The sequence below is a fragment of the Diadema antillarum genome, unplaced genomic scaffold (assembly GCF_040938485.1).
Source record: "Diadema antillarum isolate AM-2024a unplaced genomic scaffold, OU_Dant_1.0 seq00001528_RagTag, whole genome shotgun sequence".
In the NCBI taxonomy this organism is placed as follows: Eukaryota; Metazoa; Echinodermata; class Echinoidea; order Diadematoida; family Diadematidae; genus Diadema; species Diadema antillarum.
This window is the reverse complement of record NW_027272260.1, coordinates 233,243-294,627: the sequence shown is the minus strand read 5'-3', so window position 1 is coordinate 294,627 and position 61,385 is coordinate 233,243. Positions and strand designations below refer to the sequence as shown.

Genomic DNA, 61,385 nt, shown 5'->3' with positions numbered 1-61,385 from the left:
TGTCTGATGCACTTTTGATGTAGATGCATGTATGCAGGGGTTCTAATCGCTCGAACAAGTGTTGTTTGAAAAAGGACGTGTATCACAGTCCCACATATCGGATACGATGTAGTGATGAGTCAAGCAAAGGCAAGTTGCGTTTGTTTTGCGATGCCGTGCCGTGTGCAGTGTTGACTGATAGTGAATGTGTGAATGTGGCGATGATTTTTGGACTTCCCCACGTCCACCCGGAAATTTAAAGGCTCAGGAACAACAATGGCGCTAGTGTACATTCGCACCTGTGTGTCAAAATCTCCAAACATACAAAAACTCATTTTTATTATTGAGCAGCCTCGAATAGACTCTTTATCTCAGTTCGGGAAACCCACTCACAAGGGGGGCCCCTCCTTATAAGTAACCCGTCCCCCTTATAAGGTTGGTGGTTGGTGGTGGTGTTTATTGGCGCTTTTCAATCAATTTGATTATCTGCGCCACGTCTTCTCCATGCTATAGTAGGAGTCCATGAAAGAGTCTATGAGCTCAGTTCGGTTGATCCACGTCACACTCACTCTGTTTTAGGTTTCGGCTCACCTGTCAAGTGGCAGTGTGTGAGATCAATTTCCCTCCACCGTTAATAGTGCAGTTTGTGCAGTGCATCTATATACATATACATATAAATATACTCTTTTGTGTGTGTATATTTTTTAACAAAACATACGAGCACACAAGGTGTGCGTATTGCTAGTAAATACTAACAATATCAATAACAATAATCAATCTTTATAAATGCTTTGTATTATTTAGATACACACACAAAGCCCCAAAATTATCTTCTATACCAACCTTCATTATATTTCTAATATTCAATACATTTATTTTCAACATTTTTTGCATCAATTTTCTTTCATTTTTATACCGTTTAAAAAAGTTATAAGTAACCCCGTCCGTACATGTACTCAGTCGCCACGTCTGCACTCAAGCATTGCCGCGCCGCCGCGCCTGGCGACACTCACGCCAGTAATCGCTCGCATTTCAGCATTCGCATGGGTCATTTGACATCGCATTTAAATCCATGATTTTAGATATGATGCCTCGAACCGATTTTGCTCAAATTTCGTGAGTAACTAGGAAACTTGTGAAGCTTTATGGACATAATCAAGCGAATTGCCGCAGTCCTTTCATTTTCGCGTTGCATTGCAAAAAAGCGTGGAGACTCCTTATAAGGGGTGCCCCGGGGGTTACTTATAAGGGGGATGGGGTTACTTATAAGGGGGACGGGTTACTTATAAGGAGGGGCCCCCCTTGTGAGTGGGTTTCCCGAACTGATCTGTTAGTCTATTTGCATCTGATTCTGAGTGAGATTCAAGTCCGGCAGTGGAAAAGGAATTTTTCACCGTTTGACACTTTTACACTTGTTGGAATATGTCGATTGCAGCTAGTTTGCTCTGTGATAACTGCTGTTTTTGCACAGGTGCAGACAGCACGGCACATTGTAATTTACAAAACTCGTTCACGACAGCAAGCGCTGCAATTGATCTGAATGTAGCTACATTTGTACTATTGTAGTCTAGTATCACATCGATCAGAGCAAGTCCTTGGTTCTACGGTACGGTATCTTCTCTCAGCTTGTACCGAGTTGCGGTAGCATTTGATTGAGGATTGGGGTTGTTCTTGTTGTATGTGTGTGTGCGCGCGCATGAAAGAAGATTGTGAAAAATGTGGTTCAAAGACAAGGGTGAAAGAATAAAGACGAAAGCCTTTAGAAAAGCAAGGAAAAGGGGGAAAAGGAAATGAAAGAAAAGTTATAAAAATGCCTCCAAAAAAATGAAATGATGGTTTACAAATTAGAGAGTTCCCTAAAAGATAATGGAAGGAAATATGGTTTAAAAAGAAAAGGGGAAAGCAAAGAGAAAAATACAGATTGAAAACAGAAAAGCACCAGGTAGAATAATAGAATGAGAGATAAATCAAAACTGGAAGATAGCAAAGATGACTGGGAGTGGAAAGAAAAAATTATACAGGTTGAAAAGGAAATAAGGGGATTAATTAGAATGACAAAGAAAAAGATATTGGAGAGGATAGAAAGGAAACCCCCTCGTAGTTGTAGTTGTAGGGGGGAAAAGCCTATGAAGGAAACAAAGAACGATTAAACGGATAGTACAGTTAGATAGGAAATTGTGAAATACTCACAATCTTGTTTAACTTTCACAATAGAAAACCACAAAGAAATGATTGATAGGAAGTAAAGTTAAGTGTAGGTATAGATTCTACCTGAAAATGAAAGAAGAAAAGGTAGAAAAGAAAGAGAAAAATGAAAGTGGCAGCACACACTTGCGCACACGCTCAACTGTTTTGAAGCTACAACCACTAATGCAAGATTTGGCCGAGGAAAAGAGAAAAAAACAAATTTTAGCTTTTCAACAACACCATAGAAAAAGTCACTGTGTTGCTACATTCGGAACGGGTTAAGTTACTTTAAGGTTGAGTTTATGCATGTTTGGAGATCATTTGACAAACAGGTGTGAAAGTACATTAGCACCACAACAATCCATGATTCCGGTTTGGCATCATTAAGAGTCTACACATCTAGGCAGTTTTAGTATCACTATAGGTTTTCCCGCCCAATTTCATCAGATTTGCATTCAAATTAATGAAAAGCCGTTCAAATTCAAGCGATTTTGGTCACTGCTCTACTCTCGCGTTTCATTTTAATTCTTTGAGTATTCCATTTCATTTCATGTCATTCCTTTTAGATTTTATTTCATTCAATTTAGAGAGAAATTCATTCAATTTAACATCTCAAAGTCGCCAATCAATTTCGCGCCAGCTGGATAGACGTTCAAACTCATGCTAAATACCAGTTTCAATTTCATTTATAGGAGCACAACTTCGCACTTTGAACATTTGAATTCAGTAAACATACACAACTTCTACAGGCCTTATTGCACTGTCATAAGATTGGATGATAATTTCATTTTCATTTCAAAGTCTCATTTAATTGAATGTATTTCTTTCCTGTCGACCTTTCTGTCACTTTCAATTCACCCTTAACAGTGTGGATGTAACATTTAGGAAATAGCCATCCCAGAATATCTTAGGGGCCCTTTGTACGTCCAAATCCATTGACCCATTTTGACTCCATTCCTTAGTTCCCCTAGCCCTGGTCCATATCATAAGTTGCTGCAATCAAATCAGCTGTAGCTAGACCTATTTCACCATTGAAGGGTTATATCGCCAGCCTTGCTGCTTGTCGAGGTCATGCATCATCCACTAATTCTGTCTGTATACAAGGTATTCACGCATACTCTGTAATGTAGCAGCTCGGCTTAAATTGTGTATAAATAAAGAGTAAATGTTTGTGTTGATTCCGCGGAATTAAAAACAAGCGAAAACTCTTCTTACAGGGCCGAGCGCAAAAAATAAGTCGCGCAAAAATATCCACTTTTACAGTAGCTGGCGGTCAAATTTTGTATGGTACTTTTGTGGTCAAATTGTGGGTGACTTGCTTTGCAGCTGTGACTGTAGATAGACTGTTTATCAATGTGTGGCATGTTTGTTTGGCATACTCCTGAAATAGGCCCCACCACTGCTTGTCTGTACTGATACTATGGTGACTCTCCTGTTGTATACTTGTGAATTCAGCTCCACCGTGTGGCGTTCAATGGTACATAAGCACAGCGATGGGGCTTTCTTGCACAGTATGATACTTGTGAATGCGGTCCCACCAAATGGCATTTACGCATGATTAAAAAAGCAGCGGGGCAGATGTCCACAGCTCAGCATCTTTCATCCTTCTTTCCTTTTTTTTTTCTTTTTTTTTCTCTCTTTTTCTCTTGGAAGGACTTCCTAATGTCTCTCTACTATTAATCATAAATACAACCCTAATCCTAAACATAGCCTAACCTTGCTTGCTAACGCACGGATGAACATGAACTGCGGTGGGGCCGATTTTACAATTTTGCCATTTGTTTTTGTTCTAAATACTTTTTTTATTTTTTAAACTGAATGGGAATCTCAGCTGATGCAACCGTAACTCAAATTATGGCAGGCTCAATATATGTAAACCATATGTACAGTAGTCACAGTTGTACTTAACAATTAATTTCAGTAATAAAATTGATACATCTGTGCTGACAAGAAGGGCAAGTCATTAGTCGCAAGCTAGACTAGGCCCAGTCCATGTTTGGGCATCTTGTAATACATGAAGAAATGTTCCGAAATTAACACAAAAACATTATTTCTAATAAGAATGAAATGATGAATATAGAGTACTGTAATTACTAGGTTCTACAGTTGTTCCTACAGTAGTATGTATGGTTAGGATTAGATTTTACAATTATTTGAGGCATAGACTACAATGTGTGTTTGTTTTTTTCAAGTTTTTGTTTTCTTTCTTTATTTTCTTTCATAGAACCTGCATTGGCCCAGTTTGATTTACAAGTAATAGCAGGAGGTAGGCCTGCATGAAAGGAACTCTTTCAGAACAAATGTTGAATATGAAATAATTTGTTTTTTTTTTCCTGTCAGGGATGCTGTCAAACATTTATGTAAGTGGTTAGTTATGAGAAAGTGGTGTAGAAAATGCAATACAAAGTATTCTTGGTACAAAAAAGTTGTAAGTGTGGTTTCCTCAAATGTTTGCAAAAGATTTGTGTATGTGTGTGTGTGTGTAGTAAATGTACCAGTAGTACTATTAGCAACTGGGCTGTGTATAGACTGTGTTAAACTACAAGTACCAACAGTTTGTAGAGTAAAATGATATGTTTGTCTCGATTCTCCCCCCACCCCCCGAACACACACACACACAAAACAACAACAAATCAAATCAACCCAAAGCAAACAGGAATTTAAAAATTATATTCATGTGCATAGCTTGATAAAGTTAACTATTTATTGGGAAACAATATCTTCTCTTTTGACATAGGTATGACTGAATTCACATTTCACTCTGGGCCTATAAGTAGGAGGCAGTAGAAGGAGCCAGAACTCACACCATGGATCCCCGTATGGATCCGAGGAGGCGTCGGCGCCGGTTGGCCGATAACGGGGAGGACCTCTTCGCCCAACTTCTCGGGCGTCGTCCGCTGCTCATGCCCCGGGCCATCGGGGCCAACCGGGCCCAGGGGCTCCTGATCGGGCGCCCCTTCCCGCAGCGGAACGGCGGCATGCCCGCCGCGTTCGCCATCCCGCGGCCATTGCAATTCCGGCAGCAGGACGATCTCCCGGGCGACGTCGGCGACATCCGATTCATCAAGAACCAGGCCTGTGTCATGCTGTCGCACAATGGCAGGGAGCGGAGCTTCGGCCACGCTGGCGTGAACAAGAAGCCAGGTGTCTGCATCGCGGTCGTGGAACTGACAGAAGAGGAAAACTTCTTTGAGGTGAGAGAAAACATCTCAATCTATCTTAATACCAATAATAATCTATCTCTAAGTTATCCTGTGGGAGCGCTGTGGCATAGTGGATAAGACTCCCGACTCCCGATCGGAGGACCCGAGTTTGAATCCCGCCTAGTGCTAACGTCCTAGGAGAAGATGTTTTTACCCACGATGTCCCTCTCAACCCAGGTGTATAAATGGGTACCTGGCAATGCTAGGGTAATAATAATAGCAGGGCCCTCTGGTAGAGCAGTGGGAACACTGAAGAGGCTACCCTGGGTAAATAAGACCTTATTATTATTATCCTCAAAGCAGCAAAGTCTCACCTATGAGGGCTCCTAATTTCTGATAATGCAAGTAGGCTATTTTTTATTACCTCAGCCATGGAAGGAGGTTGTGTTTTCATTGGTGTTGGTTTGTCTACACCTGTTTGCAAAATAACTCAAAAAGTTGTGAACGGATTTGAATGAAACTTGCAGGAAAAGGTGATTATGGCACAAGGAACAGATGACTAACGTTTGGTAGTGATCTGGGAATTTTTATGGATTTTTAAAGGATTTTTTATCTTTTGGAAGATAGGGTCAATAAACTTGTAGCTGGAAGCTGATGACGTAAACAAAAGGCTTCTATATTCGGAAATGGGACATTTTTAGCATGCATGTATGGGTGGAAATAAGCTGCTTGGTGGAGGTGTCCGCTCTCTGTGCGCTTTTCTAGTTTTGTTTAGAAATGAACATTGACTTCCAGTGATAGCTCAAAGCAAATTGTATGAAATTTATCATGCCACTAGGAGTTAAGTCAAATTATATCAGAATTCTTTTTACTTTTTTATGCTAATCAATCAATACAAAATCAGACTAAAAATTAGGCACAAATATACAAATGATGCACAGGATAGAGTGTGTTAGTGAAGGTGCGGCACGCTCGAGAGTATTGACAATGGTGCGACATGCATGAGGCGCAGCGGAGTGCATGTTTGCAACCGTTGTCAATACTCGAGAGTGAGCCGCACCTTCACTAACGCCACGAAATAATCCTGTGCATCATTTGTTTTATAAAATGGGTCGAAAACTAACAGCATTATTCACGTACCTTTGTGGGTCAATACCAGTCAGCTACATGTAGCACTCGCTCAAAAGTCAAGATGTCCCAAGATGTTCGTCCCAAACATTTACGCACGTCGCACTCGGAAATCCCGCACATAAGTACTGTACGTACGTATAAGAGTATACGTACGCCACGTGTTATGCACAAGAAAGGCCGCAGGCTGTTGTGGCAGCCCGAACTAGAAGTTGTTTACAGGATTGACAGCACGTATAGTAGCGCGTGACGCACTTGTAACAACTGATTGAGTGCGCACTGCTAGTGTAAACATTGTGACGTACGTCAGGCCCCGGCCGTGCATTTACTAAGAAATTAATGCACGCACACGTGACTCATTTCAGCGCTTCCAATTGGCTACATTCTTGAACCCATTTTATAATCTTGTATATTACCAGCCCCGGCGATACGGTGCAATTAACTCACTGATAAGAGGCCAAACCTTTTGAATTCATAACGGTCATCGAGCACTGTGCGGAGGGATGGACAAAAAAGTCTTGAAAGTTCACCTCCTCGTATCTCCCGTATTTTATCACCAAATCCCTTGAAACTTCACACATATCTGGATATATCATCCTTCATATGATTTTTGGGCGAAAGTGCTGATGTATCTTTCAAGATATGTGTGTTTTTCTGTGTGAGTCGACTGTGGGAAAGGGTTACAATTTTTTCTGGACATAAGTCTGTGCCTGCATGAATATTTTATGCATTTGATTTACATATTGCAGTCTGTATACACCAGACTCACTACCTGCGAAGTTTTGTGTTGGAGCAATTAGTAGTTAGGTGAAAATAAGCGTAAAAAGACAACGGAATTTAAGAGAAAATACTGGACATGCACAACTAGATCATCCTACGCATGCGTTCTGTACTGGTCAGTGCACGCTTTAATAGCCAATCAGCGGTGTCAGGTTCGGCGCAATGAGACAGGTTTCGGTTTTCGGTCCACAGGGTGGTGAGTGGGCAAGAGAGGAACCCTGCAATGTGCTTCAGCTGTTTCACGCATCAGACTGCGTACTGCTTACGCTATGGATTTCACGTGGGTCACAAGTGACAGTGATCTCATTTTTTTCTGGACATATCCTTGCACTAAATGATACTGAAAAGATATTTGGAACACAATATGGATATACTGCCCTAAGTCATATACCGAAGTTTCATTTTGGAGCAATGAAGGAAAATGTGAAAAAATTACACTTTTTTTGAGACCACATTTTCTGTTTTGGAAACTAAGTTTTGATGTTATTTTCACAGGTTTATCTTCAATAAAACCCCAAGTAACTAACATAGCGAGTTAGAGAATAGTTTCTTCTTTAATTTACTGTATAGATTTAATCATTTGATGGCTTCTGAGGTGAGATATTGCGATTGTCCTGCAACACTTCCCCAGCGGTTTTGCGCACACAAGCTGTCTACTTTATGCAAATGAGGCTTCGAGGTGTAATGCTTTTGGCGAGTTAATTGCACCGTATCGCCGTGCCTGTTACCTGGAATCTACAGCTTTTATTGATTACAGGATTACTGCTGCCATGTTCATTACTTTATTATTTGCTTGCTACGTCTAGATGAGACTGCTTCATTTAACCTTTGAGAAGGAGATAAAGAAGAAAAGCTCAGAAAGCAAAATCTCTCATGGATATATGTAGTGATATTTACAATTCATCGCAAATGTGACTGCGCTGTGCAAAACTCACAAAAACAGAAGACAAAAATGAATTTCCACCTATCTCCATAGTTAAAAGAGTAAGCTCTGAGTTTTAAGATTGGATGTACATGTAAATTGTTGAAATTGGACCATCTGTACTCATTTAAAGAGTGATTGAAATAGAAGAGAATTAGGAGGTACAGTTTCATAGAAAAGGGGGATCTAAAGATTAGGGTCACTCAGGCATGCTGTGCAGAGGTATTAATGAAAACATGTTGTATATTTCCAAGTGAAAGCAGCACCTGTCTGATAAAATATGGTTCAGAAAAACTGCTAGTATTTCACTTTGGGCTTTGTTTTTATAAGCTGCCAAAGTTTGACAGTGGTGGAGAGAACGTTATTCTTCCAGCCGGGTAAGAACAACTTTAAGAATTTGAGTCGGCCAACCCAAATGACGTTATGGTCCATGACAGAGAATCTTAGTACAGGTATGTGACTTTTAGTGGATTTTGAGGTGGGCAGTAAAGCATGCAAAGGGGTAAGATTTACAGGAATGTGGAATTCCCCCTCTTTCTCATAATTTTTGATCCATTATCAAAATAGTATCAAACCACAAAATAGTCAACTGTCTTGTGATTCGCTGGACATCCATCACAAACATACTCCTTGCTCTTTTTTAAATATTTCTTTTTTTATTATGCTTTGTTTTTGTAGGTTGAGATTAAAGGCACTGGGAGGGAGAGTGAAGAGCTAAGGGTTGGCATGGCAACAGAAGATCACCCGACAGACGTCCACCTCGGGGCCACGAAAACGTCCGTGGGATTCAGCGTCTTTGAGGGCAAGGGGTAAGAATGACTGTGGGGAATAGAATAATGGATTACATTTATGAATGGTTATTAGTCCAGGGGGGTGTTTCATAAAGCTGTTCGTAAAGTTACGAACGACTTACGTGCCACTGATGATCAGTTCTTGTGCTGAATTATGGAAATTCTGATACAAATTTGTAAGTATAGCACATCAGAACTGATCACCAGTCGCTCGTAAGATGTTCGTAACTATACAAACAGCTTTATGAAGCAGGGCCCAGGCAGCAAATTTGAAGTTTGTAATTGTATCAAGTGGAAGGTATCATTCTGAGTAAAGTACAGCTCAAAATTGGCAGTGGCCTGGTGGACTGGGGCCACTAGAAATTGATGTAAGGCCACCAAATTTCCCAAATTTTTGATGGCCCCATTGGGCAACTACATGTAATAATTAAAATAGATTGCTATGTTTTCCTTTTATTTACTGGTACTACATTTCTTTTTCAGGCCACCTACATTTCAATATCATTGATCTTAGTGGCCAGAATGGGCCATCAGGGCAAAAAAAAAAAAATATTGTTAAGCCCTGGTCAACGTCATTTTGCAGGAAATTCCTGTGATAGCAATCTCAGTCAAAGCATTATACAGCACTTGAGTCTCCCATTTTCTCTGCATTCCATTAGGATGATAAAGTCAGATAATGTGGAATTTATGGCACAGAATGTTGCACTGTGTGTAATGCACTAACCCTAAGGATATAGTCTTTACCATTTGATGATAACCATATCATCACTGGAGCGACAAAACCTCGTATCTACAAAATGTCAAATGTTCATTAGCGCAAAAAACAAAACAAAAAACAATCCCAAAAAAAAATGATAGCCGAAGCACTTTATCAAATTAAAGGATAGCATTTATTACAACTCTGATGTGATTGAAAAGACATTCAACCCAAATATCTACCTGTTTTTATTTGTTACATCATCAAGATATAACATTAACATTTTAATATGTTGCCATATATACTTTATTCTGGAAACATGAGCAACAAAAAAAAAAAATAGTAATGATGATATGTAATAAGTATCTAATAGAGAGGTACCGGGTCATGCAAATGTAAAAGAGAGAAGGTTTACTGGCAATTATTTTGTACCTGGTATTTATCATGCATCCCTCTGTCTATGTTTGTGGTTGCCATGGCACAGGCACTTCCACACACCAGACAAGATGGTCTACCCTCCTGCTAAGGCCAACGACCGAGTGGGCATTGCCCTCCACTTTGAGAAGGCGGAGTACCTGGATGAGGAGGCGGGAACTCTCACGTGTCCACTGTCCGTCGTACTGAATGGAAAAAAGGTAGGCACTTGTACAGTATTATGAATAGAGAATTACTTCATTGAGTGTCAAGGATATAGAGCCACACTAATTCATTGATACATTATGGAATGGGAGTGACCAAGCTCGAGTCTATCATATAGAAAAAAAAATAATAATTTCATGTCAAAGTGCTAAAAAAAAACCCCATGTTTTTCCCCCCAAATTGAAATTTGGCCCCAAATACAACAATAATGAGAAAAGTGAATGTCAGATATGAATTACTCATAGGAAGGGTAATCCATAATAAAACTTGATATTTCCCCTACTTAAGTAGTTTATGTGCAAATCCCTTGAAAAAAATAAATTCCAGACCCTCGAGCAAAGAGGGCGCTTTTCCCATTTTACTGGTGTTTTACTGAAAAGTCTGATGTTAAATATATTAGATGTGTACTTTTCTGAAAACTGCAGATTCTCAGCTTTCATATAACATGAAACACAAGTGTCAAATTGAACACTTAGCCCAAGTGAACACTATTTTTGGGTCAGACCCTAAACATGAAGTTTCCATGCATGTTGCATGCATGACATGGGACTGGTGTTGGAGACGTACAGTAGAGACCTTGAACATTTCTGTATATTAAATGCGTTAGTCAAATACCGGTTAGTGATTGGCTAAACACAGTCACATGATGGAGGTACATATGGACGAACATTCTTGTAATATTCTCCCATGGGAAAACATTTTCATGTAACAAATGACAGAAGGCCTAGGTCCGTGCACGCACAGTGAATTTGGCTCTGCACGAGCGAGCGATCGAGTACGCGAGTGCATTGTGCTGGTGGTTGTCGTTGACGTATTTGACGTATTTGACTAACCCGTATGATATAACAATTGATGACTTTTGTTGTCGGGAACATGTACCAAATGTTCCACCCTCAGGGTTTGAAATGCTATTTCGGGAGGCTATAAGTCCCTCGACTTCGTCTCGGGACTTATAACCTCCCTCAATAGCATTTCAAACCCTTCGGGTGGAACATTCGGTATGTTCCCTCCCCCGCCAGTCATCATCTATATATTGTTGAATTCTGTGCGTATGTGAATGTGTGCTTTGAATTTACTCTGTGATTCCAGTGTGCTCCACTTGAGCGCATGGGTATGTAAGCATTTTGCTGTGCAACAGCATGACCTTTGACCCTGAACCATGCAGAAATATACAGTCATTGTAACTCACAATAATGTTAGATGCAATATCTTTATAAAAATGTGCAGCAAGTTGATTGTTGACCAGCTGTGTTGCTACACATACAATGTAGACTATTGCAGCTGCATTTCTTGTCTGTTTGTCAGGTTTGGACATTCATGTAAATCATGTTAAATTATATTTTTGTTTTAATATTTTTTGAACAAAATGTAGGATTTATCGCTTGTGTGCTTTTGAGACCATTCCTCGTCTTTTTGCAAACACGCGAAATCTTTTCTACTGGGCGGAGCATAAAGAATAATGGCATGATAATTCCCACTGGTAGTAACACTCACTATATATTAAATTCAATTTTAGTGGTGCATATTGGAAATTGTTTAATGCAGTGTTTGTGCTGTAAGTGGGCCTATACTAGGGGTAAGGTGGGACAGGCCCGAGTTATGCAGTCCATTCTAGCTGTACTTTGTGCAAATTACCTTGATTTTTTGACAAACTCTTTTGTTGCTAAATCTCACAGACTTTGTTTTCTGTTTAAAAGAATTAATCATGTACAAGTGTACATGTACATGAAAAGTTGTCAGGAATCCTAACCTTTAGGGTTTTTTTCCTCATTATCACCGAGTGCTATTATGATTGTTGTTTTAATCTTTATTTATAGTTTTCTTTACACATCTGTATTATTATTGCTATTATTATCATTACTATCATCATCATTATGATAAAAAAATTGTCTTTGTTGTAATAATCATCATTGTTATTGTTAGCTGTGATTATAATTAATGTCCTTATGTTTTATTGTTACATGTAAATCTTTTGTTATTTCCATTACCATTTTGACCAGTATTGGTATTGATTGACTGTTAGTCGGTATTACATACTTAAACCATGAAATTTGGTACAAGTTTGTACACTTAGAACTTTGCATATAATACATTTTTGGGTACCCTGGGGTATGTACCAAACTAGAAAACATTTTGTTTATTTATTTATTTATTTGTTTATTCATTTATTTATCTATTTATCTATCTATTCATTCATTCATTCATTCATTCATTCATTCATTCATTCATTCATTCATTCATTCATTCATTCATTCATTTATTTATTTATATATATTATATTTATTATATTTATTCATTTATCATTTTCATTTATTTATTTCTATCTTTTTTTAGTGCTGTACCCTGGATTACCAAAAGTAGGTAATGTTAAAGCTGCTCAGAGCAGCTATGCATTTATAGAAGTCAATGGAAGACCTGAAATGAAAGTATAATACAAAACCATAGGGCAATTTAGTGGATTGAAATCATTACTGTTCAAACGGTAGTAGCTTGTTTTGAAAAAGTATGAAAAATTATCATTGTAATCATTGTCGTAATTACAGTCAAAAGCTTCATAAAAGGGCTGAATTTGCATTAAGATCATCATCGTCGACTTCTAAATTTTGACTGCCATGATTGCAGGGTTGCACTGTGTGAGTATAAACTTACAAAACACAAGATGGTGCAACACAACACGGTACCCGTGGGTATCACATGATGCGAGGACCCCCTGCGGTGATGCATGTTGCGTCATATTGTAGTTTGAGCTACAGATTGAGTCATCTCACCATTCCGATATATCTGAGAGTTTTAGCCTAAATTGATTTGGTGGAAATTGGGAGTAAGAAGGTCTGCTCATAGGGATTTTACAAACAATAGCAGTACTACATCTTGTATTTAACAAAAGATTCACCTAATTGCACTGTACATGTTATGCCCAAACTATTAAAGGATGGTTGGCAAGGACCCCATACTTTTAGCAAGTGGTTGCCCCTTCATTGTACTTGCTTCATCTATGGCAAAGGCAATTTAAGCTCTTTTGCATTATTTGTGTTTAGATTGCTTCCAATACATACTTTTGTATTTTTCTATGTAAATTATCATAATTTTTGTTATAACTAAACTGCCTTGTGCAAGTGGGTGGAAGTATCAGTAACAGCGTGAATATATGTATCAAATAAATAATGGATCATGAATGAATGAAAATGATACTTTATTCATTCATTTTAATTTCATGACTTTCATTTAATTTGTTAAATGTTCATTTCATATCATTCTTCAATATTATTTATTGTTATTATCATTGCATCTGTTTTTTTTTGTGATTAATAGGCCTACCAATGTCCCTTTTTAATAATCCCTATCATTACTATGTCCTTCTATCATACTTTGATAAGTTGAGATGTTGTCTTTGCTTTATGACAAATGCTTTAGAGGTGCAAAGGTACATGTATGAGAACATTTATCTGACATTTGACATTTTCTTTAGATAATGCAGTATGGTACTTATCTCAGGATACAATATGCCCATATCTCAGAACTAGTGGGATGTTAAAGCTACATTGTATTATCAAATGAGTGAGAAACTGAAGTTCAAAGTCAAACTCTGATTGTTTTATTTTTTTGATCAGTTGTGCACAGTAAGCCAAGAGTTATTTGCCTTTGATCTTGAAAATGTAACACACCGCTTTCTGTTTGTCCTGTATTAAAGTAAAACTGAGTCTTGCAACTCAAACCATAGCTAATTTGGTTAACTGACTAATTCATTTGAAGAAAAATGAGCAAGATGTTACAATGTAAAATCTATAGAGATGTTAATGTGGTCCAAAAGCACAAATTCCATTACATACATACATCTTCATTGTAGGCAAACTTAATCACAGCAAATTTATGTGATCATACCAAGACAATCTACGTTAAAAAAGAGTACCAGGATAGATTTCATTTACAATTATAAAAGGAGATCTCGAATTATCACGAGTGGAACATGATATGAAGAATAGAACCTTTACACAAACAATAAATAGATAAATAAATAAAAAATAATTTGAACATAAAATTTTTTGAGTCCTAAAATCATTCACTTTACAAATTTAGAAATTTGCAAATGCATTTAATAGTAGAGAATACAAAATTGTACTCCATGCATTTGTAAATTGTATCAAACCTGAACATTTTTTTTTTGTTGTTGCTTTGTTTATTTTTGCAGTGCCCTGATGGTGTATACTGTATCCTAGCTTAGATACAATGTAGAACAGTGTGTATGTTGTGTGTATGTGTGCGTACGTGTGTTGTAAAATCTCTCTGAGTCATACTATGCTCCGTGACATACTGCACTGTTCTCAATTAAAGGCTGATTTTGCAAAAAAATGTCTTTCGTGTTTTGTAATAATGTATTAAAGAATGTCACAAAATAGTGGTAGTGGCACTGAAATACAAATTGTAAGAATGCTTTTAAGATATTCATCACACATTGATGTATTAATTCATAAACTTGATATATTGATTTACAGGATTTGTTTGAGAAATTACCAACTCTTTTCACTGCCTAAATGCTTCTTTCATCAGACTGATCTGAGCTGTTTTCCCTCCTACCGAGTAACCTGCACGATTTTGACAAGGGGCATTAAAAGAGCTGAGTGACAGCATGCTGTGTGTTAGTCACCAAACCCAAGGAGCTAATTCCGCTGGGATTAGCCGTTTCTACATGCTGGGTCGGGTGACACGGTCAGAATCGTGTGTAGCCAACCTGTTCAGCAGTTGTTGTTGTCGTTTTTTTTTTTTTAACCGCCTAATGGGAGGAGATTGTTTTAAACGGTTGACGGATGGTGACAGTGATGTTTATTTCAGGAACATTCCGGCACTGTTAAGATTGCTGGTGTGGGCACGGTCAACCCATGAAATCGTTGCCCCTATAGCTCCGACTCTAGTTTCGAGAGAAGCTTGGAGATAACCGCCAGTGCTCATCCCATTTGAGCCGTGTGAGAAGCCCCGCGGTGGCAATTCTGCGATGTTGTTGTGGTCTGGGACACTGTGTGAGCTGAATTCCTTGTGTTGCCTGAAGTACTCTGAAAGAAGAAGATTTGTCACGATTTGGTAATCTTCTTCACGCTGTTTTTATTCCGATCGCAACACAGCTCAGAAAGGGGAAGTTGTTGTTTTTTGTTGTTTGATTGATTGTTTGCTCGTGTGTGGTGTACGAGTGTGTGTGTGTGTGTGTTGTATGTGTTGCGAATTATCTTTTTAATTTTATTTTCATTTTTAAAGAGCTGACCTAAATACACAATAATGGTACTAGCGTCGACTTTAATTATCATTTTTTCTTTAAATAATCAGTAGCTCCTTCGTGTGTGTGTGTGTGTGTGTGTTTGTTTCTTTGTTTGTTTTGTCATAATATCTAATTTTATACACACCAGAACCTTTATCAGCCCACGACCAGGATTTTGCAGTGTATGAAATCTGTGGCTATATGTTGTTGTTGTTGTCATGGTTACCTTATATCTTAGTCTTAACTTGGTGGATTGAGAATTTTAGCCACTGAATTGTGTTAGCAATAATAGTGCCGGTTTATGGTGTGTGATGTTCCTAGAATTTGGGATCAATTTCCGGAGATCTTTTGTTTGAAATGCGTACTGTAAAACAAGGAATGTTCGTATGCATTTTAATTTTGCAAATTCGCGAGAGCCAAGATTTGCAAAATCAAAATGCAAATGAAAGTTCTTGTCTGCACTACATGCATTGAATGCCAGTGGCAATTCGTGAAAATCTTATGCCGTTAAAAGGGCTGCCGGCTCAGATTCGCGAGAATTTCATGCCGCGAATATATCATGTTTTAGAGTATATTGATGGATACTTGATATGATATATATTTTGTTTTTTTTTGTACAGAATTGAACTCTTCTTAATAGTTCCCTGAAATCTTGGTTTTTTTTAATGAATTAGAATTCTTACTAGGATTTAGGCAAATTTCAGATTTGAGCTTTTGGTTCTGTGGAACAATATTATTTGCTTTTGTCTTTATTTTTTTTTTGTACATTTGCTAGATATTAATGGATTTGTAGATTGTTTGATATATGATGAGCTGGTCTATTGGACACAATGCCATCATCCGTGTACATGTACATGTATCCTTGACCAACGTCATTGATATCTTTGTCCGACTGAACTGACCTGTGTGTCATGTGGTTTTTATATTACAAAGTAAAGAAATGTATGCATTGAAGATGGCAGGAAATTGGAATTCCTGTACATTATTGTACTTAGAAATGTAGCTCACCTCATGCTTTCCTAGCAGTATGTGTCATAATGAAGCCGAGACACGCAAGAATGTGACCCTGCTTTTAAAAGTCCGAAATGAATCAACGAAAATGGTTGAAGGAAGTGGTTGTCATTAGTTACAACCGGCTAACTCACCGGACGAAAAAAAGGGAAGTGGGAGTTTATTTTGGCATCACCGCAATTGCAAGTCGTTAGGGAAAAATACCAAACATTGTACGTCACTCAACACATAGCTCTATCTCGACCGACTGACAGATGTATGTAGTTTGATATGTGTGTAGTAGTGCAGCCAAATTTTCCTGACACAGTTGGAGGCTCCCGAAGGACTGCATATTGTTTCTTCATGTCCCACGCAAAAGACTACAAAAACCTGGACTTGATTTCAGTGTCATTTTTGGCCTTTTGCGTTGCATGCGCTTTATTATTGATATCTTCCCGACTGCTCTTTGAAATCACCCTGAATTTGTTGTGGGAATGTTGGCTGCTCTGTGTAAGACACGCGAAAGCAAGGTATGTAGGCTGCTTGGCAGAAAAGTGCTTATAGGAAGTACATTTAACTTTACATACAGTTAACTGTGAAAATAGAAATTTGTGCATGATTTATTTATTGAACGCAGTGGGATAGAATGTGATTTTTTATTTTTTTTTGTGCCGATGTTTGTCAATTTCATATTAAATGCAAATGAGATGATACAATTGTACATTAATGGCTTTCCTCACAACTCTCCCACAAATTCAAACATAAAAAATGTGGACATTATTTGGGGGTTCAACTTCTATTTGGTACAAAATTAGAAGTTCCTGTTTCAAGGTACAATTACATGTAGGTAGGAAATTTTTGTGCATGAGATAATGATTTCTATAAAATATTCCAGTGTGAGGGATTGTCTCGGAGTTAAAATTTCTGTTGAATACAGAGAGAGTGTACGTGGTGAAGTACCTATTTTGTCCCAAAGGAAAATTGAAGACTTTGAAGCAAGATTGAAAACAATTAAAGCCTGGCATGCTGTCTGGGTGTATGGGATAGTATAGGTTTTGCATGAGAGTATGCTATATTAAAGCCTGAAAAGAATGGGATTAAAAACATGACTACTGTATGCACTTGATATTTCACGAAGTTTTTATTTTCGTGAATTTTGCGAGTCAGGTGCTACTCGCGAATTTAGAGACACACAAAAATATTGACTCTGATCCCAACATGAATGTGACGTGCATGCATACATTTCTCTGTGCAGTACTGTACTCCATGATTGCAAATTCAACCACTCACAAATGTGTTGGTAAGTCCAGGGCCCTGTTTCATAAAGCTGTTCGTAAAGTTATGAACAACTTACGAGCAACCGGTGATCAGTTCTGATGTGCTATACTTATCAGAATTTCCATAATTCAGCACAAGAACTGATCACTATTGGCTCGTACAGATAAGTCGTTCGTAACTTTACGAAAAGCTTTATGAAACACCCCCTAGATTCAAGAAAAATGAGACTCACTAATATATGGCGTATACAGCTTTAGATGTGAACATCCCTTATTTATTTATTTATTTATTTTTTGTATACCTCCTTCACCCCAGATCTTACAGCAGGAGATCACGTTGCCCGAGCAGCCGTTCCATCCGGCCTTTAGTCTGGGAGGGCGGGGCCAGAGCGTCAAGTTCGTGGGACTGAGCCGGTGGACGGGCCAGGAGGAGGACATGCTGATCGACGACGTCGGGGAAGAGCAGGTGTGGCGGCGGATCAACCATGTCTCCATGAACGGACAGGTGGGGGCGCCCTTTAGAGTTTGTGTGTCCCTTTTGCATACTGTAGAAATTAGATTCCTTTCATAAGCAGGTACATTGGAGAGGTACATCCGTAGGTACGTATAACATACAGACTTTTCCCCAGGATATTAAAACTGGAAGCATCTTTTTTTATGGAGAGGGAAACAGTACGATAGATTTCCAGGTAATTAATTCGGACCAAAAAAAATCCAATCATCATTTTCAAAACAAAAGGGGTGCATATTGTTAACTCTGAGGTGAACTGTGAGATTTTATACACAATGTCGGGAGACATTGTTCTACAGCCATGTAAATTTTCATGATATTTGCAAAAGGCATTTGTATATGGCCTTTAATGAAGATACTTTGGGGAGTGTGATAGTGTGGCTACAGGATCATACCTGTAGGGGGCATTATAAAAGATTAGCAAGGAAATGAGGAGTAATAATAGTAATTCTTATAGATGACAACTAGTATAATTGTTACTTCCATCAGCAGAATGATTTAAGGTGGGCTGGGGAGGATGGCCTGAGGGCCCAAGTCATTTAGTTGGCTCTTTCCAGACCCGGGCTGCCCAACCTGGTGCACACTTACCGCTGCAGTGTATGTTTTGATTTTGAAATATGAATTATGATATTTGTGAATGAAAGCCGAATAAATAAAAAATAAAATAATAATAATAATAATAATAATAATAATAATAATAATAATAGTAATAATAATAATAATAATGATAATAATGATAATTATAATAATTATAATAATAATAATAATAATAATAATAATAATAATAATAATAATAATAATAATAATAATAATAATAATGATAATTACCATATCTGCAGTTAGTCCCATTAGCACACCAACTGTCATGAAGAGAAAAAAGTGACGAGACATGAAAACTCGTCACATTGAGGACGAGTTAGGTGATACGCTTGTGGTCATCAGATGACGGTCATCTGTGATGGACAAGAAAAGAATGTGATATAGGCACCTTGAAGTTGTATTGAGCGTGCATGCGAAACCGTTTCGGTAACCACTCGGCCACGGGTCATCCACGGAAATGGTAAGACAAAAAAAAAAAACAATGTATAGATATATCAGGGGGAAAGTCAATGCCCACTCAACTAACGTGGCCGTGTGAACATCTATTGCATTGCTAGACGGAAAAGCGGCCTTATAACGACTGAGGTCGCTATGCCATTTCTGGCAACTTGGGAAAAATACGTCCCGCAGACATCAAACCTATAATCGGCTGGTTTTGATACCTTGCCTTTAATCACAATTTTCAGTGTAATGACGTCATCAAATTACAAAACAATGACATCGTCTTGAAAGACAATTGTTCAAAGTACAACACCTCAGTCGTCGTCATTACATACTATGATCGGTTTGACAAAGTCAACCTGGAAAATTTTGCTGCAGTCGAAGCAATGTGGTCTCCAACACACAAAAAAGAGGGATATGGCGTGTGTGTGTGTCTGTGTGTGTGTATAGGTGCGTTTATATACGAACGTGATTTCTACATGGACGAATATGTAATACAAAATTGAAGAAAAAAAAGTAAAATAGCTAAGTATTTTGTTTCGTGATCTTGTGGGGTTCGAACCCGCAACCTCAAGTCTCTGAGACGTCGCCTTTATCCACTCGGCCATACGTCTCGACGAGAAAATATGGGGAAAGTAAACTTATGTATGTGAAAGATACATGAGGAATCGTTTTGTCCACATTCCATTTTCATTTTCAGTTTTAAACTGCAAAATTGTCAATCTGATGAGAAGATTTCAAAGAATAAAATGCATGATTACTGCAGCTTATTGTCTCAGCTACAACATACTAAAGTTTCAGAGGAAATGGAGCAAAATCAGCTGAGATAAAGGTGCTTAAACGTTGTCAAGTCAATGCATGGTTTTTAAAAAAATCACCTCCCGTAGACATAACAAGTAAACTTGTCCGATTTTGTGTCTTTACTTTTAATCACAATTTAAAGTATGATGACGTCATCAAATTTTAAAACCATGACATGGACTTGAAAGACAAATGTTCAAAGCAAAACATATCTGAATTTGGGGTAATATTAAGCTTAAACAATAGAGATACGAGCAAATGAATGTCAGAAACAGTACCTCAAAAAAATTAATTCGACTTTTTTGATTTCAGATGATGATATGATGACGTCATGAGTTTTCCTGGCAATATCGGTACTTGAAACGTTATTTCCAATTCATATGCTTTTGTAATATGCAAGAGAAATATAGGGTCAATGGACGATTTAAAGAGCTATGGCGAAATAAACAAAGACATGTTTTTTCACTATATTTGCAGAAAGACGCGCGCGCGGAATTTCAACTTTGACGCCAGTGCATTCCTTTGTTATAGGTCAAAATCGATCGGAAATCAATGAATATTGTTACTCAAAGTATCAGAAATCCAAATCGGTCAAAAAAATTGCATTTTCATGTTAGTTACGCCCTCTGCGCGCGAAATTGCGCGGACGGACGCGCACGCGAGAAAATGTTTGAAACGCTTAAAATTGTCTGAAACTTCGAGATTTCCCATTGGGAAGTCGTTTTGAGCCTTTTAAAATTTTGACACGCGCGTACGCGCGCGTAATGATGACCTTGGTAACTAGCGTTAAAAAGTAAGATAGAGCCTGACCTGAACTTTATGTCCACCGAAAATGATGCAAAAATGATATCTAGTTATGAAGTTATGATCGATCATGTGACAAGGTCCGAAAATCACAAAATGGCGCCTAGATGACGTCATAGATATGTTACTGTCATGAAAACCTTATTGTGGCTAGATATTGTTATGAGACATGTTGACTGAAAATGTCATGTCATTCCGTAATGTCATTGTTGAGATATTGACGACACAAAATGTGGCAGAAAGAAAGAAGAATAAAAAACGAGACATGAAACTCGTCACTTTAAAGACGAGTTAGGTGATACGCTTGGGGTCATCAGATATCGGTTATCCGTGATCGACAAAGAAAAGAATGCAATATAGCACCTGGAAGTTATAATGAGATACTTAGTTGAACTTTTTTGGGCCTACATTATTCAGATCACATTTGTTTTTCTGTCACACAAACTAGGTGGAAATTCTGTGCGTGTGCGACTAAGTTGATTTACGGACTTTTTGAGTACGTACAGTGCATAAACTTAGACCCCGTTAACGGTGCGGGGCTGGGCGGAGCCGCGGCCGCGGCCAACCTCAATTGCGAGGCCGAGCCCCGCAATTTAGTCCGTTTACACTGCCGGACTCGACCGCGCTTTTGATTCAAACCTTTCATTATTTTGTCGTAGTGGCGCTCTACTTGTAAACAAACGCAATTTGGTATTGTCTGGTTTTCAGATCCTTTGCCAACTGAATTCCGTGGCGACGAAGTCGCCGTTCGGGCAAAGGCTTTTGCCGAAGGAGAAAATCCTTTGCAGGACAAGACCACCTTCAACTACAGTCAAACTCGGATACCTCGAATTCGTCGGGACTGAAGAAAATGGTTCGACGTACGCGAATTTCGAGGTACGCGTACGTCGAATTTTCTTCGACTTATCCGATGTTTATCGATGTTCAACGTTTATCGATGTTCAACATGGTGTCTGTTATAGTGAATACTGATTAATTGCATGCTTGTCAATTTGAATTGAATCAACTTTTATATGAATGAATTGAGTGAAAATCGGAAATGAAATCAACATTTCAGAAATAAAGATTTTGGTGGCCCGATCGCGCCACCAAAAAAAAAAAAAGTCGGATGTTTGCCTTTACTTTTCAAAATGAACAGCGGTAACAATCGGCTACGTAAGATGCTAAAATAAATGTCAGAGTTTTGCGTTTAATTGTGGAAATGAATGACGGTAATATTCGACTCGGTATGATACTAAAATAAATGTCGGATGTTTGCTCATACTTTTGGAAATGAATAACGATAAGACTCAGCTCCGTATGATGCTAAAACTAATGTTAGATATTTGATTTTGCGTTCGGAAATGCATAAGGATAACATTCGGCTCCGGAAGACGCTGAAATAAATGTCGAATTTTTGCTATGACGTTCGGAAATGAAAAACAACATTCAACTCCGTACGATGGTTAAATAAATGTCGGATGTTTCCCTATACTTTTGAAAGTAAATAGCAATAGCATTCGGCTCCGGAAGATGCTAAAATAGATGTCAGATGATCGTTTTTATGTTCGGAAGAAAATGTCAGTAATATTCTGCTCCATCATGTCCATATGATGCTAAAATAACTGTCTGATGTTTGCTTTTAAGTTTCGAAATGAATAACAGTAACATTCAGCTGCGTTTAATGGTAAAAATCAATGTTTGATGTTTGCTTTGACGTTCGGAAAAGAGTAACAATAATATTCAACTCCTGACAATGATGATATAAATGCTGGATGTTTGCTTTTATGTTCGAAAGTGAATTGCAATAACATTTAGCTCCGGAAGATGCTAAAATAAATGTCGAATGTTTGCTTTGATGTTCTGAAGTGAATAACAATAATATTCAACTCCGTACGCTGATAAAATAAATGCCGGATGTGTGCTTTTACGTTCGAAAGTAAATGTCAATAGCATTCAGCTCCGGAAGATGCTAAAATACATGTCGAATGATTGCTTTTACGTTTGGCATGTTTGGAAGTGAACAGCAGTAACATTCTGCCCCATACGATGATTAAAAAAAAAAAATATTGGATATTTGCTACGGTACATTTCAAAATAAATATCAGTAACATTCAGCTATACGTTTCATAGTCCAACAGGTCTGATGTCTGCCTTGACGTTCAAAAATGAAAAACAGTAACATTCGGCTCCGTGCGATGATAAAATAATTGTCAGATGATTCATTTCACTTTCGGAAGTGGACAGCAGTAACATTCGGCTCCGTTCGATAATGAAATAAATGTCGGATGTTTGAAATGAATAACGGTAATATTCTGCTCCGTACGATGCAAAAATAAATAACAGATTGTTGCTTTAAATTTTGGAAATGATTAATGGTATAAATCCGCTCAGTTAGATGCTAAAACAAATAGCGGATGTTTGCTTTCACTTTTGGAAATGGATTAGGATAGTATTCAGCTCCGTAAGATTCTAAAATGAATGTCGGTTGTTTGCTTTTACATTTAAAAATGAATAACGGTAACTTTCGGCTTTTTACAATGCTAAAACAAGTGTCGGATGCTAACAAATGTCAGCAAATGCTCCCATTTTCTCATTTCAAACGTAAGTTTTGACCTCCTCAACATATGGCCATCAACTTTTATAATAATATCTACGCCTATTTGTCAAATCTTTAAACACAGAGTAAGATGATTGAATTTTCTATTCATTTGTTTTAGACATGGACATCTGTATCACTTCAATAATGCTTAATATTAATTTGTCTATGTTTAGTAGGACCGATTTAGTTTTTCTAATATTTTTCCAGATTTTTTTTTTCGTCACCAGATTTTACTTTCGACCACCAGAAAATAAAAATCAATGATATTGGTGGCCCGATAAAACTTAGTGCGGAGCCCTGTGTATTCTATTCTTCATTGTGATCGGCCTATACTTCCAGATTTTCATAATCGCATTGCTTGGAAAAAAAAAAAAGTTTCAGTGCTTGCCTTCTCGGGGAAGTAAACTTCGTGAAAGGCAAAAAAAAAAAAAAATAGTTAAAAAAACGCACTACAAGGTAGATTGATGTTTTGACAGTGTACAGAGTGTGATTAATGGCAGAGATATAACTGTCAACGTAAGCAGGTGCGCCCCGACGGTTGAGAAATCTACGCGCACGGTATGACTGTCTCGATCAAAAATCAAAACACAGTGGTTAAAGAAAAGCAAATGATGGGGCAGCGCGTAGTGCTATCGTAAAGCACTCCATTGGCACGGGTGCTATGTGCATACCATGTACGTGTGTTGGTAGGTGTTGGGGATTTTCCTTGTCAGCTGTGTATCGGGTATTTCTTCTTGGGCGCGCGATTGTTCTGGTCTCAGAATATTTACAATCGAGTGTGAAAACATGTGACATGTCTTCGCTGTCCACGCGCGCTTAATCGGAGATGCTGAGTGATGTTTATAATTTCGATTCGAGCAACATGCTGGGAAAAACAATAAGTTAATTAAGATCGGGACATTAGATTTCCCTTCGAGGTAACCGAATTTCGAGTTATCTTTTTCGAGCTACGCGAATTTTAATACACGGAAACTCCATAGGAACAATCGGGACTTTCATTTCGCCCCCGAGGTAAGTGATATTCGGCTTATCCGACGTCGAGGTATCCGAGTTTGACTGTATACTAGTTTTCGACGTTGCAGTGGTTAATATCCTGAATAGCGAAATAGTACAGGCGAGGGTTTGGAAGCCAGACTAGAATTGGCCGCGCATTTAGCCCAGTTTGCGTTTACACTGAGAAAAAGGCCGGGCGCGACCGCGGCTCGGCCGCGGCCGAGACCACCTCCAGAGCGTGGCCTAATGCGAGGCCAAATTTGGCCCCGCATTTGGCCTTTTGCGCGTTTACACCGAAATGAAGGTGGGCTCGGCGCGGCCGAGCCTCACACTGTAAACGGGGTCCAAGGGATCCTCGGCACGTACAAATAAAACATGACAATTAAGTGTTTATAACCATCCTGGCTTTAACAGTGGCCTTTTAAAACATGACCTTTGACCATTATTTACATAACCAATATGACTCCCTCTAATCTTGCTATCATAATGATCAGTTCAGAGAGCTCTTACAGCTATATACAAGCCTGTGAGATTTACCAGCAGTAAAACCAATGAAGCCTCCGATACAAAACAAGGGATACAGAGCAAGTGAGTCTGTTTACATGAGAATGTGATTTATCCTGGACGAAAGTGATACCTCTATTAAAGAGAAAAGGGCAAAAGAAAAACGGGCGAAACGTACGGCTCCAGCGAAAGAGACATCGCCTTTAACCATGTAACTATAGGTCTCCTCCAACTAAGAGTACACTTTGAACGAAAGCTTATACGTGAATGATAATTTATGACGATCTCACGTGATCGACACACATTCAAAGGGGAGAGTTAGAAGTGGAAGGAGTGCTTAATCGTGTCATTAATAATTCCTAATCAATGACACCCCTACTATAGGCATATCATAATTTCTCATCTAAAATCAATGGCCTATAGGACTCATGCACCATTGCTTGTATCTTGCATAAACTTTGTTTTTTAAGCTTTGAGTGAAACGTGTCATAACATAACTCTGTAATTCCATCAGCAGTGATTGACATGTTAAAGAAGAGAGATATATCACCGTATTGAACGCTTAGAACCTAAGGGGGGGGGGGGGTATTATAGCATGATACTCGGTTCTTTACTGCCCAGATGCCAACAACACCCATCACCCACGGCCACGCATAGAGAAACAACCATGGCGAAAATAAAACTTTCCTTTCTCATAGGCAGAATGACACAGAACCCCGTCAAACACACTTCACTTTTATTGGCAGGGATGGACATGAAAAAATTCATTACTAATACTAAACAGCGTATGCATTCCATTCATGTGGCGCGAGATACCTCTATAGCAACATAAAGCCTGTCTTCAACTCCGTTGGTCGAACAATGACAACTTGAAATTTCAAAGAGATGAGTGAGACGCTATATTCACCTGGCCTAGAGTTAATTTATTCAGTTCTCATTCCTACTTCAAGTTGGGTTATGTTAGTGTAATCATTCCCATCTGCAGTATAACAAAACCAAAGTGAGGGAAAAGGGGAGAGAAAAACGAGAGGTGGCAGAAGTAAAACTGCATGCACAACTGCAATCCATATCATTGCGTGTGACAAGTGAAGCAAAGGTATTAGTTGTTATAGCAGTGTTTTATGAGCATAAACAGGCAAATAGACAGATAATGTCAAATATAAAAACCATCAATTTAATGTCAGAGAAGATGGTAAACAAGATGCATTGAAACTGTAACTAAATCGCTGCTCTTCGACTCGGTCAAGGAACGTCCAACTTTATATTCAACAAAAAAAAAATGTTAGGGGAAAGAAACAAATTTAGATATAACATTCGTAAATTAAAAACAAGAAAAAGAAAATGTCCACGTCAGGATTTTAAAAAACGCCGCACGCCGCATTATATTCTAGATGGGAATACGGTGTTGATGCAAAGGTCCAATGATTGTCTCATTACTTTAAAAGCAATCTATGGTTCCCTTACCATCACCAGTACCACACCACAATGACGTCTCTAAAATCAATGGTAGCACATTTATCATTGCATCGTGTATTAACTCCCTTTTCCTAAACTATCAGTGGAACGTGTCATATTATAGTGTGTATTTCGATCAGTAGTGATTGACTTTAAAGAAGAAAGAGAATGCAAAAAATTGAACGCTTACCACATTGCTTATAGGGCTATTCCAGTTTGGTACTGATCTGTTCTATTCTCCAAGATGCCAGCAACATATATCACCTATGGCTAACTAGTGAAACAGCCATGACGAAAATAAACGACAGAGAACCCCGTCATAATCACTACACTTGGAAAGGTGTTGCCCGAAATTCCTCATTATGAAGCAATATCAAGTCACTATGAATTCCTTCCCTGCCTGTCTTTAACTTCGTTATTTGGTCAAACAATAACAACCTGGAATTCCAAAGAGATAAGCGAGACGCCATGCACCTGGACTAGAGTTAATTAATTCAGTTCCCATTCATGTTAGTTATGTAAACGTACACGTTCCTAAATATCCTGCTACAGTATAACAAGAACAAATGAAGAGAAAAGAAAAGAGAAAACGAAAGGTGGCAAGCGGGGTACTGTGTCAAGGGGCAATTTACAACATTACGTGTGACAAAATTAATGAAGCAAACCCAACCTCCAAACTCCAATGCAAAACAAGGGAAATAGAGTAGCTGTGTTCATGACATAAGAGTGAAGCTGAACTGCAGAAAAAAAAGAAAAAAAGAAATAAAAGGAAAAAGTCCTGCGGGACTCGATTAACTTCTCTCCTTCCGGTCGGGCATTATAAACACGCAGCGTGCTAAGCGATTCTGCCACACGGAAGATCCGATGATCTTGTGCGAAACTTAAATCTATCTATGTATGCTATACACAACACAAATTTACATTGATATTCAGTTTTTTGGCTATATACGTCAAGTGACTGATAGCGCTATGCAACTTCCCACGAGTGGCCGCGTGGATTCGATCAATATACAGTTACAAAGATAAATCGGGAATCGTTTCAACCAGATTCCATTCTCATTTTCAGTGATCGACAACGAAAATAATGTTAAGTAGCGACTTGAAGTAATATTGAGAAATATTCGTGAAGTCCAATTCTTTATACAGTCCTACATAATTCAGATGAAATTGTTTCTGTCATGCAACTAATTGAAAATTTCGTGTGGTGTCGGCGTGTTCAAGTAAGTTGATTGGAAAGGATATGTGAATGAATATTTACCAATAGGTCTTTATATTGTAAAAAAAAAAATCAAACATGGCCATGCGGTCTTTTAAGAGTCATCTTCACTTTAACATTTGTAATTTCAAGTCCAAGTTGCCTGTCAAAGCAATGTGGTCTCCAACACAAAACAAAGGGATATTGTGTGTGTCTGTGTGTGTGTGTGTACGTTTACATGAAAACGTGATTTCTACATGGACGAAGGTGAATACTCCATAAAAGAAAAAAAGCAAAAGATATAAGTATTTTGTTTCGTGCTCCTTTGGGGTTCGAACCCGTACGTGTGCAACATCACGTCTCTTGTGACGTCGCCTTTATCCTCTCGGCCATGTACGTCTTGACGAGAAAATTTGAGGAACGTAAGCTTATAATGTGAAAGATGATTCAGGAATCGTTTGGTCCACATTCCATTCTCATTTTCAGTTTTTAGCTGCAAAATTATCAACCTGATGAGGAGATTTGAAAAAATAAAATGCATGATTACTGCAGCTTATTGTCTGAGCTACCACATACTTAAGTTTGAGAGGAAATGGAGCAAAATCAGCTGAAATAAAGGTGCTTAAACGTTGTCAAGTCAATGCATGGTTTAAAAAAAAATCACCTCCCATAGACATAACACGTCAACTTGTCTGATTTTGAGTCTTTACCTTTAATCACAATTTGAAGTATGATGGTAAGTCTTCTCGAACTAAGAGTGTGGAACGGAAGCTTCTACGTGAAAGACGAATCATGACGATCACCCGTGACCGACACATCTTCAAAGGGATCAGTTATTAGAGGTGGAAGCCCTCGTGCCAAGATATTGTCTCAGCAATTCCAAAGCAATGATACCCTTACATTTAGGTATACCATAATTTCCCTCTGAAATCATTGGTATTATTCATGTACAATTGCTTGCCTTGTCTATAAACTTTGCTTTACAAACTTTCAGTGAAAGGTGTCATAACATAATTCTGTAACTCCATTAGCAGTGATTGACTACATAAATAAAGATATATCAAATTGAACGCTTAGCGCGTATAACTAAGGGGGATTTTAGCCTGATGCTGTGCTATTCACTGCTCAGATACCAACAATACTCATCACCTACGGTTACGTATAGAGAAATAGCCATGACGAAAATAAGGTTTTCCTTTTCTTTGGCAGATAGACACACAACCCCTTTGAACACACTATAATTGACAAGGAGGGACATGAAAAGTTCATTACTACTACTAAACAGTGATGCCTTCTAATCATGTGGCACAAGATACCTCTATAGCAACATAAAACCTGTCTACAATTCCGTTATTGGGTCAAACAATAACAACTTGAATCTGAAAGAGACGAGCGAGACGCCATACACCTGGCCTAGAGTTAATTTATTCAGTTGCCATTCCTGCTCCGGTTGTGTTATGTAAATTATTTTCCGACCTGTCTTGTGCAGTGTAACAGGAACAAACGTAGAGAAAAGGAAAGAGAAAACGAAAGGTGGCAAGCGGGGCACTGTATACCAAGGGCAATTTACAACATTACGTATGATAAATGAAGCAAATCCAACCTCCAGCCTCCGACAAAAAAAGGGGGAACTTGAGTGACTGTGTGTCGTGGGGTAATGACATCGGAATGAAGCTGAACTGCCAAAAGAAAAACAAAGAAAGAGAGAGAAAAAAAATAATAGCGTCCTGCGGGTCTCAAACATCTCGTCCTAAGGTGGTGTGTAATGACCATGCAGCGCGCCAAGTGACTATAAAGCCACACGGCTGTCCCGAAGATTGGATGTGAAATTTATATCTTTATACCATATACAACATGAAAAAGTTCATTACTACCACTAAACAGTGATGCCTTCCACTCATGTGGCACAAGATACCTCTATAGTAACATAAAACCTGTCTACAACTCTGTTATTAGGTCAAACAATAACAATCTGGAATTTCAAAGAGATGAGCGAGACGCCATACACCTGGACTAGAGTTAATCAATTCAGCTCCCATTCCTGCAAGTTATTTAAACGTACATGTTCCTACCTATCCTGCTACAGTATAACAATAACCAATGAAGAGAAAAGGAAAGAGCAAACGAAAGGTGGCAAGCGGGACACTGTAACAAGGGGCAATTTACAACATTAAGTGTGACAAAATTAATGAAGCAAACCCAACCTCCAAACTCCAATGCAAAACAAGGGAAATAGAGTAGCTGTGTTCATGACATAAGAGTGAAGCTGAACTGCAGAAAAAAAAAAGAAAAAAAGAAATAAAAGGGAAAAGTCCTGCGGGACTCGATTAACTTCTCTCCTTCCGGTCGGGCATTATAAACACGCAGCGTGCTAAGCGATTCTGCCACACGGAAGATCCGATGATCTTGTGCGAAACTTAAATCTATCTATGTATGCTATACACAACACAAATTTGCATTGATATTCAGTTTTTTGGCTATATACGTCAAGTGACTGATAGCGCTATTCAACTTCCCACGAGTGGCCGCGTGGATTCGATCAATATACAGTTACAAAGATAAATCGGGAATCGTTTCAACCAGATTCCATTCTCATTTTCAGTGATCGACAACGAAAATAATGTTAAGTAGCGACTTGAAGTAATATTGAGAAATATTCGTGAAGTCCAATTCTTTATACAGTCCTACATAATTCAGATGAAATTGTTTCTGTCATGCAACTAATTGAAAATTTCGTGTGGTGTCGGCGTGTTCAAGTAAGTTGATTGGAAAGGATATGTGAATGAATATTTACCAATAGGTCTTTATATTGTAAAAAAAAAAAATCAAACATGGCCATGCGGTATTTTAAGAGTCATCTTCACTTTAACATTTGTAATTTCAAGTCCAAGTTGCCTGTCAAAGCAATGTGGTCTCCAACACAAAACAAAGGGATATTGTGTGTGTCTGTGTGTGTGTGTGTACGTTTACATGAAAACGTGATTTCTAGATGGACGAAGGTGAATACTCCATAAAAGAAAAAAAGCAAAAGATATAAGTATTTTGTTTCGTGCTCCTTTGGGGTTCGAACCCGTACGTGTGCAACATCACGTCTCTTGTGACGTCGCCTTTATCCTCTCGGCCATGTACGTCTTGACGAGAAAATTTGAGGAACGTAAGCTTATAATGTGAAAGATGATTCAGGAATCGTTTGGTCCACATTCCATTCTCATTTTCAGTTTTTAGCTGCAAAATTATCAACCTGATGAGGAGATTTGAAAAAATAAAATGCATGATTACTGCAGCTTATTGTCTGAGCTACCACATACTTAAGTTTGAGAGGAAATGGAGCAAAATCAGCTGAAATAAAGGTGCTTAAACGTTGTCAAGTCAATGCATGGTTTAAAAAAAAATCACCTCCCATAGACATAACACGTCAACTTGTCTGATTTTGAGTCTTTACCTTTAATCACAATTTGAAGTATGATGGTAAGTCTTCTCGAACTAAGAGTGTGGAACGGAAGCTTCTACGTGAAAGACGAATCATGACGATCACCCGTGACCGACACATCTTCAAAGGGATCAGTTATTAGAGGTGGAAGCCCTCGTGCCAAGATATTGTCTCAGCAATTCCAAAGCAATGATACCCTTACATTTAGGTATACCATAATTTCCCTCTGAAATCATTGGTATTATTCATGTACAATTGCTTGCCTTGTCTATAAACTTTGCTTTACAAACTTTCAGTGAAAGGTGTCATAACATAATTCTGTAACTCCATTAGCAGTGATTGACTACATAAATAAAGATATATCAAATTGAACGCTTAGCGCGTATAACTAAGGGGGATTTTAGCCTGATGCTGTGCTATTCACTGCTCAGATACCAACAATACTCATCACCTACGGTTACGTATAGAGAAATAGCCATGACGAAAATAAGGTTTTCCTTTTCTTTGGCAGATAGACACACAACCCCTTTGAACACACTATAATTGACAAGGAGGGACATGAAAAGTTCATTACTACTACTAAACAGTGATGCCTTCTAATCATGTGGCACAAGATACCTCTATAGCAACATAAAACCTGTCTACAATTCCGTTATTGGGTCAAACAATAACAACTTGAATCTGAAAGAGACGAGCGAGACGCCATACACCTGGCCTAGAGTTAATTTATTCAGTTGCCATTCCTGCTCCGGTTGTGTTATGTAAATTATTTTCCGACCTGTCTTGTGCAGTGTAACAGGAACAAACGTAGAGAAAAGGAAAGAGAAAACGAAAGGTGGCAAGCGGGGCACTGTATACCAAGGGCAATTTACAACATTACGTATGATAAATGAAGCAAATCCAACCTCCAGCCTCCGACAAAAAAAGGGGGAACTTGAGTGACTGTGTGTCGTGGGGTAATGACATCGGAATGAAGCTGAACTGCCAAAAGAAAAACAAAGAAAGAGAGAGAAAAAAAATAATAGCGTCCTGCGGGTCTCAAACATCTCGTCCTAAGGTGGTGTGTAATGACCATGCAGCGCGCCAAGTGACTATAAAGCCACACGGCTGTCCCGAAGATTGGATGTGAAATTTATATCTTTATACCATATACAACATGAAAAAGTTCATTACTACCACTAAACAGTGATGCCTTCCACTCATGTGGCACAAGATACCTCTATAGTAACATAAAACCTGTCTACAACTCTGTTATTAGGTCAAACAATAACAATCTGGAATTTCAAAGAGATGAGCGAGACGCCATACACCTGGACTAGAGTTAATCAATTCAGCTCCCATTCCTGCAAGTTATTTAAACGTACATGTTCCTACCTATCCTGTTACAGTATAACAATAACCAATGAAGAGAAAAGGAAAGAGCAAACGAAAGGTGGCAAGCGGGACACTGTAACAAGGGGCAATTTACAACATTAAGTGTGACAAAATTAATGAAGCAAACCCAATCTCCAAACTCCAATACAAAACAAGGGAAATAGAGCAGCCGTGTTCACGGGTTACGTACACTTGATAAAATAATATGATAAATGACATCGGAGTAAAGCTGAACTGCCGAAAAAAAAAAAGAAAAAGAAAGAACGGGAAAAGTCCTGCGGGAGTCGAACTTCTCTCCTTCCGGTATGGCGTTATGAACACCCAGCGCGCTAAGCGATTACGCCATACGGCTGTCCTGAAGATCGAATGAGAAACTTAAATGTATAATAACACTGTCGTTATAGCGTTGACTTGTGATGGCGCTATTCAACTTCCCACAAGTGGCCGCGTGGATTCGACCAATATCCAGTTGCAAAGAACAATCGGGAATTGTTCCGTACAGATTGCATTCTCATTTTCAGTTTTTAACTACAAAATTGTCGACCTAATGAGGAGATTTAAAAATATAAAATACATGATGACTGCAGCTTATTGTCTGAGCTACAACATACTTAAGTTTCAGAGGAAATGGAGCAAAATCAGCTGAGATAAAGGTGCTTAAACGTTGTCAAGTCAATGCATGGTTTAAAAAAAAATCACCTCCCATAGACATAACACGTAAACTTGTCCGATTTTGTGTCTTTACTTTTAATCACAATTTGAAGTATGATGACGTCATCAAATTTCAAAACCATGACATGGACTTGAAAGGTAAATGTTCAAAGTAAAACATATCTGAATTTGGAGTAATATTAAGCTTAAACAATAGAGATACGAGTAAATGAATGTCAGAAACAGTACCTCAAAAAAATTAATTCCACTTTTTTGATTTCAGATGATGATATGATGACGTCATGAGTTTTCCTGGCAATATCGGTACTTGAAACGTTATTTCCAGTTCATATGCTTTTGTAATATGCAAGAGAAATATAGGGTCAATGGACGATTTAAAGAGCTATGGCGAAATAAACAAATACATGTTTTTTCACTATATTTGCAGAAAGACGCGCGCGCGGAATTTCAACTTTGACGCCAGTGCATTCCTTTGTTATGGGTCAAAATCGATCGGAAATCAATGAATATTGTTACTCAAAGTATCAGAAATCCAAATCGGTCAAAAAAAATGCATTTTCATGTTAGTTACGCCCTCTGCGCGCGAAATTGCGCGGACGGACGCGCACGCGAGAAAATGTTTGAAACGCTTAAAATTGTCTGAAACTTCGAGATTTCCCATTGGGAAGTCGTTTTGAGCCTTTTAAAATTTTGACGCGCGGAAACGCGCGCGTAATGATGACCTGGGTAACTAGCGTTAAAATGTAAGATAGAGCGTGACCTGAACTTTATGTCCACCGAAAATGATACAGAAATGATATCTAGTTATGAAGTTATGATCGATCATGTGACAAGGTCCGAAAATCACAAAATGGCGCCTAGATGACGTCATAGATATGTTACTGTCATGAAAACCTTATTGTGGCTAGATATTGTTATGAGACATGTTGACTGAAAATGTCATGTTATTCCGTAATGTCATTGTTGAGATATTGACGACACAAAATGTGGCAGAAAGAAAGAAGAATAAAAAAAAAGAGAAATTTTGACAATCACAATAGGTGATACGCTGATAGCGTATCACCTAAAAAGAGAAATTTTGACAATCACAATAGGTGATACGCTGATAGCGTATCACCTAAATAGAATTTGAATCATTTTGCAAAAGTGTTGTGCTTGATCGACTGGCAGTCTTTGACATTTTCTTCCAGTCTTCGGTAAGAAAAAAAGAGAAAACAAAATAAACAAAATTCATGAAAAAAAACCCGAAGAATACAAATTCAATGAATCAAAAAAAAAAAAAAAAAATTAGAAGAATTATTCTCGCTCTCGATCTCATAGCTGCTGACGTACACAGGACGGGGTGAGGACTACTCTGAGTTTGGCATGGCCCAGGGCCGCAAGCCCCTCGGCCCCGCCAACCACTACTTCGAGGTGGAGATCGTCGACCCCGGCCGCAGCTGCTACGTGGCGCTGGGAGTGACCCGGAAGGACTACCCGGTCAACATGCACCCCGGCTGGGACAGGGGGTCAATCGCCTACCATGCAGGTCAGTAGGCTAAGAGACACAAATTATTGGTCATCTCTTGATGATGATTATGATGATAGAAATAATATCAATAAAAACAATAATAGCTGTGATAATAATGTTTGTGATTAAAGGGGAATGAAACCCAACCATACAATCTTCATGTTGATTGAGTGAATGCAGCAATATTTAGTAGAACACATCAGTGAAAGTTTGAAGAAAATCGGACAATCCATTCAAAAGTTATGAATTTTTGAAATTTTAGTGACGAGACCGCTGGATCAGAAGACTACAGATCATGACATCACATACCCACTACAATATAAAGAAAATTCCAGTAGATTTCAAGGGTAATATTATTCCCCCTGCTTTCTGAAAGAGGTAAGTCTAGTGCTCTTTTGTTATGCTAGAAAAAGAAAATATGTTGAATTTTCTTTATATTTTCTTTATATCATAGTGCATGTGATGTCATGATCCGTAGTTAGTCTTCTGATCCAGCAGTCTCATCACCAAAACTTGAAAATTCATAACTTTTGAGCGTATGGTGCAGATTTCCTTATACTTTTACTAAGGTATTCTACTATTACTGCATTCTCTCAATCAACATGTATTTTAAAGGGGAAGGCTAGTAACTGATCAGTGGGAATCAGTGGAAATGCTGGGAGATGATTGTTCCAATCCTTATGGGATTCATTCAAGAGTTCATTGTATATCTATTGTTGTGTGAAAATGATTTGCTTCAGAACGGTCTCATATTCAAGTAATGTGCAGATTAATGCTCCGTCACTGACCAGGGACGCTAACCTGGAAGCATTAAACTGCACATTACTTGAATATGAGACCATTCTGAAGCAAATCATTTTCACACAACAATAGATATACAATGAACTCTTGAATGAATCCCATAAGGATTGGAACAATCATCTTCCAGCATTTCCACTGATTCCCACTGATCAGTTACTAGCCTTCCCCTTTAAGGTTCATTCCCCTTTAAAAAAGCAATAATATCTAAAATGATTTTGTTGAGAATACTATTATTGATAGTGCAATTCCGATAATGATAATAACAAGAGACCAACATTTTTATTGCAAAATTTCTTGAGACAAGAAATTCTCAATTATTCAAGAACATTTTGATCTTCAGCTTAATCACTTTCCTAAGTTTGCTATTAGGAATTGAAATTGTTTTTATGACGGACTCTCTGATAATGAGAGTGATTGTGAGGGTAAGTTTGAAAATGATAGTAAAAATAAAGATGACATTGAGAGCAACAATAACTAAAAAAGCACTGGAACAGCAAAGGCCTCCACTAAGCAGCCCATTTCCACCAATACACTCGTGCTGAAAATAGTCCCTATTTCATAATGATAAAGATCATTTCTGTTATGATTGAGGGGGATGTACACATGATGATCAAGTATTAAAGAAACTCACTGAATGCTCATAGTTTTAGCCTCTGAAAACTGCCGATCTTCTTTTATCATCTCCTCATCTGCACTCCATACAAATATGCCTGACTCTCGGAAACTAATTATGCAATCTAATGTTTGGTTCGTTCTCTCTGTCGATTTGCTTGTTATTAGACGATGGCAAGATATTCACGGGACACGGGATCGGGAATCCGTTTGGTCCCAAGTGCCACAAGGGGGACATCATGGGATGTGGCATCATGTTCCCCCGGGACTACCAGGCCGACAGGTGAGGGGATGTTATGTGCACCATCTTCAGTTGGCATATATATATCCTCCCAGCAAATTCCTCAGTTTTCTTTGCCTGTTTTGAAAGTGAACTTTTGTACCATTTTCTAGATGACTCTGTTGAGTAGAGTAGAATTGAATCAACAGAATGAGGGAAGATTCATGAGATTTCAACCTGTTATAGGAAATTAATGGGAATTTGAAGTTTCTGACGTTTTCACTGAATGGTAATATTGGTCATTTAAACTATACACTGTAATAGTGAACATTTTTGTGTGAATAATTTTTCATGCACCATGGGGTAAGATGAATTTTGCTTGTTTTAAATTCCACGCAATGAGGACATTAATTACTGGAACATATGGCATGCAAAAATATTCTAGCTGCTAGTTGCGCAAAATTTGCAAAAACTTCAACACCGCAAAAATTTCCACTTTTGCAGTACGCAAATTAGCTGATACATATATGCCATCAATGCACAACTCTCCCATTGTCTTGAGCACAATTATATCACAAGCATCACGATTTTGGTCTCTGAAATAGATATTCCTTTTTCAACTCTTTGCCAGGTGTGTCATTTATTATGCCATTGGAACTTAACCGGTGCATTCAAGCGCTCTCCATTAGTAAACAAACCAAACCATACCAGCCCGTCCCAGAGGAACACTCAAATGCTCCTAAGGTGTACTGTACCGAACCGAACCAAGCCAAAAATGGACCACTTCTCGATGTGCTCCAATATGGCAACCAAAAGGGTACCAAGACTTTGCACGTAAAGAGCGATGTAATGTAACATGCACTTATACATCATAATGCAAAGAGTTCATTCTCTTTGTTCGGGACATCTGTATTAAGTAGTGTAAGTGCGCCAGATGAATTACTGCAAAATATGTGACCCCTTTAAAAATAACTCTTGAGGTCTGCTTTCTCCACAGAGCTCTTAAACGCTCCAAATATATCACAGCATGGTATGGTTCGCTTTGGTTTGGTTCACTTTGGTTTGCTTTTGAGCGCTCAAATGAACCCTTGGAATCGTAATCTTATAAAAATGAATGTTCTGAAAATATTTCTTGAAATCTCCATCAGTGATGAGGACAGTGACGGGGAGGAAGAAGCGGTTGACCAGTGGCGGCCCGGTAACCCCAACCCCAACCGACTGGAGGGGCCCGGCCACTTTGGCCAGGACAACTTTGGCGTGGACATCTACGACTTCCGGGAGGACGGAGGCGATGAGGACGGCGGCGACGACGATGCTTCCGACGAGGACTGGGAAGTAGGCCCAATCGGTGACGGTCGACAGAAAGCGACTCCGACGAAAGTCCAGGTGAATGCGGCTATCTCATCTCCTCACTCTATATCTCCCTCTGTATTGTGTGCCCTGTTCTGAGAGAATAGACCAGTTCGTAATTCCACTTTGCTCATGAGCAGAAAAAGGTTCTGGTTGAGATAAGGCATCTGAGATGTGCTGATTATTCATGTGATCCTTTTCTAAATGGTGCTTGCCAGCACATCCACCTGACAGCAAGCCTGGTATTTGGCAATGTTAAAGGCTTAATGTACCATTTGCAGATGAAACAAAACCCCAGCATTAGTGCTTCAAGATAGTGCTAAAATGTGGGTTAGGAATAGAAACAACTGCTATAAAAATTTGAATCCGTATGATAGATGTTAAGTATCGTTAAATACACAAAATGTAAACAATAGTAATAATAAAAATGTTTCCAGACTAAACCGTCTACTGTTATGGTTTATTGAGAAAAATACTGATTTATCTCCTTATATTTTAGGCTTTATAGCAAAAAATCTATATGGTAGGATATCTTTTGACACACCAGACCTATTCATATGCATCAAATGTTATATCTTGAACAATCTTTTTTTTTTTAATCACTGCTCCCAAAGGGAAACAGGACCTTTAAAGGACAAGTTCACCTTCATAAACATAGGGATTGAGAGAATGTAGCAATATTAGTAGAACACATCATTTAAAGTTTGAGGAAAATCAGACAATCCGTTCAAAAGTTATGAATTTTTGAAGTTTTTGTGCAGTTCCCGCTGGATGAGAAGACTACTGCAGTGTATGAATAACTTAGATGTCACATGCGTACAACAATATAAGGAAAATATAAAGAAAATTTCACAAAATTCCATCTTTTGAAAAAAGTACACATTCCCCTGACTCGTTACCGACAAATGTTATGGGTAATATTATTTCCCCTGCCTTTAGAAAGAGGCAAGTCAAGTGCTCTTTTATTATGCGAAAAAAGTGAAAATATGTTGAATTTTCTTTTACATTTTCTTTATACTGTTGTACACATATGACTCACAAGCTGTAATAGTCTCCTCATCCAGCGGTTCCAACACAAAAATTTGAAAAATTCATAACTTTTGCATCGATTGTCCAATTTTCCTCAAACTTTCACTGATGTGTTCTACTAATATTGTTGCATTTTCTCAATCCTTATGTTTATGAAGGTGAACTTGTCCTTTAAAAGAAAAGGGTTGTTATTGCATTCAGTACAAAAGAAAAGAAATGGATGCCTGCTAAAATGTCAACTGATGGACTATTCTTGTCACCTGATCTAAACACGAGTTCATTCTTTGTTTGGGCGTGAATTCCATAAATTGTTACGTCAGGCAAGCTTTTGCATAAGGCTGCGTTCACATAGAAGTATACGGTATTCGGTATTCGCTATTCGCTATTCGCTATTCGGGCACCGAGTACACCATCACCCACACCGTCAACTCACCATCCCACGCAGTGAGGATTTCTTCCTCCTACATCCCAGCAAATTTTATTAACAATTTCTAAACTGCATCAATCAGTCTACATGCTTATTTATGCTAAAGGGCAAATCCAGACCAAAATTGTCATTTTTTCATAAACGAGAGACGGTATACGCTGCAAGAAAATCGAACAAGCTGGATTCCCACTATGCTATACTATTCTATGCTATTCGGTACTTTCGAATAGTGCCCTCCTATGTGAACCGGTGTTAGGAAATCCTATCGTTCGATTCAAGCTATTCGCGTGCCCTTGAAAACGAGCACCGAATACCCGAATAGTATACTTCTATGTGAACGCAGCCTTATGCTGCTTTGAACATGAGTGTGATGCCTAACCAACTGAGAAAAAAGAAAGGTCATTTGTACCAATGTGTGCATGAGCCAATTACAAACTGGCTTTTACATCAGCAATCATGGTTTTCCACAGTCAGACCGTAGCACACCGAAAATCGCTCTATTTTACAGTTTCATATGCATGAACATGCATGAGTGAGAACTAGGAAATGGGCCTAAACAGAGGTGGTTGGCAGAAGGCGACTCGTACAAAAGTTCAGGTTAATGGAGAATTCGGTCTCCCCCTCTCTCCCTCTGTATTATATGTGCCATGTTTTGTGAGAACCTGGGCATACATTGTATTCCAGGTTTTGTGCATCCTTATGCTGTATGTAGCAGGTGTTGGCTTGTGATATGTACTCTTCATTAAAAAATAAAATCACGTTTTGTGGATTTTTCCTTATATTTTCTGTGTATCATTGTACAAACATGACATCACAAATAGTAGTACTCATGGTAGTCTTCTCATCAAGCCATAGCTGCAAAGAAGCTTATAAAATGGGTAACTTTTGAATGTGTAACTTTTGAACAGACTGTCCGATTTTCCTCAAACTTTCACTGATGTGTTGTACTGATATTGCAGCATTCACTCAATCCCCACATACATTTGGGTGAACTTGTCCTTTAATTCTCTTTGTTGCATGTTTGTGCACCTGACTCAGTCGACAGTGTGCCAAATTCACATATTTTTTCTCAAACACACAAACCTGCCAAAACTGATTGATAAATCGCCAAATGCCACGGTACAATAAAGGCTTCACTGGCAATCCCATTCCTCTCACATGTATATCATGCATTGCCAGAAGATTGAACACCAAGTGGTGTTTCCTATTGTCACTGTTATGTGTGCAAAGCCATGCCTGGACAATATTGTAGCTACAGGTCATTCGAAAGAAAAATAATCGGAGATTTTTTTATAAAATTTACATCAAAGCAATGCTTGGAATTTTGTCTACAACTTTCTCATTGCATGCCCAGCATAGCAAAAATCTCTAAAAACAATTACCTTGAGATGAAAAACAGAAATGCTTTCCTTTAAAGTATACCTGCCTTGGAGTCTCGGAATAATGTGGCACAGAGGGGGCCTACTCATGGTGCATAAAGAGTTAATATCAAACTTTTTTTAAATGTCTTCCTCAGGTCTTCTTCACTCGCAATGGGACGACCATCGGGAGGAGAGAGAATGTGAGTATACCGCCCGGTGGATTCTACCCAACGGTCGGGATGCTCAGTCCGGAGGAGAAAGTTAGAGTCGACCTACAGCCACTCAGTGGGTAGACCCACTAAAGTCTGTCCAAGTGGGTCACCTGTGATATGTCCCTTCGGTACATGAATATTCAGTGTATGCGTGAATATTCAGTGTATACGTGAATATTCATAACAAACAGTGCAGTGAAGTTCTTATGAGCGTACATATTCATACCAAACAGCAGAATGGATATTTATTATGGGCACTGATATTCATGTAGAATGATGTGAATATTCATAATTCTCACACCAAGGGGCAGCTGCTCTACCGCTACTGAACAATAATAAGGCATTGTGGGAATATCCTCATGAATTTTCATGATATGAAGCGTGTGTGATGTGATCATGAATATTCATCGTAGACATGCCAAGGCAATTAATGAATCTGCATATGTGTGAGAAATTGATGAAGAAATTCCAATGAATCATCACAGAGGAAAAAAGTTGCTTGTGGATGCTTCCAGAAAATTTTCAGCAACTGAGACATCCTCTAACCTGGAAGATATTTTGAAGTAAAAGCTGAGTAATAGCAGATGATGATATGCATACCGGTAATTACAGTCTTGCCAGGAAGAGCTATGCAGGTTTTCTTTGATGGTTCATTTCAATAGTTTGATCACTAGAGTTGAGTGAGGATTCATTCCAGAGAGTTCAAGGGTCATGGGTCAAGATTAGACACCCTCTCCGTCAAAGTCTCCCCAATCCCCCTTGGAAATCTTTCTCTGGTCTAAAAGATCCTTGCCTCGTGAGGGCAGGCTTCACCGCTGCCCAAGCAACATTATCAGATAAAGATGTGTGCCAACCTTTTACAGATTTTAATTACAATTTGCACTTGAGAAGGGCAAATCAGGTTGAAAAATTAATCTTTTCCTCGCCAGTGATAACACATGACAGCAGTCGCATCTGTGTGTAAGTGATTATCTTAAGACTCTTGACCGTAGTGTATTGCACAGAGGTACTTCTGATGTGTTTCAGTGTGCCCAAGTTTTGAATATGCATAGATTGTCTCATGTAGGAAATGAATTATTCATGAGCACATGGCATGCCTCTGTAGTGCCAAAAAATCCCATGAGATTACATGAGTTTTACTTGTAGCAATTGTGACCTGACAGTAGAATGGCTTCCAGTGTATTTGCACATTGACTACAGGTGTTGAATATTAAGTTGATGTACAGTATCATAATCATGCCAAAATTACCATCGCTTTATTGCCGCGTCTGATGGAAAAGAAATGAAATTTGCTGTGATAGCAAATATGTGGGATTTCTCAACCGTGTTTGAAATGGAATAATGATGATGAATGTCAAGTCGGATTGTGAAAATTAGATATAATGAAATACTTGAACGAAGAGTACCTGGTACAGCAATTTATCAATTTCAATAATTGTCAGTATTGAAGCAGTTTGGTATTTAATGAATAGAAATGGTAGTGAATGCAGTGTCGCATATTTTGAAGGGAGATGTATTATGTGGAGAGTTGTAATGTTGTGATGGTTCCAAGAATTTCGGTCAAAACCTTGAACAGAATGGCCAGATTTCACAAGGTCAATATAAATCTGGTCCATGAATTAATGATATTTAAAGGGATGGTACAGTATTGGTGGAGATGAGAATTGAGCTTTTAACTTTTTGCGAGATACCAAGAACACACTTATTATGTAGTTCAGAGCATACCATTTTAAGAGGAATTCAAAGTTTATTTGATGAAAATCGGGTTTGGAATGACTGAAACATCCAAAAACAAAGTAAAACAAAGAGATCGTGATAAAGTGTGGGTCCCACACTTTATTAGAATCACTCCTTTTTGATACCTCAGCCATTTCAAACCCAATTTTCATCAAATAAATGTTGAATTCCTCATAGAATTCCATGCTCTTTCCTCTTTCATAAGAGATTTCTCGTTATCTCACCAAAAATGTTAGAAACATGAAATTAGGTCTCAACCAAATCTATATAATCCCTTTAAGTGCGTGTCACATGCCATATTAGTCACCCAGGAAAGATTGCATGCTGACACACATTTTCAAGGTATGAATATTTCCCACTGGTTTTAGTCATCGACTGCATGTGAATAATAGATTTGATTTGGACTGCATTTGGAAATTTTAGCCAGTGTGTCAGATATTTTACGTGCAGTAGATTGAAGTACATCAGTTGATATTGCAGTGATGTGTGTCACTACACCTCATGCTGAGCATTCAGTAACATTGAACATGAAACTTCGGGTTGACTTGGTTTTCGTTAGGATAAAAATCAAACATGCAGAACATTGAACATGTCAGTGGATTTTGAAACGAGAAGTTTTGGAATGCATGAATGTGGCAGCCAATGGGAGAGCTGCAATGCAATGACATCACTGCTTCCTCTGGTCTGCATAAGTGATCATTACTGATGTTTGCTCGTCGTAAGATCGTCATGTTCTTTTAAGATTCCGTAATGTTGTATGGATGGTTGTTAATAGCCAATTTAATCACTGAGATTTTCACTGTTCTGCTCATGTTTGACTCTTCTCATTTTATCCAAGCCTAGTTGGATATTTTGCTGTGTTCCCTTTTGAGGATTTTTATAATTTGAAGACATTTATCATGGGATTGTATCTGAATATCCGGGCTATTTTTTATCAAGATTTTTTTTTTCAATCTAATCAGCATTTTGGGGGCAATTTTTATTGTTAATCAATTTTCCATTACATTTTTTTTTTCTCCCAAAGTGGATGTTTACATCCAGGTTTATACAATTTTGCATCTATTTAGATACTAAGCTTTGGAAATGCCACAATAAATTGATGCTTGCAGTGTAGGCCTACAAAATACTTGACAATAGTGTTCCTACAATGCATTATGAACAAACTCAAATACAAATTTTTTTATGTAAGCAGTGAAATTGCAGGTAGAACTTTTGATAGTGTTTGTACTTGCCGAGTTCTTATTTGATATGCAGGCTGCATATCACGAATTATCTTTCCTACAGCAAGTAATGTAATTATAGTACATTTAGTAGTTGTGATTGTTAGAAGAAAAAAAAAAGGGAAAGAAATTGGGCCATATTGGATATTATTTGCCCCATGAAAGTGTGATTATACTATCATGTGGTATAGTATGTGGAATCACACGGATTGTGATGATGCATCTATCAAATGCCATTGTGGTCTGCCATGATACTCCAGACTAGCAATGTAATCTGAATGTCGCCTGGAATGCCAGTTTGTCACCTTACATTGTCTTGTGTGGGTTTTCAAGAGGCAGGGATGGTTTCTCTTGTAAGAAATGTTGTGAATATTCAGAGTAATAATGTGTTGAATATTCATTTCCCTTTTTTTAGCAGCTGATGAATATTCATATTATATATAATTATCATGTAATGATTGTGATCATGCAATTTGTGTGCATAATAAGTTTGCTGGTTGTTGTTGATGTTGTTTGATGATGAACTTGATATTTGGTGCCAATTTGAGGCATGATTCAGACTGTTGGAATATTTCGCAAAGCTGCAAGACTCTACTTGCCCAGTGTGTGCACTACTAGTAACAGCTGATAAGGGAGTTTTTTTCTTTCTGTCTTTTTTATTCATTTTCTTTTTAATATTCTGGCTTAAAATCTTCTTCATCTTTTTCTAACATTAAATTTGTCTTCTTCTTCTTCTCCTTCTTCTTCTTTTACTCTATTTTCAATGGCAAACATTGAGTCCCTTATCTGCCCAGTCTTGCATGTTACTCATCAGCATTTTGATGGTCTAGGTCATATTTTGTAGGTAGTTGCAAGTTCAGGAAATTCCCAACATTTTTATCAAATTCATAGCAAAGGTGTGTGTTATTACCTGCTGTACAGGTACAAGAAGAGAGTTACTTAATAGTCTTTTACCAATGCGTAGCTCTTTGCTTTTGAGCTCTCTGTGATTTCCAAGTTGTTCTAATAGCTGACAACAGAGGGCGACATGCTTTGTGGAAACCTTGGAGGCTCTCGGTTACCCTCCTCTTCTAACCCTTCAAACCATAGCATGGATCCATGAAAACTTCTCAGCAAGATTTTGTTTCATTAGTTTTATGCTTCTGTTTTTCTGCCATCTAGCAATTGTTCAAAGCATTTCGAGGCTTTTGTGTCCAGCATGGTTCGTGTGGATTCTGTCTAAAAGTTCTTGATCACATGATCCAGTGCAGAGAGAAATTGTACAATGTGTACAGCAGAACTGGAATTTCTATTTTCCATGTTGCACTTAGCTCATCCATTTCAGCATCCTTTATTAATCTGTGTGGTGTTATTTCTGTTTTTTGTGGAGTCTTGGTGGGTTTTTTTTTTTCCTGTCTCCTTCGTTTTGTTACTTTGTTAGCACAGAAGCATTTTTACCTCCCACACTGATTGCTAGCAAGAACAGGGAACATTTCGTGTATTAGAAATTAATTTTCCTCTTGCATGTGTGTTTATGTTTCCATAGTCCATCTCATGTGGAATGTCTCCCTCTGTTGTCCAGCTTCCACAATGATCTCATCCGCTCGTACTGAAAAATAAGCCTGAGATAGCACGAGTTGTAGAACCCTAATGACCCAAGTGACTTCGCGCACATCAAGCTGGAGTCTTCCGTTTGCTAGGGGTTCAGGTGGGAGAATCTCCAGATCAGAAGGTGCTTGGGGTTGGAGTCTCTGATGTGGTACCATGGAGGGGTAGAGGGGCGAGGAGGACTTTTAGGGGGGAGAGAAGACATTTTGTAAGGGGGAGGGTCATGCACCTGGCATTCTGTGAATCAGAATGCATTTAACCCCTTGAAGACGAATCCCGAGTATACTCGGACTGGTGTCTATGGGAAATATGTATTAAAGCAAAATCAGCTGGTTCTGAACGGGTTAACTCCACCTGTTGGCCACTTTACTGTGTTCTCTGTCTGCAACCATTGTATCTTTTGGAAAAGATTTTTGTCACTGGAAAGACAAGACCTCGTGTCTACAGAATTTTAGATGTTCAGGAGAGCATAAAAAACATGGCAGCCAAAGCACTGCATCAAATGGGATAGCCTTTCCTTTGACATGCCGTGGTGGCTTCATTTTGGGATTCAGACAACTATGTTTTGGACAGGACATCACTTAACTGATTAGCTGACCATTTATCCAAGAAAGCCATTTTCACCAAAATTTGAGATACAAGGTCTTATTTATCCCAGTGATGTTTTGCTTTTGAAAGTCATGTAACTTTTTATAGAAGCGTTGATGCTAGAAATGCAGTAGAGCAAAATTGTAGAGAATTGCTCGCCAGCTGTGATGTGATGCAATTTGTATGTCAAATTTACGGCTGATTTTCTTGCTTGTAGCCAGTACTCAAAACAAATTGGTATGTGAGAGGTTGAGCGCTTGAGCAAAACATGCGAAGTTGGCAAGCCGTTGAATGAGTTGGTTGTGTGATCATGGTACACAAAGAGTTAAACAAGCATGTATGCAAGACTGTCAGAACATGAGAATAGAACGCAACATCAGCAGAAATAGAAACAAAGAGGTTTAGAAATAACCTGAACTCTGCCCCTGCAGGGTATGGGATGACATTATCTCGAGTTTACCTTTCAGGACTATCACGAGTTTACCTTTCAGGACTATCATTGTCAAGTTACTGTTGACATGTCTGGGGGTTTTTTTCTGTTCTTCCTTTTGATTTTTGCCTGTAATAGCTTGTGTAATTGTCCTTGTCCGCAGCTCAGTCGGTTTATCGGTGACCATTTGTGCTCAAATCACGCCACGTCAGTCTGACAGTCGTTCTGAATCTGAAAGACGCTCTGCACCCCCTTCATCATGCCATCGTACCACTAGCTGTATTGTGTCTTCTTATCATCACATTTGCTCACTATCATGTTGACGTGTTGTGCTATCTGCTTATCGAAGGTGGTGATAATATGGACTGAAGTATTCATTTTCTCAATGCCTTCTGAACCAGGCCGAGTTTATGGAAAAGGGTGTGTGGGGCGTGGGGTAAAACAGAAACTCAAATATAGTTCTGTGATAATTTTCACCATCCATGCTTACAAAATTTCACATTTACCTCCGGTTTCATTTTTTTTTTTTTTAACATAATAGTCATTTTGTGTGGTATTTTATTTGTAGGTTTCTTTGTTTTGCTTTGTTTTTCAAGTCTTTAACAGCTTTTGAAAACAAAACAAAAAACTTTTAACTAACCTGATCACCAACAGATTGTCTTTTTTATAATGTCCTGTCGCAAATAATTTTTGTCTGTAGTGGGTGCAGATTTAAGCAGGAAACTGGCTTAGTACGTGTAGTGTCACTTTGCCACCGTAACCCACCATTCCCTCGCAGCAATAACCTGAAGCCAGGGATATTTCAGATTAAAGTAATCAGAGACTTCAAAAGTATTTTCCCATTGAATAAGATATTAGAAGATAAAAGCTAAATTCAATGTGAGGCTATAAAGATAAACTGAGGGAGATGCATATGTTTTTATAGTGTTAAGAAGTACCCAACCAATCGTAATGGTGTAAAATTATTGTCATTGGTTATATCTCGCCCAATAGCATTTGAACATTTCTTTAAAAGATTTCCAAAGTATGTGTCAATGTAGAGATAGAGGCACACTAGCCATTTATTAGGGTTGCGTATGATTGATTAAATGAAGCTGGTGCATCATCACGCAACTCGTATAAAATTGGAGATTATAAATGGAAGAAAAATGTGCGTAAAACCACTTTTGCTATGTAGCCTTTACAGTTTTCTAACTTTTTATTCTTTTTAAGAGTACTTTTTGTGTCATGAAGTGGGGCAAATCATATATCAATCTAGAGCTCAGCTTCCAACAAATTCAAATCTTCCGAGAACCAAAAAAAAAAAAAAATATTCCAGACATTGGCTTTTGTGATGACGCATCACAAATGGTCAGATATACTGCTTCTTTCAACCCTTGAGGATGGAATGATTTTGCTACAACACGCATTTCCCACAGACACGTGTCCGAGTATACTCGGCACTAGTCTTCAAAGGGTTAATCGTTATCTAGGGAGTCCCAAATGATTCATGTCTTAGAAGAAATTGTCCTGATCATCTATTCATTCCGTGTGTGAGATGTCAGTTGGGCGAAAAATTGACATTGGGGACACATCAAGTCCTCACCCCTCCTCCTCCCCCGCCCCCTTCCCTCCCCCTACCCCTTCCCCCTTCCCCTTCCCTCCCCCTACCCCTTCCCCCTTCCCATTATTATCAAAGTAAGGACACCACATGTCCCAGTTTAAAAGGGGTCACATGAAAGCCATTGTTTGACATGAAATGGTACCATGTCAGCATTTTCTTTGCCTTCTTAATACTGAACAGGCATTGAAGAACAGATCAGCCTTTCCTACCTAAGGATACAAGCATGGCTATTTCTATTTAATCTGGCTGACTATCATCTTTACCTTGGATTAACTATCAATGGTATTGTCCTCCTACCTTTACCAGATATTCTTTCTTGTTAATCTTTAGCTTTTAAAGGTAGGGAATCCCATTTGCATACCTTAAATGAAGAGTTGTATAAATACAGTGGTATGTTGAAGAGAGTATCATTTTAGAAACTCCCATAAAGTATTGAAAGTGGAAGGTAACATTTAGTACACTTTTAATGACCGTTAGATTTTGAATTGAATTTTTTCGGGGCTCACCGTAAATTCCAGTACATTACTAGGCTACCTTTGCAGACCCATGCACTGCATATGTGTCCATCATGTATATTTTGTGAAGAAAGTTCATCAAAACTTACAAACATTTCTATATACATTCTTGCCACACACTCTATATGTTATTACATCAGCTCTTATATTATTAGATTTGTGTTTATAGATAAAAGAATACAGAAGACTGCAACAAAAAGGCTTAAGTGTGGCTGACACACAGAACTACTGAGTAGTTGAGTTTTGTGCATTATTCAAATTGTAGATAACTGTTGACTTCCGAATTTCTCAGCAGTGGCCTAAACAAGTCCCCTGAGGTTCATATTTGTGACCGTGCACCTCAAAACGAACATAAAGTCGCACACACTGATTTTGCGTGAGGACTCAAAATAAGTGAAATGGGTCAACTTAGCCGAACTTGACTTTTTCATATTTTCTGAAAGAGCGGGTCTTCTCTTACATTATGCTAAAATTTGGTGTCATAAAACGGGCAGGAAAGTGTGTTTTTTGAGCAGTTTATCTCAAACATTTTTGGTAGAATAGCGTGATTAGGTGTGTCTTTAGAATCCCTTTTTCATTTCTGAAAAACCTTGTCCACACTCTTCACTTTCAACTCTAATAACTTTTGAAAGGATAGTGCTATTGCTTTGAAAGTTGGCATTGATTATGGACAGAATGTGTTACTGAGGCATGCTTAATTTCAGTTTAATCTGATAATTCCTTCATTGTTGTTACTCTGGTGGTTTACTTCCTGTTTTTTGTCCCATTCATCGCACAGCCAGCACGGTTTGGTAAAGATTAAGCGCTTGAATAGACACTGTACTTCAGAGCCTCTTTTCTCAGTTCACACTTTTCCTGAGTTTGTGCTTTCTTTCCAATATTTAGATAGGTTAAGAGAGTCCATTTGATTTGAGTTATGCATCATTTTAAAGCTTAAAGTCTGCCCTTTCGGAATATGGTCTTAACTAAAAATTCATGTCTGGCGACTTTTTGTTTGTTTTGAGGTGCAGGGTCACATTTAATGTTTTGCTGCATTTTGGGAGGTCTGTAAAAGGGAACCCCTACCTTTAACAGACTCACAAGGATTTTTGTTGCTCTTTCTTCATTTGTTTTTTTCAGTAACCTAGCTGGGAACTTATCAAGCTTAACCTCTCAGTCCATGTAATAGGTTTTTGTGCAGTCATTGTAAGGCTTCCCTACCAGGCTTTTTCATTCACTCAGTTGTAAGGCTGTTTCTCCTGTGGTAGTTTCTCATATATAATGCACCATTTGCAAACCTGGACTTTTGCTGTTTAGAAGGGGACTAGTCTGAAATTGTAGAGCTCTATTTTTCTGCATTGTGTTTCAGCCATGAACACTTGCAGCTGCGTAGAGAGAGCATGTAGGTGTAAAGTGTTGAATAATGTCGGCATCAGAATTGTGCATTTGTTGTTAAGAGTTGATCAAATCAATGCTGTGTCTATGTGTCTTTGTATTGCATTGTTACGGTATGTTGCAGAGAGGACTTATTTTGAAATATCTATTTTTGTATTTTATTTGGCATTTAGAGACATTTTAATTCGTTGCGTTCAAATTTGCAAGCTTTGTAATAGCAAGTAGTAAAAATTTTCCATCAGATTTTGTCAGACTGACTTTATCTTGATTTTCTTCCCTGGATTTGCATAATGTATGCATGTATTTGCATAGATTATTATTTTCTGGTAGTGCTTGCTTCATGGAAAATAGTTTACCTTGTACATCTCTGCTGTTTGAACAGTTGGTTTTATCACATACAGTTGACGTGGTAATTCTGCATGTCTTTGCACAGGGCAGTGTTATGTTAACATAGAGTATTTTCATGTCATATGTAGTCATGACAACAACAACAAAAAATAAATAGTAACTTGGGTGATTGTGATGTTTTTTTTTTCCTGAATGATAGAGCAAGACATATTATTGTCTATTCTGCTGACAAGTAGGCCTAATGTTGAATGAAAGGATCAACAAACATAAGATCATTTAATGATTAGACACAAGACTTTTGATACAAGGAAAAAGCATAACAGTAAGAAGCTGTCTATGTTTTTTTTTCAATAGCTTTTCATCAATGATCAAATCATGAGACAAATCGTGATATCCTTGACAATCAGATTAATGTTTTCCTCAAGTTCCTTTTCTTTTTATATAGTTCTCAACAAATTCTTTTGAGCTATATAGATTATGTAGTTTTAAGCAGAAGGAAATTCAAATGCTTGCCTTACCAGAACGCTGTGTTTAAGAAAACAATTGTTTTGAATTCTTTTTATATGTTAACTGTAAGTTGTTCATGTTGTTTTCGTGTTCTTGCTTTTGCATATATGGCAAATGCTTAGCCAAAAGTAGTGTATATTTTTGTAGGCTAGTGTATATTGTTCCTTTTTAGCTCTTGCAGTGTTTAGAATTTTACAAAGAATTGGATGTTGTTGTTGGTATTTTTTTTTAAAGAAATGGTGTACCACCTGCAGTGTATGTTTAGAGTACCAAAATATGATGTCATAACCACCTATCCCCATAGAAACAGATTCTAAATAGCCTCACCGGGCCCAAGTGTTTATTATCACCCCTCATTTCCAACCCAAGCTATAACGTAAGACTGAGACGTCACAACTTTGATACTCTCTATTCCTGAATGTATCAATTTTATCTCGCAGAATCACAAGCAGATGATATGCTAACATTCTTCATGTGAAATGCCCCAAGTTATCATAGCTGTAGTGATGACTCCGCCAAGGTCTGTCCCATTTGTCGCATCAGAGCAGAGTTGCGTGATTAAAGGGAAACTCCACTTTGTATGTAAGTGGATTTTGTTAAAGAAAATGAAGGTGAACCAAATGTAAGATTGGAAAGAAAAGAAACAGAAAATCAAAAAAACAAAAATCAGACAAGCAAGTTTTGTCACAATTTTCCAGTTCGTTAAGTTTTTGCTTTGCAAAGACATGTCATAATCTATGTGTGCAAATCAATCAAGGCCATGATGCAGTTTCTTTGCAATACTCTCATCATTTTTGTTTGTGGATAAAAAAATCATAATTCTTTGATTTTTCCTTTATTCAAAAGTTCTGAAACTGTAAACACCTTTCTTAACAAAGTCAGCATTGCTAGATAGGTGCAACTCTCTAGCAACTTAGCCCACTGAGGACGGACTGATTTTGCTACAACACGAATTTCACATAGACACCTGCCCAAGTATACTCGGGACTCGTCCTCAACGGGTTAATGTGAATGTTCTCACTTCTTGAATTTATGTAAAAAACAAACAAACAAACAAACACAAAATGATTAAAATGATCCAAAATTTTAGGCAAGCTAGTGGGAGCCTTTGCAAAGGGAACCTACCTAATCTGATTCTCTCACATGGCTGGGAAGAACAGTGCTGTTGTGGAAAAATGTGCAAGTCTGTTGAGTTCCATAAGAGTTCATGTTTTGTCTGATTGAAATGGATGTTTTGACTGTCCTCCTTTGTTTGATATCACTTCTTATCAGAGTCAACTTTATCAGTGAGGTGGAATTTCACTTTGAACATACACGCTTGGTATAAAGTACCCATTAGAAATACCACTCACATCGGTATCCTAATATGACCCAAAGGCTTACTACGACTTGGTCTGCCAGCTGAAATACCTGTAAAACGAGGAATGTTCGCATGCATTTTAATTTCGCGAATTTCGCGAGCGCCAAGATTTGTGAAAATTCTTGTCTACACTGTATGCATTGCACACCAGTGGCAATGTCGAGAAAATTTCATGCCACAAATGAGGCTGTTGGCTCCAATTCGCGAACATTTCGTGCCGCGAATATATCATGTTTTACAGTATCATTGACTGTGCTTTGGTGTCGGTATCAAAGCTTGGTGCCCATGAAGAACAAAGTGTTACAGATTTGTAGTTTCCATGGAAGTGATTCAGTTGATTATCATGGTACATCAGTGGCCTCTTTCACAGAGCAAATTCGTGCGATGAAAAATTGTCAAGAGTGTGTGTTTGCTTGGACTTACAGTTGTGCATTCGATATTGTTAATGAAAATGCTGAATACCGTAGCCTCGACATTCTTTGTTACTCATTTATATTGTACATAAATGTCTCTCTTCTTGACTTCCAAAATCTGTAGATATAGCTCATATGTTTAGATTCCTTTTTTTTTTGTAGTTTCTTTATCCTTTTTTATTTTGTCATCAGTACTATACATGTTTATATGTGGAATACAGATTTGATTATGTGATGGTTGTACATTCTGTGCTTAAATGTATTTTTTTTTTCATTTTCTCTTTATTTTTTTTTCTCTCATGTTTTTCTTCTCTCTGAAAAGGGTGTAAACTGATAATTGACATTTTCAGACCTATCAAATTAGTGAGTTGTGTTTAGATTTTTTTTTGCAGGCCATTTAACTGTGACTGTCCAAGTAGAAGGACTTTGAACCATGTGTCAGTGAATTTATGTCACAATACTGTCACATTGTTCCATAGTTCAACATAATGGAACAAGACGTACTCGTGAAGTTGCGTTTTCTCTCATTGAAATATTAATCCCAGGTCTTAGTCTTGAAAAGATGGGCTGGTAGTTCCTCCACAAAAGCCTTGGCTCATGCTTCAGGTGGACATGGTCAAAGATGGAAGATTTCATTCTACCTTTTGCTCATACAGTTTTAGTAAGCGTCACTTGAGAAAAAGAGGACTGTTTTTGCCTCATGTGGCAAGGCATCCTCACGCACTAGGCATCCAAATTGGGAGGGCGGCAGATCCCAAATTGAATTTACTTCTCAGCACAGCATTATGAGAAATTTGAATGTTTTCGTTTTTGTGTTGTTTGTGTGTGTGTTTTTTTTTAACACATGCAGTTTTTTGTTTTTGTTTGTTTATTTGTTTCTTACTCTTCATGAGTGTTGAAGACATCTTTCAGTTGTCCCAGTTGGCACTGAAATGTACAGACCCATTTTTGTTTGTGTTGTTGTTGTTGTTGTTTTTTTTTTTTTTTGCCAGGGTTTTAATTGATTACAAATCAGACCATCAAGGATACATCCCCAAATCGCTGATTGTTATCGGAGGATTGCCAAGTGCCCATTGATTAATCATTGCTCACAGTACACTTGTGCTCTTGCAGCACAGCAGGGCACTTTACAGGGCACTTTGAGCAAAATTTTAAATACATATCAGACCCCCAGATTGGTTGAGTCATCAGTTAAATGCTACACTTATCTTAGTCTGTCAGTTACAGACCCATGTTGTATTTTGTATCACAATGATTAATGCCTTTAACCCTCTCAATATCAGCCAATCAAATTACCAATGACATGTCACATTGAGTGCATGGCAGGAGCAGTGGCAGAATTGATAAAGTTGTCTTACATACTTGAGCTCCAAAAGGAAATACAGATGCACAGCTAGTCTAGATTCTAGACTGTGACAATGTATTACTTTTTCCCTTCAGAGTATGATGTACATTGTGCATGAAATTTAATACTGGTGTCAAGGGGTGTGGTGGGTTGATTCCAAGAAATGGCGTTTTCTGAGATGGCTGGATTCTTGGGATCATTCCATCACACCCATATAATTAAAGTGAAAGAAAGAAACAGATTTTCAAACAGTCTAGAGTCTAGACTAGTGTGGCGAGTGATTCTATTCGTATTTGCGGATATGTGGCTCATGTTGAATGTGAGAGTATATCCTGTATGATGAATTCTAGGGTGAGGGAGTTCAGTGTAAGTTTAAGTGATGTTAACCTCGTCACAAGCTGTGAGCCGTCATTTTTCTCCAATCTGTATTTCCCTAGACTCTGTCCAAATGTAAGAATATGTTTGGTAAGTAGACAGCCTGGAGTCTTGATGCCAGACTAATGTGAGCTGCCAATTTTGAGATGACCTTGTTGTATCAGTGATTCCTATAAAAGAAGGGAAGGAAAAAAAAAAAGAAAAGATGTGGCAATGGAATTCGATGTAATTCAAAAAAATGTTTGCATTTTTGATTGATTTGGTGCCGTCTAAGAGATTACCGTAGTCTCAAGAATTCAGAGATGGAATTGTCACTTACAGGTGAAAGAAATGGTTTATGTTGAAAATAAATGTCATTTGCATTAATGATTATTAACAAATAATAACTATGGAGAGGGGCAGGGATGAACGACATTAGAAGAATATAGATATACATTGAAGTGTAATTTTTATGTCCTGCAAGACAATGATACTTATGAAAGGTCCACCTCACTTTGGTTAAGATATAAAAGGCAGGTTTGTGACAAGAGATCATAATTTCTTTTTATCTATTTATGTTGTATTTAAATGGAGTCTTCAATTTTCTGATAGTGAGACCACAATCATCTGACTATCGGTTATGCAACAATCCATTGTTGAACTGATCTCAAAGGTTTTCGGGGGCCACATCCGCACCCTCAGCTGCTCTATTCCAACTTAATTACCAGGGTATCAAGTTGTCACCAGGACTTGCCAAGTCATCAACTAAAAGGAGCAATACGGGGCAAAATCTGGAGATTTATGTATAGCAATACTTTACGCAGTCCAGAGATACTTGGTGAGCTATGTGTGTGCCATTACCGTAGTAGGGTTTCATACTTTATGGGATTGCTGTGTGATGTACAAAGGTGTAATCAATTTCCCATTTCACTCATTACGGTGTGTAATCAATGTGACCATGTACCACCTCAGCTGATCAATATCATCGAACTATGTGCGGTGCTCTATCCTCTGAGCTTAAAGGGATAGTATAGTTTTGGTTGAGATAGGGGATTCAGATTTCAACTTTTTGTGAGATAATTAAAACAACTTCTAAAATATTAAAGAACATACAATTCTAAGAGAAATTCAAAGTGTCTTTGATGAAAATCAGTTATGAAATGGCTGAGATATCCAAAAACAAAGTAAAACAAAGCAAAACAAAGAGGTCCTAATAAAAAGTGGGTCCCATCTTTTATTATGACCTCTTTGTTCTTAGATATCTTAGCTATGCCAAATCCTAGCTTCATGAAATAAACTTTAAATTCCTCTTACTTACACTCGTATGCTCTTTAATATTTCATTAAAAAAGTTTTTCAATATCACACACACAAAAAAAAAATGGAAACATGAAGCCCCATCTCAACCAGAACTATTCCATCCCTTTAACCCCTCATCAAGCCCTTATCATGAAAATATTCTTATTTTGGGAGCAGGTATAACGGGGGAGAAAATGACCAGCATGGAACTCCAGGCCAAAGATGAAGGCAGTGTGTGTTCAGTGAAGTACAATGTATCTCTCAGCCACATTTCACTGTGAAGATTTGAATGGCATCTTTTGTGCTTATTCTTGGATCTGGAGATCAGTTGATAAATTTACAGCATGGGAATATGATGTTCATACTTTTATTACTATTTTTTTTTAATGAAATTTTGAAGTTTTGTGAATCATTCTGAAGGTCTTGGTTGATGATTTTGTAGCCTTAGATCAAGAGAGGTTGGTTGGTATCGAACAGAGCATTTGTTATCAAGCACCTTTACAGCAATACCTGCCTCAGTAGGAAATTGTATTGATGTGATTTTAATGAAATACACGTATCTGCTTTTATAACCTGTTATTGTGTTACCCAAGACTGCAGGGTATGGTCATCGCTAGTTTTGAGTCCAGACTCTTGTGTGATTATTCCATTTGTTATTTCATCAGTACAGACAACATCTTAGTGTAAAGACACCAATTGTTTTCCTCTGTTTCTTTCTTTTTTAGAGAGAGGGAGAGAAAGAATTAGCTTGTTACTTCCCTGCTGTATATATTTATGACAATAAATCTAGCCAATACATATCAATACCTGGTGTTAATCTGTGTATCATGAATGTATATCTGGTGTTAATCTGTGTATCATGAATGTACCTGGTGTTAATCTGTGTATCATGAATGTACCTGGTGTTAATCTGTGTATCATGAATGTGCCTAGTGTTAATCTGTGTATCATGAATGTACCTGGTGTTAATCTGTGTATCATGAATGTGCCTGGTGTTAATCTGTGTATCATGAATGTACCTGGTGGTAATCTTTGTTAATGTGTGTCTGAGTGCCGTCAAGTGTGGACCTCTGCAAGATTGTAAACACACTCAAGCTATGAACACACTGTAGACTCATGCAAATCACAAACACAAATTTACTGTCCATACATACTAAAACTGTGGAGGCACATTGTCTGTGGACACAAAGTAACCACAGGCCACAATCACTTAAACTCACACCTGTCACGAGCACGTGGCTAACTGTGGACACTTTTGTAGCCACTGACACTCCTAAATTTTGGATAAATCATAACTGCCATCCACACTCACAAACTGGGCTCCAATAAATTATGGATACACACAACTATATACACACACACATACACACAAACCATGGACATGCTAGCTGTGGACACGCACTAACTGTGAACACACTTGATGTGGACACACCCCAACCACTAACACACTTGATGTGGACACACATTAACCATGAACACACTGTGATGTGGACACACTCTTGCATGGAACACACTTGATGTCGACACACGTTAACCGTGAACACACGGTTGTGGACACACTCTAATAGCATTGAACACACTTGATGTGGACACACACTAACCATGAACACACTACAATATAGGCACACTCTCCACTTATAAACAGATGCGAACACACACTTACCATGAACACACTGTAATTTGGGCACACTCTAGCATTGAACACATGTACACTCGATGTGGATAAGCACTTACCATGAACACACACTATAATGTGGCCACACTCTTAACATAAACACACTATAGATGTGGACACACATTCATGATGAACACACTGTGATGTGAACACACTCTAATTTATGATGATGATGGTGATGATGATAACTATTATCATTTTCACTATTATTATTATCACTTGTAGTGACCTACTGGTCACGAGACGGTCAAACATGGCTCGATGAGGCTGCTCTTTAAAAGAGCCATGGTGTATATACGTAGTTGTAGAAGGGATGTGTATCAAACCCGCCTAAGTTGAATCTTTCTTTAGGGAAAGGAAGGCGATGAGGCTATCCGAATTCGCCCGTGTTCCATAGCCACTCTAGCATATAGGCGCCCTAGATATTTCTTAGGCCGCGTGGCGTTCTCTCGATATCTAGCGAGCGTCAGGGCCATACTAGTATAGGCCTGCGGCACTGGCGAGCGTTACGTCTGCGACAAGAACGCTATAGCCTATAACGGCGCTTTTTCCCACGTAACGTTGGGCAGGCAATGGAAATGGCTGTCTCGCGCATTCAATTCAATGTAATCATAGTTTATTTCCAATCAACGAAAATCAAAACATAGTACAAAGTATACATGTCATGAAATAATATTGTTCAAACATTTGCAAAAGATTCATGTAGTATCCCAGATATATAACAACATATATTTATATATATACAATAGTTAGGAGGAACAATGCATGTATACTTCATGGGCGTGCGGAAAATAGATTCAATTATGCGCATGAGCAGAACGTCTTTTCTTTTTCTTTTTTTTTTTTTTTTTTTTTTTTTTTGCCTCAAAGCGTCGTCGTAGCGTCGGCATCGCAGATCAATAATAGCTCACTCATACTAGCTAGAGAATGAGAGAACGCCATGCGACCTCGACAAGGCCAAGAAGGCGACGTGTAAATCTCGACACGCTGTTATCGACAGGAGAACAGGGCCCCTTTGGGGAGTTTTAAGAAGTTAATTGCCTTCTTGCCTTTGCGTCCTAAATAGGGCGCCTATATAACTTGCCAGTTCAAGCTTCCGTATACCCTCATCATTGGTTGCTTAGGAAATGTAGGTGTTTATCACCATGCAGTGAAGCACTGAACGAACGTGCGGTGGGCCCAAGGTTATACCGAATGCCCAAGATCATAATTATGAATGTTAGTCTTATCATTGAAATGGGTTTAACGTGACCTCTAATGTATGTCCCCCGCCAGGAATCTGCCAGTTTTCAGAGCTTGTTCAATTTGCGTGCTTGTTGGGTTTTTTTCGTATAGGTCCTATCATCATCGGTCATTGTAAAGGAATTTGATTTTTTTTAAAGGTATATCTATGGCTGAAAGCACAAGACTGGCACTTGGCACATCGGTGAATTTGACTAAAAGTAACATAATTCCTTCAGCCTGCATGCATACCGCGTCGCTCGCAATGTAGGCCTATCTTGCCTATAGCGAGCTGGCGTGAACCTGTGACGCGAACGCTAAGACAACGCAGCCTTACGGGTTGGATAAAGGACACAGCTCTCTCGCCCTTGTGTAGAACATCATTTTTTACTTAATTAACGTCGTATTAGAGTTTGCGTGGCAGATCTAAATTGTTTATCACCATGAGAGTCAAACTGGTTCTGTACCCATGAAATCGCCCCCCCCCCCCCAAAAAAAAATGAATAAATAAATAGATAGATAAATATAGGTAAATAAAAGAATAAGTAAAGAGAAGGCCTTCCGGTTGTAACACAAGGCCATTATTTTGAATGTTTCCAGATGATATCGTCCTCGGACACGATGTTTTGCCCGTTGTATAGGCCTATAACCTTTTTGACCTAACATCTGGTATGAGAGACTGAGTATAACATGCAACTTTGCAGTTTTCACACAATTTCTCTATACATAATTATGTTATAATTCTTCCTCATCTAGTGAGTTTACGACTGCTCTGTAATTTCCTTCATTAAAACCTGTACACACATCAAGCGGTGTATGATTATAAATTGCGACTGGAAAGTAAAAAAAAAAAAAAAAAACAGTCAAAAAGAATTGTTTAGACTTTGGACTCTTCTATACGGCCTCTTTCCCAAATATATGGAGCAGGTGAAATGAGAATTGCCGAGATGTGTCATATGTCATGGGACCTTTGCATGGAGCAAAGTGTTATTGCCTTCAATAAACTCATAAAATAATGACAATTTATTATGAGATGTAATAAATGAGAATCCATCAACGCATCGCCCACGCTTGCATCACACACCACCTCAGATGGATCATATTCAGGGTATTTTGATAATTCAGCTATACAGCTCCTGTTTTCCTTCCTTTTGTCCAGTCGTCAATCATACCGATGCAGAGCCACTATAGTCTCTAAAAAGAAAAAATAATCGAGTGAAAATGTTCACTCTTGAAGGAGTGAATAACAGAAAAGAGTGAATTTAGAGTAAAATTGGAGTGAATTTGAGTGAAAATGTTCATTTTCATTGATTTTGGAGTGACCTCAGGGATCACTCCAAAATCTTCGAGTGATCCATGAGGTCACTTTAAAATGGGTGAATTTTCACTAAAAATTCACTCCAATTTTACTCTTAATTCACTTCTGTTTTTCACTCCTTCAAGAGTGACCATTTTCACTCGATTCTTTTTTTCAGAGAGTAGGCCGATAACTTGCCTGTAATTCTTCAAATGCAAGTTTTTCAATGGTTACACTTCGTTATTCTGAAGGTTCACTTATATAATCCGAAAATGAAATACGATTCGTTGTTCTGAAGTTTCGGTAATCAGAAAAAGAAGCAGATTCATGATTCTGACGATTCCTTATATCCGCAGTTATTTTAATCTTCGGGTTAATGAACCTTATATATATATATATATATATATATATATATATATATATATATATATATATATATATATATTTATTTATTTATTTATCTATCTATTTATTTATTTGCTTAACAAATCTTCATTTAATTATATATATCAAATCACAAACCTCATGCCATTTTTAGATTAACGGATGGGTCGTAATAACGCATAGGCCCCGTGGAATGCGGAATCTTGAATAAATTTTCAGTTTTAACGAACCGGTAAAGGGGAATTGTGTGTTTTGATGTGAATAACGAGCATTCGGAATACCGAACCTCATTTCAATGTACAGCAGCGAACATCACCCGTTTCCAACAACGAACACTGCCGAAAGAAAATACAACAATATCGAACAGATTGATTGCATTATAGCTTCTACTTCCTCAGTTCCTTGCTCTCGGTTATCAAAGCTTTGTCCTATCTGAGTGTGAATATTCTCCCAAGTTATAATTTTTTTTTCACGTGTTGCCTTACAAACTATACGCTTCACAAATTTAATAAAACCTGCGGATAGCATGAAACTATAATATCTGACTGCATGAGGGGTATAATATCCGTAACTATAGCTCCAATAAGGCCTATGCCTTGCATGTCAACCCAATAATTGCATTTTGCACTCACACCATGATTTCACTAGCTCTGTCAGTCGGTATTAAATGTTATATGAAAATAATTGGACAACTTGTCATTGCGTGTGTTTGTCTCTCTGTGTGTGCGCAACTGTGTCTGTCTTTTGATAAATATGTTCGGCCAGTGGGGGAGGAGGGGGTGGGGGGGGGGGGGGCTGCAATAGAAATGTCTGATGACGACTTGCATTGTATTCTAGCAGGGAGGTGAGACGAAACCTTCCTGATTCTAATAGCCTCTGAGAATGGTTGAATAATCAGCTCATCATTATTTGCCAGGTATACTTCGAACAAATCCGCTTGAACAAACACTGAGGACTCACAGGGGCAAACACTCCAGGTCACAGCCGACTATCATTTCTCGCCATTCACAGGTAAAGCACACAGACATAGTGACTCGAAGTTTTTTCTTTTATTCGTCAGACACGTCTTTCTTTCTTTCTTTCTTTCTTTCTTTCCATCTTTCTTCTTTTCTTTCTTTTTCCGTCTTCTTCTTACTGGTGTTGTTCAATCACCTTTTATTTATTCGTGCCAACGGTCATATCAACGAAGTATCAAACAAGTCATTTAAAGGACAAGTTCACCTTCATAAACATAAGGATTGAGAGAATGCAACAATATTAGTAGAACACATCAGTGAAAGTTTGAGGAAAATTGGGCAATCGATGCAAAAGTTATGAATTTTTAAAATTTTTGTGTTGGAACCGCTGGATGAGGAGACTACTACAGCTTGTGAGTCATATGCGTACAACAGTATAAAGAAAATGTAAAGAAAATTCAACATATTTTCACTTTTTTCGCATGATAAAAGAACACTTGACTTGCCTC

General features: G+C 38.2%; 1 protein-coding gene across 1 annotated transcript; it reads left to right on the top strand.

The window, feature by feature from the left end:
- Nucleotides 1-4,907: 4,907 nt before the first annotated feature.
- On the top strand, nucleotides 4,908-43,044 carry LOC139710388 (SPRY domain-containing protein 3-like). The gene is made up of 8 exons (XM_071622302.1): nucleotides 4,908-5,360; nucleotides 8,818-8,948; nucleotides 10,112-10,262; nucleotides 18,098-18,286; nucleotides 34,463-34,670; nucleotides 36,234-36,348; nucleotides 37,434-37,671; nucleotides 40,608-43,044. Exons 1-8 carry the CDS (start codon nucleotides 4,974-4,976, stop codon nucleotides 40,743-40,745), a joined length of 1,557 nt encoding a protein of 518 aa, XP_071478403.1. The 5' UTR covers nucleotides 4,908-4,973; the 3' UTR covers nucleotides 40,746-43,044.
- The last annotated feature ends 18,341 nt before the right edge of the window (nucleotides 43,045-61,385 follow it).

Coding starts and splice junctions, on each gene's coding strand:
- LOC139710388 (XM_071622302.1), top strand. CDS start 4,974: ATGGATCCCCGTATGGATCCGAGGAGGCGTCGGCGCCGGTTGGCCGAT. Junction 5,361..8,817: donor AAGAGGAAAACTTCTTTGAG/GTGAGAGAAAAC, acceptor TTGTTTTTGTAG/GTTGAGATTAAAGGCACTGG. Junction 18,287..34,462: donor ATGTCTCCATGAACGGACAG/GTGGGGGCGCCC, acceptor TCGATCTCATAG/CTGCTGACGTACACAGGACG.